The 70,763-nt window shown below is 43.9% G+C and overlaps 3 protein-coding genes across 3 annotated transcripts; all 3 read left to right on the top strand.

The window, feature by feature from the left end:
• The first annotated feature begins 11,853 nt into the window (after positions 1-11,853).
• On the top strand, positions 11,854-50,977 carry STARD7 (StAR related lipid transfer domain containing 7). The gene is made up of 8 exons (XM_053588722.1): positions 11,854-12,557; positions 33,103-33,311; positions 33,980-34,029; positions 36,096-36,206; positions 36,288-36,370; positions 36,826-36,925; positions 47,263-47,347; positions 49,026-50,977. Exons 1-8 carry the CDS (start codon positions 12,259-12,261, stop codon positions 49,208-49,210), a joined length of 1,122 nt encoding a protein of 373 aa, XP_053444697.1. The 5' UTR covers positions 11,854-12,258; the 3' UTR covers positions 49,211-50,977.
• On the top strand, positions 44,790-45,224 carry LOC128583985 (60S acidic ribosomal protein P1-like). Its single transcript, XM_053588723.1, has one exon. The coding sequence runs from the start codon at positions 44,837-44,839 to the stop codon at positions 45,179-45,181; it is 345 nt and encodes a 114-aa protein (XP_053444698.1). The 5' UTR covers positions 44,790-44,836; the 3' UTR covers positions 45,182-45,224.
• Positions 50,978-65,105: 14,128 nt separating the features above from the next.
• On the top strand, positions 65,106-67,592 carry LOC128584359 (voltage-dependent calcium channel gamma-3 subunit-like). The gene is made up of 2 exons (XM_053589356.1): positions 65,106-65,126; positions 65,441-67,592. The coding sequence occupies exons 1-2, from the start codon at positions 65,106-65,108 to the stop codon at positions 66,221-66,223; spliced, it is 804 nt and encodes a 267-aa protein (XP_053445331.1). The 3' UTR covers positions 66,224-67,592.
• Positions 67,593-70,763: the final 3,171 nt, after the last annotated feature.

Raw genomic sequence — 70,763 nt, 5'->3', positions numbered from 1 at the left:
AAATTTCTAGGGAGGCTTGGCGCCTGTGGCCCAAGTGGCTAAGGCACCAGCTACATACACCTGAGCTGGCGGGTTCGAATCCAGCCCGGGCCCACCAAACAACAATGACGGCTGCAACCAAAAAATAGCCATTGTGGCAGGCGCCTGTAATCCCAGCTACTTTGGAGGTGAGACAGGAGAATCATTTGAGCCCAGGAGTTGGAGGTTGCTGTGAGCTGTGATGCCATGGCACTCTACCCAGGGTGACAGCTTGAGGCTCTGTCTCAGAAAAAAATAAATAAATAAAAAATAAAATTTCTAGGGGGAAACATAGAAGACTTGTGCAACATTTGGATAAGCAAAGATTTATTATATTAGATAGGACACAAAGAACACAAACAATTAAAAGAAAAGTTTGATACCCCGGAATTCATCAAAATAAAATATTGGTCTTGGAAAAAAAATAAATAAAGTATTGGTATTTTTCTTTTTTTTTTTTAATTTTTTTGTAGAGACAGAGTCTCACTTTATGGCCCTTGGTAGAGTGCCGTGGCCTCACACAGCTCACAGCAACCTCCAACTCCTGGGCTTAAGCGATTCTCTTGCCTCAGCCTCCCGAGTAGCTGGGACTACAGGCGCCCGCCACAATGCCCGGCCATTTTTTGGTTGCAGTTTGGCCGGGGCTGGGTTTGAACCCGCCACCCTCGGCACATGGGGCGGCGCCTTACCGACTGAGCCACAGGCGCCGCCCTAAAATATTGGTATTTTTCAAAAGACAGTGGCTCAGGATGGGAGCGATGGCTTACACAAGTAATCCCAGCACTCTAGGAGGCCAAGGCAGGAGGATTGCTTGAGCTCAGGATTGGACACCAGCCTGACCAAGAGAAAGACCCCATCTCTACTAAAAATAGAAAAATTAGCTGGACATTGTGGTGAGCACCTGTCATCCCAGCTACTTGGGAGGCTGAGGCAGGAGGGCCATTTGAACCCAGGATTTTGAGGTTGCTGTGAGCTGGGCTGAACCCATGGCATTCTAGCCTGGGCAATAGAGTTAAGATTGTCTTTAAGAAAAAGTGAGGGGCGGCACCTGTGACTCAGTGGGTAGAGCGCCGGCCCCATATACCGAGGGTGGCAGGTTCAAACCTGGCCCCGGCCAAACTGCAACAAAAAATAGCCAGCTGTTGTGGCGGGTGCCTGTAGTCCCAGCTAGAGGTTGCTGTGAGCTGTGATGCCACAGCACTTTACCGAGGGCAACAAAATGAGACTCTGTTTCTACAAAAAAAAAAAAGAGAGAGAGAGAAAGAAAAAGAAAAAGTGAGGGGCAAGAGTTTGACATCAGCCTGGACCTACCTCTACAAAAACAAATTTAAATATTACCCAGGTGTTGGGTGGCACCTGTGGCTCAGTGAGTAGGGCGCTGGCCCCATATACTGAGGGTGGTGGGTTCAAACCCAGACCTGGCCAAATTGCAACAAAAAATAGCCAGGCATTGTGGTGGGCGCCTGTAGTCCCAGTTACTCGGGTGGCTGAGGCAAGAGAATTGCCTAAGCCCAGGAGGTGGAGGTTGCTGTGAGTGGTGACGCCACAGCACTCTACTGATGGCGACACAAGTGAGGCTCTGTCTCTGAAAGAAAAGAAATTATCCAGGTTTGATGGCACATACTTGTAGTCCTAGCTGCTATGGCTGCAGTGAGTCATGATTGCTCCACTGCACTCCAGCCCTCCAGTGTGGATGATAAAGCAAGACTACTCACAAGTCCAGATGGAATTGAAGAAAATATTTGCAAGCCACAAAAGAAGACACCTGTGGCTCAAATATAGGGTGTTGGCCCCATATACTGGAGGTGGCAGGTTTAAACCTGGACCCGACCAAAAACTGCTAAAAAAAAAAAGAAAGAAAAATTAGGAAATAAAAAGGGCAGCGCGTGTGGCTCAACGGATAGGGTGCCAGCCCCATATGCCAGAGGTGGTGGGTTCAAACCCAGCCTGGGCCAAAAAGCGGAAAAAAAAAAAATTAGGAAATAAAAAATAATAAATAATAAGTTCTTATATAAAAAAGAAGATACAGGGTGGCACCTGTGGCTCAGTCGGTAGGGCGTCGGCCCCGGCTTCAAACCTGGCCCCGGCCAAACTGCAACCAAAAAATAGCCGGGCGCTGTGGCGGGCGCCTGTAGTCCCAGCTACTCGGGAGGCTGAGGCAAGAGAATCGCTTAAGCCCAGGAGTTGGAGGTTGCTGTGAGCTGTGTGATGCCATGGCACTCTACCGCGGGTGATAAAGTGAGACTCTGTCTCTACAAAAAAAAGAAGATACAAATGGTTAATCAGATGAAAAGATGTTCAACATGATTAGTCAACAAGGAAGTGCAAATAAATCTACAATGAAACTATTACTATATACCTATGTGTGTATTAGAAAGCCTATATTTCAAAAGACTGAAAATACTAAGTATTTCAAATATTGGCAAGGATGTGGGACAACCAGAACTCTCATACACTGCTGTTGAGAATACAAAATGGTGCAACTACTTTGAAAAACAGTTTAGTAATTTCTTTTTTCTTTCCTTGTTCCTTTTCCCCCTTCCTTCTTTTTTTTTTTTTTGTTTGAGACTGTCTTCCTCTGTTGCCTAGGCTACAGTATGCTGGCGTTATCACAGCTCACTGCAACTTTGAACTCCTGAGCTCAAGCCATCCTCCTGCCCTCAGCCTCCCAAGTAGCTGGGACTACAGGCACATGCCACCATGCTCAGCCAATTTTTCTATTTTTTTTAGAGAAAAGGTTGTGGCATGTTGCCCAGATTGTTCTTGAACTCTTGGCCTGAAGTAATCCTCCTGACTTGGCCTACCAAAGTGCTGGGATTACAGGGAAAGCTGCTACACCCAGCCTAGTAATTTCTTCAAAGGTTAAACAAACACCATACAACCTAGCAATTCCTGTTTTAGGCATTTACCCTGGAAACATGCGTGCAGTTATTCATAGCAGCACAAACTGTAAACAACCCAAATGTCTATCAAATGGATAAACAAATTTCGGTATATTGATACACCCAACAATATTGATGAATCTCAAAGCATTACACTAAGGGAAAGAAGTCAGATACAACATACTATGTACTTTCATATGATTTCATTTATATGAAATTCTAGAAAAGGTAAAACTACAGTGATAGAAAGCAGATCAACGGCTGCCAAAGGCCAGGGGTTGAGGAAAGTGGCTGCAAAGAGACACAGAGAACTTTTCAGAATGATGGTAATGAAATATTTTACAGCATAATTGTGGTAGTAAATTTGTGATTATCCCAGTTTACGGCCTGGAGAAAATTTCCATTTTGCAGCACAGAACGAGGGAATCCAAGTGGAGCCCAGCTGAGTTGAAAATAAGGAATTGAGGGCAGCGCCTGTGGCTCAAGGAGTAGGGCACCAGTCCCATATGCCGGAGGTGGCGGGTTCAAACCCAGCCCTGGCCAAAAACCACAAAAAAAAAGAAAATAAGGAATTGAAAGTCACAAAGAGGTCTGAGAAGCTGTTGCCTTTGTGGATGTGCAGCCTAGTGGTGAGTCTAGGTTCCTTGTTGGTCAGTAGGGCCATAAGACAGGAAAAAGTTCTGGAAGTAGAGCAGAGGAGAATACAAGCTGAAACTTGCCAGTTACCTCTGCAAGTTTCAGGAAGTAATGGCACTGCTTCACTTCTGCCTCCTAAATCTGATACAAGTTTCTTTTTGGCCAACTCTAACTAGAGCTATATATGGAAGGGAATTCTGGGGAATACCCATCTTGACCAAGTTGACAAGAGAATAAAACACACATGCACAAAGAAAATTTAAAGTTCTTTTTTTTTTTTTTTGGAGACAGAGCCTCAAGCTGTTGCCCTGGGTAGAGTGCCGTGGCATTACAGCTCACTCCAACTCTTGGGCTCAAGGGATTCTCCTGCCTCTGCCTCCCAAGTAGCTGGCATTACAGGCGCCTGCTACAACACCCTGCTATTTTTTGGTTGCAGCTGTCATTGTTGTTTGGCGGGCCCGGGCTGGATTCGACTCCATCAGCTCAGGTGTATGTGGCCGGCACCTTAGCCGCTTGAGCCACAGGCGCTGAGGCAAAGTTCTTTTTTTAAAAATTTAATTTAATTTTTTTTTTTGAGACAGAGTCTTATCATGTCACCCTTGGTAGAGTACTGTGGCATCACAGCTCACAGCAACCTCAAACTCTTGGGCTTAAGAGATTCTCTTGCCTCAGCCTCCCAAGTAGCTGGGACTACAGGCACCCACAACACCCGGCTATTTTTTTGTTGCAGTTGTCATTGTTTAGCTGGCCGGGGCCGGGCTCAAACCTACCAGCCTGGGTGTATGTGGCCAGTGCTCTATCCACTGAGCTGTGGGCACCGCCCTAAAGAATTATCTTTCATTACTAACTACTTTTTTTTTTTTTTTGGTTTTTTGGCCAGGGCTGGGTTTGAACTCACCACCTCTGGCATATGGGACCGGCACCCTACTCCTTGAGCCACAGACGCCGCCCATTACTAACTACTTTTTTTTTTTGAGACAGAGTCTCAAGCTATTGCCCTGGGCAGAGTGCCATGGCGTCACAGCTTACAGCAACCTCCAAATCTTGGGCTTAATCGATTCTCTTGTCCCAAGTAGCTGGGACTACAGGTGCGTGCCATAATGCCCAGCTATTTTTTTTGGTTGTATTTGTCATTGTTGTTTGGCAGGCCCAGGCTAGATTCAAACCCGCCAGCTCCAGTGTATATGGCTGGCACCCTAGCTGCTTGAGCTATAGGCACCAAGCCATTACCAATTACTTATTTATGTGAGTAAGTTTTCTTAGTGCTAGTTCACTAAAAATGAAAACTAGGAGATTCAGTGATTAACACTGTATTTAACAGCCTAGCATAGGTGTAATATTCAATCAATGATTTTAACTGAGAAAAATTATTAGTCCTATATATCTTATGAAAAATGTCCAAAAAATTTTTATGATTAATATTTATTTATTGGCCAGGCATATTGGTTTATACCTGTAATCCTAGGCTGAGGCAGGACAGCTTGAGGCCAGAAACTTGGTATCAGCCTGGGCAAAGTAGTGTGACTCCATCTCTACTAAAAAAACAAATGCTAAGCAAGGTAGCATACACCTGTAGTTTAAGCTACTCAGGAGGCTGAAACAGGAGGATCCCATGAGCCCAAGAGTTCAAGGTTGCAGTGAGCTATGATTGTGCCACAGTCCTCTAGCCTGGGCAACAGAGCAAGATCCAAAAAAACAAAAAAAAACCCTGGAAGATAAAAAAAATTATTTATTGATATTTGATATATATGTTGTTCAAATCTTATGTATACATAATAATAGAAATAAAAATTCAGTCTAGAAAAATTAGCACTTGCTTATAATCAAAAGAAATTAAAAATATTTAATTTCTATTTTGTGTGTGCACGTATGAGACAGACATATAATAGGGGATCAATAAAGAATTAATGCTGTAAATATATTTCATTAGGATAAAATTCTTTTTTTTTTTTTTTTTTTGTAGAGACAGAGTCTCACTTTATGGCCCTCGGTAGAGTGCCGTGGCCTCACACAGCTCACAGCAACCTCCAACTCCTGGACTTAAGTGATTCTCTTGCCTCAGCCTCCCGAGTAGCTGGGACTACAGGCGCCCGCCACAACGCCCGGCTATTTTTTGGTTGCAGTTTGGCCGGGGCCGGGTTTGAACCCGCCACCCTCTGTATATGGGGCCGGCGCCTTACCGACTGAGCCACAGGCGCCACCCCTAAAATTCTTTTTTTTGAGACAGAGTCTCACTATGTTGCCCTCAGTAGAGTGCCGTGGCATCACAGCTCACAGCAACCTCAAACTCTTAGGCTTAAGTGATTCTCATGCCTCAGCCTCCCATGCAGCTGGGACTATAGGTGCCCACCACAATGCCTGGCTATTTTTTGTTGCAGCTGTTGTTGTTTAGTTGGCCCAGTCTGGGTTCAAACCCACCAACCTCAGTGTATGTGGCTGGTACCATAACCACTGTGTGCTGAGCCTAGGATAAAATTCTGTAGAGAAAGCAGATAAAGGGGAAAAGTAACAATGTAACACTTGCAGGGCATTGCCTGTGGCTCAAAGGAGTAGGGCACGGGCCCCATATGCCAGAGGTGGTGGGTTTAAACCCAGCCCCAGCCAAAAACTGCAAAAAAAAAAAAAAAAAGACAGGAAAAGAACAATGTAACACTTCCAACTCTTTAAAAAGTTTATTTATTTTTTATTGCCCTTAGTAGAGTACTTTGACTTCATAGCTCACAGTATCTCAACCCCCCATCACCACCATGGCCCACTCAGGAATTTTTTTTTTTTTTTGTAGAAACAGAGTCTCACTTTATGGCCCTCAGTAGAGTGCCGTGGCCTCACACAGCTCACAGCAACCTCCAACTCCTGGGCTTAAGCGATTCTCTTGCCCCAGCCTCCCGAGTAGCTGGGAGGAATTTTTTTTTTTTTAGCAACCTCAAACTCTTCAGCTAAAGTGATCCTCTTGCCTCAGCCTTCCAAGTAGCTAGAACTATAGACGCCTGTTTTAGAGATGGGGTCTTATTGTTGCTCAAGCTGGTCTCAAACTCCTGAGCTCAAGCAACCCACCCGCCTCAGCCTCCCAGAGTGCTAGGATTGTAGGTGTGTGCCACCATGCCCAGCCTTATGCTGTTTTCTTAAAAAAGAATAATGGTGTGGGGTGGCGCTGTGGCTCATATACCGAGGGTGGCAGGTTTAAACCCAGCCCTGGCCAAACTGCAACAAAAAATAGCCAGGCTTTGTAGCAGGCGCCTGTGGTCCCAGCTACTCAGAAGGCTGAGGCAAGAGAATCGCCTAGCCCAGGAGTTGGAGGTTGCTGTGAGCTGTGTGACACCACGGCATTCTACCAAGGGCAATAAAGTGAGACTCTGTCTCTACAAAAAAAAAAAAAAAAAAAAGAAGAGGAAGAATGGTGTGTACAAAGTCGCTATGGTATGGATTCTGTTGGATGAGTCTGAAAGTGATGTAACATTTTAATTTTTTTTTTTTTCTTTTGGCCGGGGCTGGGTTAGAAACCGCCACCTCCGGCATATGGGACCGGCGCCCTACTCCTTGAGCCACAGGCGCTGCCCGTAACATTTTAATTTTAAAATATTAATAACATTTACAAGGCTGGGCATGGTGGCTCATGCCTGTAATCCTAGCACTCTAGGAGGCTGAGGACGGTAGATTGCTTGAGCTCAGGAGTTCAAGACCAGCCTGAGCAATAGCGAGACCCAGACTCTACTAATAATAGAAAAACTGAGGCAAGAGGCTTGCTTGAGCCCAAGAACTTGAGATTGTTGTGAGCTATGATGCCACAGCACTCAAAGTGCCAGAGTGAGACTCTGTCTCAAGAAAAAAAATATCACAATATTCTAGAAATGGTATCATTTGCAATCACTTAAACTCATGAAGAATCTTGGATCAACTTAAAAACATGTAAAGAAGGAATATAATTTTACAATATTTTTCTGGGGATGCATAAAAAATTTGTTTATAATAGATAGGAAGGGAGGTTATCCTAGAGGGTACTGTTTGGATGTGAAAAAAAAATGGTTGAGAGAATGGTACAGAAGAATTGGTTTTTAAATTCTAAAGAATTGATAGAGAGGTATAGAAATAGAGAAGCAGTGGCTTGGTTTCAGGAGTACTTGCAGATGCTCAAGTCCCTGATATAGAATGGTGTAGTATTTGCATATAACCCCTCCCATTTTCCCACATACTTTAGATCTCTAGGTTATTCATAATACTTACTAGGATGGAAATACTATGTAAATAGTTGTTACGTTGTATTGTTTAGGGACTAATGACAAGAAAAAAGTCTGCATGTTCAGTACAGATGCAATTGTTTTTTTCAAATAGTTTCCATACCTAATTGGTTGAATCCACTGAAGTGGAACCCATGGATACAGAGGGCTGACTGCATATGACATTCCCTCTTTTTTTTTTTTTTTTTTTGAGACAGAGCCTCAAGCTGTTGCCCTGGGTAGAGTACCATGGCGTCACAGCTCACAGCAACCTCCAACTCCTAGGTTCAAGCAATTCTCCTGTCTCTGCCTCCGGAGTACCTGGGACTATAGGCGCAAACCACAACGCCCGGCTATTTTTGTTGTTGTTGCAGTTTGGCGGGGGCCGGGTTTAAACCTGCCACCCTTGGTATATGGGGCTGGTGCCCTACTCACTGAGCCACAGGTGCCACCCAACATTATTATTTATTAAGGAATCTACTTTTGCAACAGTCAAGAAGCCCAGGCCTAGTTAACAGTGATGAGTTCTGGAGGTAACTACACCTCACTTTTAATTTTCTGGTTAGTCACTGTATTCTCCATTGCCCACAACTAAAAATGAAATTCATGAGACCTCAGTCCCTGCCCTCCTATTTCTTGGCAATTGCCAAAGCCAACTATGTAGGAGGCTTTTCAGAAGACAAGGTAGTCTTTCCAGAAGAAAAACCCTCCTCCACTTTGCTTTTCCAGGCAGACAGCAACCCCAAACCACATGGGACTTGGGCCTTGCATAGGCCTCAAGGACTCCTTTTAATCAAGGGAAACAAGACAGCAGGAAAGTTCACCCTTCCCCCCACTGGCCTCCAAGCCATCTGATTATCATTGAAAAAAGCCTGGCTCAGGCAGATGGCATGCCGGTGATGGAGGCCATGGGCAGGTCCTGCAGAGGCAGCTAGCTAGGTTCTCCTCAAGGAATCACCATGTTTGGCTATCTGCAGCAGTGTCCATCAGGGAACCTTGCTTCTTGCCATCTGTACCTGGATATGCTTACACAGTGCCCTATGGTCACCTATCAGCTTCTTTGAGTGAACTCCTAGTAGGAACTGGGTGTTTTCCAAGGAATCTGACATGGTAAACTCAATGATCCCTCACATCACTGAGATGTTCACAGACTCCTTTCCTCCATACAGAATTATAATGGACCCTCCTTTGCAGTGAAGGTAACCCAGCAAGTAAATAAAGCCCTATACCTAGAATGAAAATGATCAGAAGCAAAACCTTGAGTTCATACCAAAGTAAAGTATGGAGGGGTCAGCCTTAGGTGATCTAAAGTATATGAGAGGCTTGGCACCCATAGCACAGTGGTTATGGTGCCAGTCACATGCACCGAGGCTGGCAGGTTCAAATCCAGCCCTGGCCTGGTAAACAGGGGTAGGGTTGATAACAACTACAACCAAAAAATAGTCGGGCATTGTGGCGGGTGCCTGTAGTCCCTGCTACTCAGGAGGCCGGGGCAAGAGAATCGCTTAAGCCCAAGAGTTTGAGGTTGCTATGAGCTGTGATGCCACGGCACTTTACCGCAGGTGACACAATGAGACTCTGTCTCAAAAAAACAAACAAAAAAAAGAAAAATATACGAAAAAAAGAAAAAAAAATGTTGATATTTTTTTTCTTTTTTTGCAGTTTTTGGTTGGGGCTGGGTTTGAACCCACCACCTCCAGTATATGGGGGCACCCTACTCCTTTGAGCCACAGGCGCTGCCCGATATTTTCTTTTTCTTTTTTTTTTTGCGATAGTCTCACTTGCCTTGTTAAAGTGCTATGACATCTTAGCTCACAGCAACCTCAAACTCTTGGGTTCAAGTGATCCTCTTGCCTTAGCCTCCCAAGTAGCTGGGATTATAGGCGCCCACTACAATGCCTGGCTATTTTTCTTTCCTAACCACTAGACTATGGGAACACCTGGCTATTTTTAGAGACGGGTTCTCTCTCTAGCTCAGGCTAGTCTCAAACCTGTAAGCTCAGACAATCCACCTGCCTTGGCCTTCCAAGTGCTGGGATTACAGGCGTGAGCCATTGCGCCTGGCCTGAAAATGCTGGTATTTCCACTAATCCTTTTTGGTTATTTATTCTATCATAGGATACAAGGACAACTACTTAGAGAGGATTTCCCCAGGCTATCACCTTTTCTATTGATCTGTCTTGCTGTTGGGTGTGTTACCCCAAAGCTCATTTGGTATTATTTCTTTTCTTTTTTTTTTTTGTAGAGACAGAGTCTCACTGTACCGCCCTCGGGTAGAGTGCCATGACATCACACGGCTCACAACAACCTCTAACTCTTGGGCTTACACGATTCTCTTGCCTCAGCCTCCCGAGCAGTTGGGACTACAGGCGCCCGCCACAAGGCCTGGCTATTTTTTTTTGTTGCAGTTTGGCCGGGGCTGGGTTTGAACCCGTCACCCTCGGCATATGGGGCCGGCGCCCTACTACTGAGCCACAGGCGCTGCCTTTTTTTTTTTTTTTTGAGACAGTCTCACCATATGGCCCTCAGTAGAGTGCTGTACCCTCACAGCTCACAGCAACCTCAAATTCTTGGGCTTAAGTGATTCTCTTTCCTCAGCCTCCCGAGTAGCTGGGATTTGAGGTGCCCGCCACAATGCCCTGCTATTTTTTATTATTGTTTTGTTGTTTAGCAGGCTGGGGCCAGATTCAAACCCTCCAGCCCCAGTGTAGTTGGCGGGCACCCTAACCATTGAGGAACAGGTGCCCAGTCCGGTACAACTATTTCTGTACTTGATTTCCGATTTTGCAGAAGCTGGTCTCTTCCATCACCTCCAGGCTACAACTAATACCTGTGTATTAGTTTCCCATGTTTCTTTTCTAACCCAGCGCTGTATGAGACATTGTGTGCAAGGAGACAGTCCATTTCACCTTGTCAATCCTCACAGTTGTAGTTATTGCTTATGCCCTTTCACTTGGTAATCTGTTCATCTAAACTCACTCTAATTCAGCAGGAAGCAGCTTGAGGACTATGTTGCCCCTCCTCCCATAGTATAGAAGAGTAAAATTGACAGTGGGTAAGATGTAACAGAGAAAATGGCCTGAAAAAGTGTAAGTGTTTTCTGTCTTTTCAAAACACCCCCTACCCTTTCTTTTTTGGAGACAGTCTCACTTTATCACCCTCAGTAGTGTGCTGTGGCGTCGCAGCTCATAGCATTCTCAAACTCTTGGGCTTAAGCGAGCCTTCCAAGTAGCTGGGGCTAGAGGCGCCAGCCACAACGCGCAGCTGTTTTTTTGGTTGTAGCTGTCATCGTTTGGCAGGACCGGGCTGGATTCGAACCTGCCAACTCCGGTGTATGTGGCTGGCGCTCTAGCCCCTGAGCTACAGGGGCCGAGCTACCAGTCTTACTCTTTATTTTTTTGTGTGTGTTTGGCCGGGGCTGGGTTTGAACCCACCACCTCCGGCATATGGGACCGGCACCCTACTCCTTGAGCCACAGGTGCCGCCCCACTCTTACTCTTTTTAACAACTAAAATCTACATTCCCTACCTCAGCAGGATAGTGCCCTTTGTTCCTTGTGCCACAGGAGATGGGATAAAATCCGGGGGTGGGGGGCAGAAGTCACAAGATTGTCATAGTCAAAAATGGGATGAATAGACCCGCTGCAGGACTCGATTCACCAGAGGTGTCTTCACCGCCCCCCACCTCAAGCTGGCATACCCATAGAGGCACACTCGCCCTGCCTTCTAATAAGAGAATTTTATGATACTTTTGCTTCTGGGTGTGCGAAGACCACACCCACCACTCTGGACTCTAATAAGAGAATGGGGAGACATTACCCCGCCTTTTGGCACTGAACACCACGCAGGATTCTAACAGGCACCTGGCCCGCTTCTCGGTGGTGTGGGGTCCGCGCCCGAAGATGGCGGCAGCAGCAACAGGGTCCGCGGGTCACTTTCCGAGACGCCCTTGACTGCTCTAGCCGCCGTGCCACCTACCTTGCTAGCAGCCTGCCCCGGCACGCTGAGCGAAGGGGCGGGAGAGAGCAGTGATGAGCATTTGGCGGCGCCAATGAGCACGCAGAAGCCCGGGTTACACCCAATCAGGACCCGAGCGGCAGAGACCCGGTAGGTTGCAGACGGGCTGCGTGTGTGGCGGACGCGGAACGCGCGGGAGCTTTCTTGCTGCTCGCTCCGAGCTATCTACTGCGCTGCTTTCCGAGCTCTCTGCACCACAGTCTCCGGCGCGGGCCAGAGGAAGCCAAGGAGCAGGGGAGAGCCAACGGTCCGGCAGGTCTGTGGCCCGAGTTCAGGAGGGCCTCGTGCAGCGGTCGCGGGCAGTCCCCGCGGCTGCTGCCATGACCGACTCTCCCCAGAGGGGACTCTTTAGCGTTTGCTGCAGAGAGAGATGAGGGGCGGCTTCTGGCTGCAGGATTGTGAGACGGGTCAGTGGCCGGCCAGTTAGGGGGACGCTGCACCTGCATCCTACTGGACAGGCTCATTTGGTTCCAGAGGCTCGCACGGGACAGCATGTTCCCGTGGAGGCCGCCTGCCGCCCTCTTCGCCTGGCTGGCGGGGGCACGGGGCGGGGGCCTACTGGCCCTGCTGGCCAATCAGTGCCGCTTCGTGACGGGCCTGCGCGTGCGGCGCGCACAGCAGATCGCGCAGCTCTACGGCCGCCTCTACTCGGAAAGCTCGCGCCGCGTCCTCCTCGGCCGCCTCTGGCGCCGGCTGCACGGCCGCCCTGGCCATGCCTCTGTCTTGATGGCGTCGCTCGCCGGCGTCTTCGTGTGGGACGAGGAGAGGATCCAAGAGGAGGAGTTGCAGAGGTGGGTTTCGGGGCGAGCTCATTCCTTTGCGGTGGAGCCGAGGAACGGCCAGGCGGGAGGCTGGGACGTGTGAACCCTGGGGCCTGCTCTAGAGTTCAGCATCGCCTGTTTACTTGGCAGATCTTTAAGTGGCGATGTTGTAGATTGCACCTGTTTTCAGCACACTGCCTTATATTGCCCCAGTGTGTTAATTTGATTTGTCAGATTATAAATAAGAACTGGAAATGTTGGTTAGTTTAGGAGGAAGACTTCGTTTTCAGTGGGGAGAGCATGACACTAAAGAAACAGCATTGTAGAAATAAAGTAGATATCAAAGGCAGAGAGGCCATTATCCAAGTAATCTTTAACACACCCAGAAAGGTGAAAATTCCAAAACAGATTTTAAACTTGACCTAAGGGTGTAATTCTGCACTTTACAAAATAAACTTCAATCCAGATGGGATTCAGGCCTTGTGAGAAATGCGAGGAGAGCTCTCTGTCATTGTGATTCACGTCGTGGCAGAATTAAGAGGCTGGAGAGGATTTTGTCCTGCTTGCACAAACCCAGTAGTCCAGACATTTTGACCTTTAAGAATTAGGTCAGATTTTTTTTCTTCTTTAACTAGAACTTAGGAAATACTGTCACTAGGCTGTGAAGACACGCTGTCATCACCAAAACTTCTGTGTGAAAAACCAAGTACCATTGATTGAATGTTAATCTAGTTCTGAGTCCAAGACTTTATTGTTTTCAGGTAATCTCATGGGGAACTTTTGCTGTAGCTCTTTCTTTACATTGTCTCTGTATTTCTTTTCATTTCTTTTTATTCTTTTGAGACAGTCTCACAATGTTGCTCTCAGTAGAGTGCCATGCGGTCAAGGCTCACAGCAACCTCAAACTCTTGGGCTTAAGCAAATCTCTTGCTTCAGCCTCCCAAGTAGGTGGGACTACAGGCACCTGCCACAGACACCTGGCTATTTTTTGTTGTAATTGTCATTGTTGTTTAGCTGGCCCTGGCTGGGTTCCAACCCCGCCAGCCTCAGTGTTTGTGGCTGGCTCCAGAGCCACTGTGCTATGGTGCCAAGCCTGCTTTTTTTTTCCAGTTTTTGGCCAGGGCTGGGTTTGAATCTGCCACCTCCGGCATATGGGGCTGGTGCCCTATTACTTGGAGCCACAGGCGCCACCCTCAAGCCTGTATTTCTTTCTAACAGATAGATAGTCTTAAACTGTGCCTTCCCTTCACACAAGCATTGTGTGTCTAAATCCTAAAACTGTGATTTCAAGAACTAGGCAGAGTCCCTCTTGTGATAGTTCCCACACTGATCTGTTTATTTTAGATACTTCTTCAACAGAGAGGCAACCTGTTATTCTACATTTTTGGTTAGGCTTAAAATGGAAATACTCCAGGAATAAAGTTTAGTGGCCTGTTTGGGAGGTTAACACCCAGGCAGACTATTTGGGCCTCACTGTGAATTCTGAGTAAGTACACAAGTCTATCTTAAGAACCAGGGCTACTATTCCTAGTAGGAAAGATAAATTTTATAAATGTGGTTTAAAATCATGACTACAATCTTATTCACAAAAAAGTTAACATGAAAACATGATGTGTATTTTGCCTAATTTCTATTAGCATTCTTTTGCTATTTGGCCATTTGTTCTAATCCAATGGTTCTCAACCTTCCTAATGCTGCAACCCTTTAATACAGTTCCTCATGTTATGGTGACCTCCAACCATAAAATTATTTTCGTTGCTACTTCATAACTGTAATTTTGCTACTGTTATGAATCGTAATGTAAATATCTGATATGCAGGATGATCTTAGGTGACCCCTGTGAAAGGGTCGTTCGACCCCCAAAGGGGTTACGATCCACAGGTTGAGAACCCTGTTCTGATCAGTCTTAGGTATAAAAAAATAAAATAGGAAGAAACCTATTAAATGGAGAAATTATCAATTAACTGTTTGAATTTTCATTCTTTTTCTTCTCTTCTTTCTTCTTTTCTTTCTCTCTCTCTCCCTTTCCTTTCCTTCCTTTTCCTTCTGTTGTCCTGTGTAGAGTGTCCTGGTGTCATAGCTCACAACCTCAAACTCTTGGGCTCAAGACATCCTCTTGTCTTAGCCTGTGGAGTAATTGGGACTACAGGCATGCGCTACCACACCTCTGCTAGTTTTCTCTATTTTTACTAGAGACAGGGTATCGGATCTTACTCAGGCTGGTCTCAAGCAGTCCTCTCACTTCGGCCTCCCAGAGTGCTAGGATTACAGGCGTGAGCCACCTTGCCTGGTTACTTTCATTCTGTTTTTAATGGTGAAATACCCTTCTTCTAAAGTTAAGTATGAGAGGAAATTCCCCACTGAAACTTCTTGGGGAAGAGGAGAAAGACTATAAAGGAACTTTGGGGTGCAAAAGAGAGGGAGAGAGGGGACTGTTTGGGGTGGGAGTTGAATAATATTAGAGTTTTAGTGGTAATGAATGACACTTGTAGGCTTATTTTATGCTTTTTTTTTTTTTTTTGAGACAGAGTCTCAAGCTGTCACCCTCAGTAGAGTACTGTGGTGTCACAGCTCACAGCAACCTCCAACTCTTGGGCTTAAGCCATTCTCTTGCCTCAGCCTCCCAAGTAGCTGGGACTACAGGCGCCTACCACAAGGCCTGGCTGTTTTTTGATTGTAGTTGTCGTTGTTTGGTGGATTCCTACCCACCAGCCTCAGTGTGGTCACTGCTTGAGCTACAGGCACAGAGCCATTTCATGTGTTTTTTTTTATGGCTGATAGTTTCTGGAGCCTTTGTTTAGCAGTTTTCTAATTTCAGAAGCTAGAGGGGAAAATGAGATAGGAAATGAACTTAGTAAATAAACAATTGATTAGTAGTCACTATTCACCATGGCAGAGAGATAAGAGTCAGAGAGATAAGAGGCAAAGAGATAAGACCGGTTGATGACCGGTTAGATATTCATTTTATTTCACTCTCTTTGGATCTTCTGTGCAACCTGGGAACAGTTGGAAACACTCTTGGTTCTAATCCAACTCCTAAAATCATAAAGAGGCACATTGCTTTGAGTTAACCAGTTTTAGAATTTCAGAAGCTTAGAGGAAGGCTAGTCTGAACACTTTCAAGCTGCCTTTTGACACTCCCCTTCTTTGGAGTTGTTACATAGTAAAGGACCTTATTTAACGTTTCATTGTACAGTTGGTGCTTGAATTTAGTTTTTCGTGTACTTAAGATCAAGATGTCCATCTTGAAAATCTTTTTATTTCTTTTTTTTTTTTTATTTCTTTTAAACATTTGTTACCGTGATAGGGAAGCAGATAATATGCTATTCAACAACTACATCTTTGTTCTGACAGTTTGTTAAGTTTACGTTTTATTGAATAAACTGTTCTGGGTATAGGTCGACTTATTTGCTTGGTGCTTAAGTACTCCATTTGCTTTAAAGTAAGCACTGCTGAGGTTGTCCTAGCTAGCTTGGAATCTCTTGGATTTTGTTTGTTCTAGTGAGATTAATTTTGGGTAGTTTCCAAAGGAATACAGTTTAAGTGTATCTGTCCCACGTGTATTTCCATTGTTAATGGAAGGAAATCAGGCTTGTCACATGGTCTCTACATCACAGGCTTTGGCTGGTATGTGCTGTTTCTGTACCAACTGCCCAGGCTGTTGCCCTCTTGGTTAAGCAGTTGTGCCCAATTTTGCTGTTGCCCTCTTGGTTAAGCAGTAGTGTGCAAGATGTGTTTTTGAATGTGTGTCTTAAAGTGGCATGTATTTTCATTATGTTATTTCAGTTCTTATTCAGAATGAAAAAGCATAAACTTGCTTTCTTTTGTGTTTAAGAATATCTTACCAAATAGGATCTTATTAATAATGCAATAGCAAGAAAATTTGAGAGAAGAAATCAGTTGTACAAAGTGATTTTGACTTGGCTGCTAGGGTGAGGTATAGAAATCAGATTTTTTTTTTCTAGACAGTCTCACTTTGTCACCCTTAGCTCACAGCAACCTCAAACTCTTGGGTTCAAGTGATCCTCTTGCCTCAGCCTCCCAAGTAGCTGGGACTACAGGTGCCTGCCACAGTGCCCAGCTATTTTTTTTTTTTTTGCCGTTTTTGGCCGAGGTTGGGTTTGAACCCACCACCTCCAGCATATGGGGCCTGTGCCCTACTCCTTTGAGCCACAGGCGCTGCCCCCAGCTATTTGTTGTTGTTATTGTTGTTGTTGTTGTTGTTTAGCAGGCTCCAGCTGGGTTTGAACCTGCCAGCCCCAGTGTATGTGGTTGGCTCCCTAACCACTGAGCTGCTGGCTGGGTGCCAAGCCAGAAATCAGATCTTTTAATATTTGGGCTAGTATTCTTACCAGTTGTCTTCAATTAAATCAGCAAAAAAGGTTGGATGTAGTGGCTTCCACCTGTAATCCTAGCTATTGGCTTGTAGTCCCAGCAATATAGGAGGGTGAGGCAGGAGGATCACTTGAGCCCAGGAATTCAAGTTTGCAGTAAACCATGGTGAGGCCGCTGTACACAGCCTGGGCAACACACATACCAAACCTTTCAGTCAGTGTTTTTGGTGCTGTCTGGCATTCTGTGAGCCCAGGAACGAATAGGATCAAAAAGGGGAAGGATGTTAAGCAATATGAAAGGAGCGGGATGCAGTGTGTAGTTGTGGCTTGTGCCTGTAATCCTAGCTCTCTGGGAGGCTGAGGTGAGTGAATTGCTTGAGCTCAGGAGTTGGAGACCAGGCTGAGCAAGAGCGAGATCCAGTCTCTACTAAAAATAGAAAAACTTGGGTGTGTGGTGCATGCCTATAGCCCTGGCTACTAGGCAGGAGGATTGCTTGAGACCAGGAGTTTGAGATTGCTGTGAGCTTTGATGACCTGACAGCACTCCACCCAGGGCAACTGAGCGAAACTGTCAAAAAAAAAAAAAAAAGTATGAAAGGCTGGGGGAAAATGTTCCATTAATCCCTCATCTTTTTGAAAAATTTCTTTCTCCCCTCCCCTCTTCATTGTTCCCCACCCCTTTTTCTTTTTTAGCTTTGTTACCTGAGCAAAAGGGCAATGGCATGATCATAGCTTACTGCAGCCTCAAACTTCTGGGCTCAGTCTCCCAGTAGCTGGAACTACACGGGGACATCGCCATACTCAGCTTATTTTTCAATTTGTTGTGGAGACCACATCGCTTTGTTGCTCAGGCTGGTCTTGAACTCCTGACCTCAAGCAATCCTCCCTGCCTTGGCCTTCCAAAATGCTAGGATTACAGGTGTGAGCCACCATGCTCGGCCCCACCTTTTAAAAAGTTAAAGTTCAGGGTGCCTCTTGTGGCTCAGTGGGCAGGGCGCCGTCCCCGTATACCAAGGGTGGTGGGTTCAAACCTGGCCTCGGCCAAACTGAAAGAAAAAATAGCCGGGAGTTATGGCAGGCACCTGTAGTTCCAGCTACTTGGGAGGCTGAAGCAAGAGAATCGTCTAAGCCCAGGAGTTGGAGATTGCTGTGAGCTGTGTGATGCCACGGCATTGTGGGCGATAAAGTGAAACTGTCTCTACAAAAAAAAAAAAAAAAAGTTACAATTCATTGCTCTAGAAATTTGAGTGATAAGTGCCAGGGAAGTTTCATTAAGAAAATTGGTGTGGTCTCAGTGCCTGTAGCTCAGCTAGTAGGTGCTAGCCACATACCCCAGGGCTGGTGAGTTGGAACCTGACCTGAGCCTGCCAAACAATGACAACTACAACAAAAAAATAGCCGAGTGTTATGGTGGGTGCCTGTAGTCCCAGCTACCTGGGAGACTGAGGCAAGAGAATTGCTTAAAGCATTCCCATGCCCATGGCTCGGTGGTTAAAGTGCCAGCCACATGCACCAGGGCTGGTGGGTTCGAGCCCAGCCCAGGCCTGTTAAACAACAATGACAACTACAACAAAAAAATAGCCAGGTGTTGTGGCAGGCGCCTATAGTCCCAGCTCTTTGGGAGGCTGAGGCAAGTGATTTACTTAATAAGCCCAAGAGTTTGAGGTTGCTATGAGCTGTGATTCCACGGCACTCTACCGAGGGCAACAATGAAACTATCTCAAAAAAGAAAAGAAAAGAAAAAAATAGGTGTGACCAGCACAGTGGCTCATACCTGTAATCCTAGCACTGTGGGAGCCTGAGGTGGGTGGATTGCTTGAGCTCAGGAGTTTCATACTAGCCTGAGCAAGAGCAAGACCCCTGTCTCTATTAAAAATAGAAAAACTGAGGCAAAAGTATCACTTGAGTCCAAGAGCTGGAGTTTGCTGTGAGCTGTCATGACATCATACCATTCTACCCAACGACTCTGAGTCTCAAAAAAAAAAAAAAAAAAAGAAAAGTTTGTGTCCTTTCACCTAATGGGCACAATGCAAGTGTATATATATGGCACACCTCCTGGGTCAGGAGCCCCACTACAACTTGGACTCTATAACAAATGCAAACAACACAACCTAATAGTCTGTGTCTTTATATTAATCTAAAAGTAAAGAAAACAAAAAACTAGGCTGGATGCAGTGGCTCATGCTTCTAATCCTAGTACTCTAAGGAGGCTAAGGTGGGTGGATTGCCTGAGCAAGAACGAGACCCTATCTCTACTAAAAATAGAAAAAAAAAACTAGCAGGGATGTAGTCCCAGCTCCTCCAGGGGCTAAGGCAAAAGGATGTCTTGGGCCCAAGAGTTTGAGGTTGCTGTGAGCTATGACACCAGGGCAACAGAATGAGACTTTGTTTAAAGAAAAAAAAAAAGAAAATTAGCTATTTTCCCATTTCTTTCAGTGCATAAGATAAACTTTTCAGTACGTTATTAACTAGATAAATGATAACATAAAGTCCTTTTTTTTTTTGTAGAGACAGAGTCTCACTTTATAGCCCTCGGTAGAGTGCCGTGGCCTCACACAGCTCACAGCAACCTCCAACTCCTGGGCTTAGGCGATTCTCTTGCCTCAGCCTCCCGGATAGCTGGGACTACAGGCGCCTGCCATAACGCCCGGCTATTTTTTTGGTTGCAGTTTGGCTGGGGCCGGGTTTGAACCCACCACTCTCGGTATATGGGGCCGGTGCCCTACCCACTGAGCCACAGGCGCCGCCCTCCTTTTTTTAATTTTTATTTATTTTTGTTTTGAGACAGAGTCTCAAGCTGTCGCCCTGGGTAGAGTGCTGTAGCGTCACAGCTCACAGCAACTTCAAGCTCTTGGGCTTAAGCAGTTCTCTTGCCTCAGCCTTCCAAGTAGCTGGGACTACAGGCGCCCATTACAATGCCTGGCTATTTTTTTTTTTTTTTTTAAGAGACAGAGTCTTATTTTATTGCCTTCGGTAGAGTACTGTGGCGTCACAGCTCACAGCAACCTCCAACTCCTGGCCTTATGTGATTCCCTTGCCTCAGCCTCCCGAGTAGCTGGGACTACAGGTGCCCATCACAATGCCCAGCTTTTTTTTTTTTTTCCTTTGGTTGCAGTTTGTCTGGGGCCAGATTTGAACCCTCCACCCTCAGTATATGGAGGTACCCTACCCCCTGAGCCACAGGCGCTGCCTGCCTGGTTATGTATTTGTCGGAGTTGTCATTGTTGTTTAGCTGGCCATGGCCAGGTTTGAACCTGCCAGCCTCGGCGTAGGTGATTGGTGCTGTAACCACTGTGCTATGTGTGAGCCAACTTCTTTTGTCTTAAAGGAATTTTGGGTTTTTTCCTCGTCAGTCACTTCTGGGTAATTTATTGGTAGAACCTTGTTAGGTTATCAGAACCACGTTAAAAGTGAACTTCAGTTTTTTGAGATCATTTTTATTATATTACCATTAACTAGTTGCCTCAGAACTGCAATGAGCCAGTTGATGTTTTTTATTTCTAGGTGCATCCATATCTGTAGTACTTGAAAGTCTCTAACTTTGACAATTTGGAATTTAAGGAAGGGATTATGTTTGTAAAGTGAGGCAGTTGTCTTATTGTAGGGATGTCTTCATTTGAATCATTTTGGAGCCTTAGATCAAGCTCCATGCCAAAGGGCTGGGCCCTTAGATGAGCCAAATATTTTTACTCTTCCTCAGTTTTCATGGTTGTATGTTTTCAGTTTCCCTAGGTTTTAGTCCAGCCTTTTTCAAATATTAAAATGATTTTTTTTTTGGATGAAGGAAAGCATGGACTGCCTTTCCTTTATCCTTTTTCTAATCTGCTGATTTTGTTACTATTTTGGGAATAATCTCCTTTGCCCTTCTTTCCTTTCTTATTACTTGTTTAAGTCTCTTAGATATGAAGGTTAGACGCTGTCCTGGCCTAACAAGATTTGGCACAGTAGGGTAATGAGGTGTATGGAGAGAGGTTTTTCCTTTCTTCACATCTCATGTATGATAATGACTTTGTGCTTCTGTAGTAGTTTTTTTTGAGACAGAGTCTCACTATGTCGCCCTGGGTAGAGTGCCATAGTGTCACAGCTCACAGCAACCTCAAGCTTTTAGGCTTAAGCGAGTCTCTTGCCTCAGCCTCCCAAGTAGCTGGGACTACAAGCGCCCACCACAATGCCCGGCTGTGTTCTTTTTTTTTTTTTGTGTGTGGGGGTGTTGGAGTTGTCATTGTTTGGCAAGCTTGGGCTGGATTTGAACCTGCCAGCTCTGGTGTATGTGGCTGGCGCCCTAGCCGCTGAGCTTTAGGCACGGAGCCATGCTTCTGTAATGTTAATTATGTCTGTCATGTTAGCATTTAAAAGTTGAGACCCTTTAGGGATCTTCAACTTTGGGACAAAATAACTGTATTGTAATTTACATTTTCATGATGTAGTTTTGCTCTAGCATTCATAGTGTGCTATTGGAAGTATGAATGTCATGCCTTCACAAGGCATTTCCATCCCTTTTTCAGGGACTTACTGTCATAATTTTAATCAGAGCCACCTAGCGACCTTTAATTATAGAGAGAACCTGATTATACAGTAGATCAGAAGCTCTGAATCACCTTGAATCTTAGAAAGCCATTAAAAAATATTGCCTATAGTCATTAATTTTCTTTCTTTTTTTCTTTTTTTGAGGCCTCAGTAGAGTGCTGTAGCATCACAGCTCACAGCAACCTCAAACTCTTGGGTTTAACTGATTCTCTTGCCTCAGCCTTCCAAGTAGCTGGGACTACTTGTGCCTGCCACAACACCTGGCTATTTTTTGGTTGTAGTTGTTGTTTAGCAGGCCCAGGCTGGGTTCAAACCCGCCAGCCTCAGTGTATGTGGCTGGCACCTTACCCACTGAGCTATGGGCGCCACTGTCATTAATTTTCTTAAAACCTTATTAACTATGTAATTTTATAAGCCCTTGATGGTTTACTAAAATTTTGATAAGAATGATAGCCAGGTTGGGTACAGTGGCTGGGTGCTTATAAGTCCCAGCTACTTGAAAGGCTGAGGCAAGATCACTTGAGCCCAGGAGTTCGAGGCCAGCCAGAGCAACACAATTTTTTTCTTTCCTTTTTTTTGGAGACAAAATCTCACTTTGTTGCCTTGGTAGAGTTTGCTGGAGCCATAGCTCACAGCAGCCTCAAACTCTGTGCTTAAGAGTTCCTTTTGCCTCAGTCTCTCGAGTAGTTGAGACTACAGGCGCCTGCTATGACACCTGTCTAATTTTTCTTTTTAGTAGAGACAGGGTCTCAAGTTTGCTTAGTAGAGATGGGGTCTCACTCTTCCTCAGGCTAGTCTGGAACTCTTTAGCTCAAGCAATCCATCAGCACTAGGATTATAGTGAACCACTTTGCCTGGCTCCCTAAATTTATTATTTTAGAATATTTAAAACAGGAATGATTTTTAGGGGAGGTCCTTAGTTATTATTAAAGGATGCTTTACTAGTTCTAGAAAGTGCCATAATTAGTGCCATGTGATGCCTGAATTGATCTATGAGCAAATGTAGCTGTGGCTTTGCTTTTGCTTTCCTTTTTGCAATATCTAAATGCCTGCCGTAGGTTCTTTCCCTATACGTTTCTCATTGCCAGTTGTCAGTCCTTTTTTCTTTTCTTTTCTTTTTTCTGAGGCAGAGTCTTACTTTGTTGCCCTTGGTAGAGTGCTGTGGCATCCAAGAGCAACCCAAGAGCAACCTCCAGCTCTTGGGCTTAGGCGATTCTCTTGCCTCAGCCTCTTGAGTAGCTGGGACTACAGGCACCCGCCACAACACCTGGCAATTTGTTGTTGTTGTTGTTGTTGCCGTTTGGCTGGGGCCGGGTTTGAACCTGCCACCCTTGGTATATGGGGCTGGCGCCCTACTCACTGAGCCACAGGCGCCACCTTGTCAGTCCTTTTTTCAACTTTTAATTTCAATTTAAATCTTTTTTTTTTTTTTGTGTGTGTGTGTGTGTGTGTGTGTGTTTTTTGGCCGGGGCTGGGTTTGAACCCGCCACCTCCGGCATATGGGACCGGAGCCCTACTCCTTGAGCCACAGGCACTGCCCTCAATTTAAATCTTTTAAAAAATAGTGAAATAATTTTCATCAGAATATCAATGTAAATTGTACTGATCAGCATTTTGGTTGTAACAAAGAAACTGATTTTGGTTAACTTAAGCTAAAAAGGAATTAATCAGAAGAGTATTCGGCCATTTAGATCATTGCCAAGAAGCCCAGGATACAGGTTGGTAAGAACAACCAAGATCTGCAACAGGGATTATCTATTTGGGGCAGTGTTGCTGTTATTGTTTTCCCTAGATTGGTTGTTTTGCTGGATTTTCAACTCCTTCAAGACGACTAAGAATAATCTCCAAAAGATCCTGTGCTTTTGTGTTATTTCCTCAAGATTCAAAGTCTCTCCTAGAAGGCTATGCCAGTGGTTCCCAACCTTCCTAATGGTGCGACCCTTTAATACAGTTGTGGTGACCCCCAACCATAAAATTATTTTCATTGCTACTTCATAACTGTAATTTTGCTACTGTTATGAATCGTAATGTAAATATTTGGTATGCAGGATGGTCTTAGGTGACCCCTGTGAAAGGGTTGTTCGAGCCCCAAAAGGGTCGTGACCCTCAAGTTGAGAACCGCTGCTCTAACCTAACTTAAATTAGGAATGTTTTAAGTGCTAGGGGGTGGAAGGAGGCTGTATCGACTTGTTTGGGGGTTCTCCCCAAACAGGAACAGGTTTTAGACAGTCAGAATGACAAAATATTTCCCTATGTAAATATTTTCATCAAAATCCAAAGTTTAAAATTCAGTGAATTAGAATTTTAGAGCTAATAGGAACCTTGAAGAAATAATGTCCTCACTTTACAGGTAAAATGACTTGGATAAGATCACACAGCTAGTTGGCAAAAGAGCCAAGACTAGAATATAGCTCCCTAGACTCCATCATCTTTGGATTTCTTACTAACCTTTAATCTTGGATTGTCTATATATAACTCTGAGTTTTTGGCTTTTAAAGGAATATATTAATGTAATCTTTGAGTAAGAATTTGAATTATCAAGGCTGACTGCCTTACTATTATTATTATTATTTGAGACAAAGTATTACTATATCACTCTTTGTAGAATGTGGTGGCATCATAGCTCACAGCAACCTCAAACTCTTAGGGTTAAGTGATTCTCTTGCCTTAGCCTTCCAAGTAGCTGGGACTGCCACCACAACACCCAGCTATTTTTATGTTGTAGTTGGCATTGTTTGGGCCCATTGTTAGGCCTGGGCTGGGTTCAAACCTGCCAGCCCTGGTGTATGTAGCTGGTGCCCTAGCCACTGAGCTATAGGTGCCAAGTCATATTATTTGTGTTTATATATTCAGTTTATTCATTTTTTGAATCTGTGATGTTTATAAGGGATACAGTAGGACTAAAAGTACAAATATGAAAAAGATTGGTTCTAGGCCATTAGGGAATTCATAGTTTAGTAAGGAATATAGACATAAAGATTATAGTACAATGTGATATACCTTTATAGAGGAATAAAAATAAGTGCATATGGTTAACTCTGCCTAGAAGTTACCCTTGATCCTTATGTTTTTTGTTTTTTTTAGACAGAGCCCCTCAAGCTGTCGCCTTGTGTAGAGTACTATGGCATCATAGCTCACAGCAATCTCCAACTCCTGAGCTTAAGCAATTCTCTTGCCTCTGCCTCCCAAGTAGCTGGGACTAGAGGCACCTGCCACAGCACCTGGCTATTTTTTGGTTGCAGCCATCATTGTTGTTTGGCAGCCTGGGCTGGATTTGAACCCGCCAGCTCAGGTATATGTGGCTGGTGCCTTAGCTGCTTGAGCCACAGGTGCCTAGCCTTGTTTTTTTTTGAGACAGAGTTTCACTTTGCCACCCTTGGTAGAGTGTCATGGTGTCACACAGCTCACAGCAACCTCCAGCTCTTAGGCTTAGGCGATTCTCCTGCCTCCGCCTCCCAAGTAGCTGGGACCACAGGCGCCTGCCACAACGCCCAGCTATTTTTTGATTGTAGCCTGATTGTTGTTTGGCGGGCCCGGGCTGGATTCGAACCCGCTAGCTCAGGTGTATGTGGCTGACGCCTTAGCTGTTTGAGCCACAGGCACCGAGCCTTTTTTTTTTTTTAAATTGAGGTGGTATCTTTTTTTTTTTTTTTTTTTTTTTTGTAGAGACAGAGTCTCACTTTATGGCCCTCGGTAGAGTGCCGTGGCCTCACACAGCTCACAGCAACCTCCAACTCCTGGGCTTAAGCGATTCTCTTGCCTCAGCCTCCCAAGTAGCTGGGACTACAGGCGCCCGCCACAACGCCCGGCTATTTTTTGGTTGCAGTTTGGCCGGGGCCGGGTTTGAACCCGCCACCCTCGGTATATGGGGCTGGCGCCCTACCGACTGAGCCACAGGCGCCGCCCTGAGGTGGTATCTTGCTGTGTTGCCCAGGCTGGGCTCAAGTTATCATTCCATTTCAGCCTCCCAAGTAGGTGGATTACAGGCACGTGCCAGCATGCTAGTTCTTTGTGGGTTTTTGAGAATTGAAGAGGAGTGAAAGGGCATTTCAGATAGACATATCAGTAATTGAGGTCTCCTTGATCTTGAATTGTAAGAATTGTATGTGACATAGACAGCCAGCAAGTTTTCCTTCTTATCTGCTATTCAGAGGTTATGAGAAAAATGCAAGTCAAATTTTAAAAGTTATTATAAGATGTTTCAGATACATAGAAAAGTTTAAAGAGTAACACAGATGTTACAACCCTAAATGATGTATAATGCTACATAGTGTATGTGGTATTGTTTTGCCTTTTTTTGGAGACAGAGTCTCTGTTGCCCTGTGTAGAGTGCCAGGGCATCATCATTGCTTGCAGCAGCCTTTTGGGCTCAAGCAGTCCTCTTGCCTCAGCCTCCCAAGTAGCTGGGACTATAGGAACTCACCACTATACCCAGCTAGTTTTTCTGTCTTTGGAGATGGGATCTCACTCTTGCTCAGGCTGGTCTCAGAACTCCTGAGCTCAAGCAATCTGCCCCCCTTGGCCTCCCAAGTGCTAGGATTACAGATGTGAGCCACTTGTGCCCAGCCGTGTTTTACAACTTTCTACAATCCTGAACTAAATACTAACAAACTGAATTTAGCAGCGTATAAAATGGATTATATATCAGGAACAAGTAGGATTTCTCTCAGGAAAGTAAGTTTGGTTCATCATACAATAATCAACCAGTTTAATACACCACATTAATAGAAAAAAGGACAAAAACTATGCAATCATCCGAATAGACAAAAAACATTTGACACGTTCTAACCATCTTTTTTTTTTTTTTTTGCAGTTTTTGGCTGGGGCTGGGTTTGAACCTGCCACCTCCGGCATATGGGGCCGGTCCCCTACTCCTTTGAGCCACAGGCGCTGCCCACGTTCTAACCTTCTTTCATGATAAAAAATACTAAGCAGACTGAGAACAGAAGGAAATTTCTTCAGACTGATAAAGGGCATCTCTAAAAAATACATAGCTAACAATGTAGTTAATGTGAAAGACTTTTCCCCTAAGATCAGGAAAAAGACCAGGATGTTTGTTCTTACCACTTCTTTTCAACAGTGTACTGGAAGTTACAGCCAGTGAAGTTTAGGCCAGAGAAGGAAATGAAAGGCATCCCAATTGGGAGGGAAGAAATAAAACTTCTTTTTGTAGTTGAGTTGATCTTGTATATAGAAAATACTAAGGAATCCATAGAAAACTGTTGAGCTGATAAATGAGTTCAAGGTTTCAGGATACAAGATCAATATACAAAAATCATCTTTCCCTACACTGGCAATAAATAATCTGAAATTGAAATTAAGAAAATAATTTCAACCAGATATGATGATGTATGCCTGTACTTCCAGCACTTTGGGAGGCCAAGGTGGGACAATTGGTCAAGGCCAGGAGTTTGAGACCAGGCTGCTGAGCAACATAGCAAGACCCTGTCTCTGCAGAAAAGTTAAAATTAGCTAGGTATGATGGTATGCTCATATAATCCCAGCTATTACTCAGAAGGCTGAGGTGGGAGGATTGCTTGAGTCTAGGAGTTTGAGGTTACAGTCGGCTATGATTGTCCACTACACTCTAGCCTAGGAGACAGAGCAAGACCTGTCTCCAAAAAAAGAAAAAACCCATAGCAGTTTTCATTTTCAGTAGCATCAAAAGGAATAAAATACTTAGAATTAAATTTTACAAAAAAAAAAAACTATATGACTTTTATACTGAAAACTATAATAAAACATCATTGAAAGAAATTTAAAAAGAAATCAATGGGAAGACATCCTGTATTCATGGATTGGAACACCTAATATTGTTAAAGTGGCAGTACTACACAAAGCAATCTATACCTTCAGTTTATGCCTTATCAAAATCCCAACTGGCTATTTTTCAGAAATTGACAATTATGATGCTCACGTGGAAATGAACAGGACCTAGAATAGTAAAACAGTCTCTTGAAAAAGAAGGAGGTTTGGAGGACTCACCCTTTCCAATTTCAAAACTCAGTACAAAGCTACAGTAATGAAGGCACTGGTACTGGCATAAAGATAGGCATATGGATTGTTGGAATAAAAGTGAGAATCTAGAAATGAGCCCTTAACATTTTTGATGAATTTTCAACAAGTAGCTGGAGGTAATGGCTCGTACCTGTAATGAGTACCTTGGGAGGCCAAGACAGGAGGATTGTTTGAGGCCAGGAGTTTGCCACTAGTCTGCACAACATACCAAGACCCCATCTCCACAAAAAATTAAAAAATATATATTTAACTGGGTATGTGGTGATATGTGCCTATAGTCCCAGTTCTTTGGAAGGTGGAGGTGGGAGGATTGCTTGAGCCCAGGAGTTTGCGGTTACAGTGAGCTATGATTGTACTCCTGAGTGACACCTTGGTTGACACAGCAAGGTCCTGTGTCTTAAAAAAAACTTCTTTTGATGGGCAGCGCCTGTGGCTCAGTGAGTAAGGCATCACCCCCATATACCAAGGGTGGCAGGTTCAAACCCTGCCCCAGCCAAACTGCAACCAAAAAATAGCCGGGCATTGTGGCGGGTGCCTGTAGTCCCAGCTACTCGGGAGGCTGTGGCAAGAGAATCGCCACAAGAGCTGGAGGTTGCTGTGAGCTGTGACGTCATGGCACTCTACTGAGGGTGACAAAATAAGACTCTGTCTCTTAAAAAAATTTTTCTTTTGGCTTGGTGCCTGTAGCTTAGTGGTTAGGGCACAAGCCACATGCACCAGGGCTGGTGGGTTCAAACCTGGCCAGGGCCTGCTAAACAGCAATGATAACAGTACAAAAAAAAAAAAAAAAAGCTGTGCATTGTGGCGGGCGCCTGTAGTCCCAGCTACTTGGGAGGCTGAGGCAAGAAAATCTCTTAAGCCCAAGAGTTTGAGGTTGCTGTGAGCTCTGATGCCATAGCACTCTACTGAGGGTGACATAATGAGACTGTCTCAAAAAAAAAAAAAAAAAATTTTTTTTTTTTCCTCTTTTCATCAAGGGTGCCAAAACAGTTAAGTTCAACAAAGAAGGAATAGTCTTTTAAACAAATGGCACTAGGACAACTGGAGATGGACATAAAAAGGATGAGTTTAGACCCCTGCCTACACGATATGCAAAAATGAACTCAAAATGGGTCAGGGACCTAATACAAGCTAAAATTATAAAACTCTTAGCAAATTCAGGTGTCAGTCCTTGTGATCTTGAAATAAGCAATCAAAAGAAAAATAGATAAATTAGACTTTAAAAACTTTTTTTTTTTTACAAAGTGAGACAGAGTCTCACTTTGTCACCCTGGGTAGAGTGCCATGGCATCACAGCTCACAGCAACCTCCAGCTTAGGTGGTTCTCTTGCCTCTTTTTTTTTTTTTTTTTTTTTTTTTTTGAGACAGAGTCTCACTTTGTCACCCTGGGTAGAGTGCTATGGCATCACAGCTCACAGCAACCTCCAGCTTAGGCGATTCTCTTGCCTCTTTTTTTTTTTTTTTTTTTTTTTTTTTGAGACAGAGTCTCAAGCTGTCACCCTGGGTAGAGTGCAACCTCAAACTCAAGGGCTCAAGTGATTCTCTTGCCTTAGCCTCCCGTGTAGCTGGGACTACAGGTGCCCACCACAATGCCTAGCTATTTTTTGGTTGCAGTTGTCATTGTTGCTTAGCGGGCCTGGGCTGGGTTTGAACATGGCACCCTAGGTGTATGTGGCCGGCGCCCTGCTGACTGAGCTAGGGGCACTGCCGAAATTAAAAACTTTTTGCATCAACAGGCTGGGAGTGGTGGCTAATGCCTATAATGCTAGCATTCTGGGAGGCTGAGGTGGGTGGATTGTCTGAGCTCTAAGTTTTGAGACCAGCCTGAGCCAGAGTGAGATCTCATCTCTAAAAATAGCTGGGCAAGGCCAGGCGTCATGAGTCACGCCTGTAATCCTAGCAATCTGGGAGGCTGAGGCAGGTGGATCGTTTGAGCTCACAGGTTTAAGACCAGCCTGAGCAAAAAGCAAGACCCTATCTCTACTAAAAATAGAAAAACTGAGGCAAGTAGATCACTTGAGCTCAAGAATTGGAAGTTACTGTGAGCTATGACGCCATAGCACTCTATCCAGTGCAAAAGCTTGAGACTCTGTCTATATATAAACAAATAAATAAAATAAAAACAGCCGGGCATGTGGCAGGTATCTTCAGTCCCAGCTACTTGGGAGGCTGAGGCAAGAGAATCACTTGACCTCAAGAGTTTGAGGTTGCTGTGAGCTGTGATGCTACAGCACTCCACCAAGGGCGACAAAGTGAAACTCTGTCTCTAAAAAACAAAACAAAACAAAACAAAACTTTGCATCAAAGGACACTATTAAGGAAGTAAAGGTGGGGTACTGTGGCTCATGCCTGTAATCCTAGCACTTTGTGAGGCTGAAGCAGGAAGATCATGTTAGGCCAGGAGTTCAGAACCAGCCTAATCAACATAATGAAATCTCCACTTCTACAAAAACAATTTTTAAAAAGTAGTTGAGTGTGGTGGTGCATACCTCAAGTCCCAGCTACCTGGGAGGCTGAGACAAGAGGATTGCTTCAGCTTAGGAGTTCAAGGTTGCAGGGAGGTATGAGCCAGGGCAACAGAGTGAGACCCTGTCTCAAAAAAAAGGAAAGAAACAGAAAGAAAGTGAATAGACAGCCCATAGAATGAAAGAAAACTTTAAAAATCAAATCTGGGGAGTATATAGAATTTACCTAAACAACTATCAAAATTCAATGATAAAAAGGCAAATAACCAAGTTTCAAAATAGGCAAATGATTTCAACAGATACTGCTCTAAGAAAGTTACACAAATGACCAGTAAGCATGTGAAAAGAAGTTCAGTATCATTAGTTATTAGGGAAATACCAGTTAAGAACACAGTGAGATAGATTTCACACTCACCTGGGTTGGCCATAATAAAAAAGGTGGACAGTAGGGCGGTGCCTGTGGCTCAGTGAGTAAGGCGCCGGCTCCATACGCCGAGGGTGGCGGGTTTAAACCCAGCCCCAGCCAAACTGCAACAACAAAAATAGCCGGGCATTGCGGCAGGCGCCTGTAGTCCCAGCTGCTTGGGAGGCTGAGGCAAGAGAATCGCATAAGCCCAAGAGTTAGAGGTTGCTGTGAGCCGTGTGAAGTCATGGCACTCTACTCGAGAGCGGTACAGTGAGACTGTCTCTACAAAAAAAAAAAAAAAAGATGGACAGTAAGTGTTAGCAAGGATGTGCAGCAATTAGCACTGTCATACATTGGTGTGAATATAAAATGTTGCATTTGTTTGGAAATAGTTTAGCAGTTCCTCAAAACATTAGCACAGAGTTACCGTGACCTAGCAAATCCACTTCTAGGAATCTACCGAAGAGAATTAAAAACATGTCTGCGGGCGATGCCTGTGGCTCAGTGAGTAGGGCGCCGGCCCCGTATGCTGAGGGTGGCAGGTTCAAACCCAGCCCTGGCCAAACTGCAACAACGAAAAAAAAATAGCCGGGAGTTGTGGCGCGCGCCTGTAGTGCCCGCTGCTCTGGAGGCTGAGGCAGGAGAATCGCGTAAGCCCAAGAGTTAGAGGTTGCTGTGAGCCATGTGACGCCATGGCACTCTACCTGAGGGCGGTACAGTGAGACTCTGTCTCTACAAAAAAAAAAAAAAAGTCTGCACAAAATCTTATACACAAATGATCATAGCAGTAGTATTGAAAATAACCAAAATGTAGAAACAGTCTATATGTTTATTATCTGATAAATAGAGAAGCAAAATATGATATATCTATGTAATGGAATGTTGTTCAGCTATTAAAAATAATGAAGTACAGCATGGATGAAAATACATGAGGTAAAAGAAACCAGACACAGATGGGTACATATTATGTGACTCCATTCAATTAAAATGTCCAAAATGGGCAAATCCATAGATAGAAAATAGATTAGTGGTTACATGGCAGGGGGATAGGGGAGGAGGCAGTAATAGAAAGTGACTAATGATGGGTATAAGGTTTCTTTTGCAGGGGGTTCAAAATGTTCTGGAATTAGATAGTGGTCATAGTTACACACCCATGTGAGAACGTTAACAAGTGATGAATTATAAGCTGTAAAAGGCCAAATCTTGGCTGGGTGCTGTGACTTACATCTGTAATCCTAACACCCTGGGAGGCTGAGGGTGGTGGGTTTCTTGAGCTCAGGAGTTGGAGACCAGCCTGAGCAAGAGTGAGACTCTGTCTCTACGAAAAATTGGAAAACTAGCCAGGCATTGTGGTGGGCACATGTAGTTCCAGCTACTCCAGAGGCTGAGGCAGGAGGATTGCTTGAGCCTAGGAATTTGAGGTTGCTGTGAACTGTGATGCCATAGCACTCTACCCAGGACAACAGAATGAGATTCTGTCTCAAAAACAAACAAACAACAAACCTACACCAAATGTTATGATTATCAATTCGAAAATGAAGGGGAAAAATACATACTCTGCTATGTAATAAGACAGCCCAATAAAACATAGGCAAAAAATATCAAATGACATTTCACAATGATAAGTCTTAACAAATATTTAACACTTGAGGTCTAATTATGTGCCAGGTATTGAGCATTTTACATACAAGTTTGTTTATTATGAACAACCAACCTCAATGGTAGGTACTATTATTATCCCCATTCTATGGATTTAGAAATAGGACTGGTTACATGATTTTTTTTTTTTTTTTTTTTTGAGACAGAGTTGCATTATGTTGTCCTTGGTAGAATGCCATGGCATCACAGTTCACAGCAACCTCAACCTCTTGGGCTTAAGTGATTCTCTTGCCTCAGCCTCCCAAGTAGCTGGGACTACAGGGGCCTGCTACAACGCCCGACTATTTTGTTGTTGTTGTTGTTGCAGTTGTCATTGTTGTTTAGCTGGCCAGGCTCGAACCTGCCAGCCTTCATGCTTGTGGCTGGCACTGTAACCACTGTGATACGGGCATAGTGGCTTGATTTGATATTCTAGTTAATGAGTGTTGGACTGGGACTCAAACTCAGGAACTCAGTTTTTTTTTTTTTTTTTTTGAGACAGTCTTACTATGTTGCCCTCGGTAAAGTGCTGTGGCGTCACAGCTCACAGCGACCTCAAACTCTTGGGCTTAAGCAATTCTCTTCCCTCAGTCTTCTGAGTAGCTGGGACTATAGGCGCCCGCCACAACGCCTGGCTATTTTCTTCTTGCAGTTGTCATTGTTGTTTAGCTGGCCCAAGCTGGGCTGGAACCTGCCAGCCTCAGTGCATGTGGCTGGTGCTGTAACCACTATGCTACGGGTGCTAAGCCAGGAACTCAGTTTTTTGTTTGTCTGTTTGTTTTGGTTTTTCTTGAGACAGAGTCTCACTCTGTGTCCAACCTAAAATAGATGGTGTCAGCCTAGCTTACTTCTGGGTTCAAGTGATCCTGCTGCCTCAGGCTCCGCCTCAGCCTCCAGAGCAGCGGGGATTACAGGTGCCCGCCACAACGCCCAGCTATTTTTTCTATTTTTAGTAGAGATAGGATCTCACTTTTGCTCAGGCTGGTTTCTATGTCCTGAGTTCAAGTGATCATCCTTGCTTCAGCCTTCCAGAGTGCTAGGATTACAGGCATGAGCCACTGCATCTGGCCAGCAACTCAGTTTTTATTCACTATACTGTGTACTGTTTTAACATTATTAGGCAATTCTTTGTGTCAACAAGTTTCACAGGGCTGACTAACAACACATGGCTGTTTTCTCCTTTCCAGATCCATGAATGAGATGAAACGGTTGGAGGAAATGTCAAATATGTTTCAGAGCTCTGGAATCAGGTGCCAACCTCCAGAACCAAAATCTCAAACAGAAGGAAATGAAGATTTGCAGGGCAAAGAGCAGCCATGGGAAATGGTGATGGATAAGAAACACTTCAAGCTGTGGCGGCGTCCAATTACAGGCACCCAGCTTTACCAGTACAGAGGTAAGCCCTGCGTGGCTGCCTTTTAAGCATTCCTCTTGTTTTTCAGAAATTTGTCTTTTTTTTTTTTTTTTTAAAAGACAGAGTCTCACTTTGTTGCCCTTGGTAGAGTGCTATGGCGTCACAGCTCACAGAAACCTCCAGCTCTTGGGCTTAGGCAATTCTCTTGCCTCAGCTTCCCGAGTAGCTGGGACTACAGGCACCTGGCACAATGCCCGGCTATTTTTTGTTGCAGTTTGGCCGAGGCCGGGTTTGAACCTGCCACCCTTGGTATATGGGGCCTGCGCCCTACTCACTAAGCCACAGGCACTGCCCTGTCATTTTTTTTTTTGTTAGGTGTTTTTCTTTTAAAACACTTAAGCCTTTTGGTGTGTTCTTTGCTATTGGTTGTTTTTGTCATACTCTGTTGCTCCAATAGGACTTCTGGTTTCTCTTTTTCTCTTTCTTTTAGGTATGGGGTCTTGCTATATTGCCCAGGCTGGTCTCAAACTTCTGGGCTCAAGTGATCTTCCTGCCTCAGCTCCTGAGTAGCTGGGAAGGACTTCTAGTTTCTGAACCTGCCCTTAAGATCTAGCAGTACTCTAGAATTGAAATGCTCTTAGTGGTAGGAACAGGGTGAGTGACAAGAGTGTGGCAAACATCCCTTATTCTTTCTTGTTATTCTATTATAGTTTTGGGAACTTATACAGATGTGACACCACGGCAGTTCTTCAATGTTCAGGTGAGTTAAGTTTTTTCTCTAGATTTGGAGCCTTGTAGGAAACCAGTTACCACTGTCCATGTGAATAATTTCTGACTCAGATTCTGACATTGGCTTTGATACATCTATGTCTGTACTTGTAATCTCATATTTGATATGAGATAATCATTTATCTTGGAATTTCTTTTTCTATCCCATGAGGATGAGGCCAATTTTACCTCTTCACAGGACTATTCAGAAGCTCTAATAATAGAGGAATGGATTTGAATATTTTAGTATATTTATAAGGCTTTGTATATATTTTTTTCCTGGACAATTTGAGGGTCCAGTGCATATATAATATCCCTTTATTCCTAAATTCTTCAGTGGATATTTCCTGAAACTAGACATAGTGTCTTTTTTTTTTTGGAGACAGAGTTTTATTTGTCACCCTCGGTAGAGTGCTGTGGCATCACAACTCACAGCAACCTCAAACTCTTGGGCTCAAGGGATTCTCTTGTCTCAGACTCCCAAGTAGCTGGGACTATAGGCACCTGCCACAACACCCAGCTATTTTTAGAGATTGGGTCTCGCTCTTGCTCAGGCTGATCTCGAACCTGTGAACTCAGGCAATCCACCTGCCTTGGCCTCTCAGAGTGCTAGGATTACAGGTGTGAGCCACAGCCTCAGCCTAGACATAGTGTCTTAACTAACCATGGTGTTACTATTAAAGTCAATAAACTTAACTTTGATGCAACACTTTTATAATAAATCTTCTGTTTGTATTCAAGTTTTATCAGTTGAGCCTGTAATATCCTTTATAGAATTTTTCCCTTCAGTACAGATCCAATCAGGATTACATTCAGTTGTTGACATCTCTTTAACCTCTTTTAATCTGGAACGTTGCATAGCGAAGGTCTTTAAAGATGAAGAGTATCTGTTCAAAGGTTGCTTTCTTTCTTGAGGAGGAAATGTTTAAAACAAAAATGAAAAGGTAAAGTGGAATCACCCTGTGTCCTACAGTAAATTTTTTTTTTCCTTTCTTGGATTTTTCTTTTGTTTTGGCTAAACTTTGGTAACTAGTTTGGTTATAACACTAACTGATAATACGCAGATACATTTTGCCCTAAACACTGAATTTTGTTAATTTGTATTGAATTTTTGTTTGTTTGGATATATTTATCTGTCTCAATTTAATGTTCGTCAGTTACCAGTGATGCCAGAAATTGTTAAAAATGGGCTACTTGCATTTTTTTTTTTTAACTTAAGTATATTTGTTACAACCCTTTTTAAGTAGATTGTGACTTGGGCACTACATTTCCATTCACAAGCCTCACTTTTCAGATAGCTTTATAACACGCCTGGGCAGGCTTCTAATTTTGCTCCTCTAAACAGTAACTTTTCTTTGGAAATAAGGCCTGCGTAGTTTCATCAAGTTGCTTCACTTTATATTTCTACAGTACCAGTACATGCAAAAACTACAAGGGGATGAAAAGTTAAAAAAGTAGAGCCTAGAAGATAAACTTAAGTCATTTGAACAAATGGTTTTCTTCTTCTGAACATAAAGTTATGTTCTGAATACTCAATGACAAAAAGATTTGGTCTACCAAGGAATCTGGCTTGATAGCTAAATACTCTAGGCCACAACATCAACGTAGGTTACATGCATCTTACGGCACTTTACCTCAATCTCTTAAAATAAGTCAATGTGAACCAAAAAAGCATTACTAGCTCTGCTTCAGTGCCTAAGGTATCACAGTATCGGCTACTTGTATTTTTGTGTGTGAAGTATCTGCTCATACTTTTGAACTTTTTGTCAGTTTAAAACTTTTCGGAGTTGTCTTATTCTTATACATTTATATCACTATATATTTAGTATTTTTCCTAGATGTGTGTGTTATAGTATTTTTTCTTTCACTTTTCCTTTGAATGATACTGACTTAAACAAATGGATTTTAAAAGACTCATCTGTAGTCTTTCATACTTTGGCACTATTAGGTCTGATCATTATTTCTCATAATAAGGTCCTTGGGAGAGAGACCAAACAAAAATATCTACTTTTTTGTTTTGGTGTTCTTGGGTCTTCATGGTCTTCTTTGTTTCTACAGCTGGACACAGAGTACAGAAAAAAGTGGGATGCCCTGGTGATCAAGCTGGAGGTGATCGAGAGGGATGTGGTTAGTGGTTCTGAGGTTCTTCATTGGGTAACCCATTTTCCTGTGAGTACTTTTACTTCTGGTTTTACTTCTATTAAGTCTGTGTAATGCAGAACACTAATTTAGCTCTTCCGTTTTCTTTAGTATCCAATGTACTCACGGGATTATGTTTACGTTCGGCGGTATAGTGTTGATCAGGAAAACAACATGATGGTGTTGGTGTCACGGTATGTATGGCTGCCTGTGGCTTTTGCTGAGTTCCTCTAGCTGTGCCCTTCATACAGATTCATACAAATCTGAGTTTGCATGTTCTCTGTGCCATGGTGAGTCTCCCACAGCTTCCTAGCAGCCAGTGCCCCATCCTTCCAGCTAGGTGATGAGTGGGCAGTTATTGTCTAGGAAGGATGAAGAGATACAAGCTTTTAGTTAAACAGTTTCTTAGAGTTTCTTCATTTTAAAAGAGAAATATTATCATCTTCAACACAAAGCCTAGTGAGCCATAAATTACCAAAGGATTAATTTCATTTTTAAAACTTTGGCTGTATAAATTTAAGTGACTCCTCTGTTGTGTTTATTTTAAAAATTAGACCCAGTTTTTTAGGTCTTCCCCCTTAACCTTAGCTCTCCTGTTGTCTTATATATAGACATTATTAAGAATTTGCTTTCCTTTCCTCCTTACCAGCGCTGTGGAGCACCCTAGTGTGCCAGAGTCACCAGAATTCGTCAGGGTCAGATCATACGAGTCCCAAATGGTTATCCGTCCCCACAAGTCATTTGATGAGGTGAGTTGTATCTCATTTCAGAGAAAATGTTTTATGGCTTTGGAATTTTCTCAAGGGATGCCTTTTATCTGAGCTGGGAAGGGAGTATGGCCTGAGAATTTACATTTTTAAGAAGTTTTCTAGTGAGGCCAAGGGCCCTGGTCTGGGAACTCCTGCTGTAGGTAGCTATACCTGGAAAATCCTCAAGAACAAAGTAATGATGATCCCTTGGCTCCCTTTTATCTGAGAGACAGTTAGGAGAAGATAATAGCCACTGATGTTTAAGCTTATATTGACAACATTCTTCAGAAACTAGAGCGAGTACTTTCCATCAGTATTTTACCACAATGGACAGAACAATGAAAACCTTTCTGGATTTCTGTTTCCTTGTCTGTAAAATAGGAGGGTTGAACTAATGTTCTCTGCCTTCTTCTAAAATTCTCTGACCTATCTTGGAGAAAATAAAAAATCTTTACTTCAGCTTAGTGGGGTGTTTTATTTCTGTTTTGATTTTTAAACTAATTCTCCATTTTGTGTACATGTTGATATCAGGAGTTGCTGATTATAGCTTTATTTCACCTCGTAATGGCTTTGTTTCTCCGTGGCATTTGTGTTTGTTTTATTTAGAGCTATATGGACTATGTTCTTTAGTGTGGTTTTCTTGTTCTCATCAAGTTTTTATTTATACAATCTGAAGTAGGACTTTCTCTATGAGAGAGACACTGGTTCGCTGTTTTATCTGTATGTTTACTTCTGTGCTGTATAATAACACTAAAGCAGTATTTTTTAATTGAGACAGAGTCTCACTATGTCACCGTCGGTAAGAGTGCTGTGGTGTTATAGCTTACAGCAACCTCAAACTCTTGGGCTTAAGCGATTGTCTTGCCTCAACCTCTCAAGTAGCTGGGAGTATAGGTGCCTGGCACAATGCCCAGCCTTTTTTTTTTTTTTTTTTCATAGTAGTCATTGTTTAGTAGACCTGGGCCGGATTCGAACCTGCCAGCCTCAGTGTATGTGGCTGGTGCCCTAACCACTGGGCTATGATGCTGAGCCTAAAGCAGTATTTTTCATGACACACATTGATGCTCATTAGTGGAAAATAAAATTAATTGAGGGAGTTATGATTTTTTTTTTTTTTTTTCAGCTTTTGGCCGGGGCTGGGTTTGAACCCGCCACCTCCGGCATATGGGGCTGTTGCCCTACCCCTTTGAGCCACAGGTGCTGCCCTGTTGTTTTTGTTTTTTGTTTATTTTAAAGAATAAATAGAACAGGATAGAAAAAAATCTGAGAGTAAATGTAAACTTAGTGAAAATTTTATTTGGTTACATAAGTACATATGAGAGAGAGAAGGATCTAAGTTGTGCTATAAAAAGGATTATTTACAATGTGTGTGGTTAAAATGTTTGAAAGTCCCCTGCTTTAGAAGATAGAAAAGAAGTAAGGCTCTGTCTGGCTACTTACCTGTCAGGAGAGGAAACTGGGGCAGGCTGAGAACAGTGTGGCAGGGAGACTTACGCTTTGCTTTATTCCTTTATGTTGCTTTTGAAATTTGAACTGTGCCCATGTGTGAACCTGTCTGAGAAAAAATAATGAGTTTTAGCATTGGTACCATTAGAAACCATGACCACAAAAGAGCTAAGGCATGGTTTAGCGCTTAGCAGAGTGTCATATCTAGTAGGCACCCAGACAATATTTCTTTTAGCTGGGTTGGGGGAGCAAAGGGAATTATCGACATAATTTTTTTTTTTTTTTGTAGAGACAGAGTCTCACTTTACCGCCCTCGGGTAGAGTGCAACCTCCAACACGGCTCACAGCAACCTCCAGCTCTTGGGCTTACGCGATTCTCTTGCCTCAGCCTCCCGAAGAGCTGGCACTACAGGTGCCCGCCACAACGCTCTGCTATTTTTTTGTTGTAGTTTGGCTGGGGCCGGGTTTGAACCCGCCACCCTCGGTATATGGGGCCGGCGCCCTGCTCACTGAGCCACAGGTGCCGCCCTATCGATGTAATTTTTTTTTTTTTTTTTTGTGGTTTTTGGCCAGGGCTGGGTTTGAACCCGTCACCTCTGGCATATGGGGCTGGTGCCCTACCCCTTTGAGCCACAGGCACCACCCTATTGATGTAATTTTTTTAGTGTATTTGTGGCCAGCTCATATGAAAAAGGTAGGACTTGGGCGGCACCTGTGGCTTAAAGGAGTAGGGAGCCGGCCCCATATGCTAGAGGTGGCGGGTTCAAACACAGCCCTGGCCAAAAACTGCAAAAAAAAAAAAAAGAAAGAAAGAAAAAGGTAGGACTTGACTTAATCCTTGTAAAAGGACAGACTGGATAGATAGAGGAAAACAGGGCACTGGAGGTAGAAGAGGTTATTCAAGCAAAAACAAAGATAGGAATGAGCCGTGTGTGCTCAGAGACTAGTGTGCTCAGGAAAAAAGACAGAGGTTAGAGAAGAATGATAAATGACATTGACTGAGTATAGAGGATACTTGGAAACCTCTATATCCAAACCAGAGTTTGGATTTGCCAGATAGAAAGTAGGTCCTTGAGCCAAGGTATTTTAGTTTTTATTATGGAAAATTTGAAATGTATACAACAGACATAGAAGTAGAATAGAACAGTGAATCCTATTTGTCCATCACAAGCTGCAGTCATCAACTCATGGCCAAATTTATTTTATCTTTACCCTTTCCCTTTGCCATTCCCATGATTATTTTGAAGCAGAGTCTAGCTTTATTGTAGAAGGACCCACTTTTCTCATAAATATTTCAGTATATATCTCAGCAAGGTTTTTTCCTTCTTTTTTCTTTCTTTTCTTTTTTTTTTTTTGAGACAAGAGTCTCACTATGTCGCCCTCAGTAGAGTGTTGTGGCATCACAGCTCGCAGCAACCTCAAACTCTTGGGCTTAAGTGGTTACCTCAGCCTCCCAAGTAGCTGGGACCACAGGCGCCCGCCACAGTGCCCAGCTATTTTTTGGTTGCAGCCGTCAATTGTTGTTTGGGCCTGGGCTGGATTCAAACTCACCAGCTCAGGTGTATGTGGCTAGCGCCTTAGCCGCTTGAGCCACAGGCACCGAGCCTCCCCCCCCCCCCCCTTTTTTTTTGAGACAGAATTTCACTCTGTTTTATGGGCTCAAGTGGGTGGCTTCATCTTACCTTACTGAAACCTCAAACTCTAGGACTCAAAAGATCCTCTTGCCTCAGCCTCCCCAGGAGTTGGTACTATAAGCACCGCACAAGGCCCAGCTAGTTTTTCTATTTTTAGTGGAGATGGAGTCTTGCTCTTTTTCACGCTGGTCTTGAACTCTCCTGAGTTCAAGCAATCCATCTCCCTCGGCCTCTCAGAGTGCTAGAATTATAGTTGTGAGCAACCATGCGCAGCCTTCCTGATTATTCTTGAATTTTTTTGTTTGTTGATGTGTTTAAATCAATGTCCAAGTATGATCCAGGGATTGGAATTCGTTCCTACTGTTTTTTGAGTTTCTTGGAAATTAGTTAAGTTTCCCTCCTTTTTATTTTCTTGCATTTGTATTTGTTGAAGAAGCAGGGTTCATTGTCTTAGATTTTGCTGGCTGTATCCTCATAATGTCCATGATATCGTTTAACATGGTCTTCAGTCCCTTGTATTTCCTGTATATTGGTAGATATAGAGGCTTGAATAGATTCAGGTTGTTTGTTTTGGGGAAGACCCTCTTTATTAGGAGATAATACATGTCTCATTGTCACTTTTTTGTGGGTTTAGGTGACAGGGGTCCTCAAACTGCGGCCTGCGGGCCATATGAGGTGGTGTGATTGTATTTGTTGCTGTTTTGTTTTATTACTTCTAAATAAGATATGTGCAGCGTGCATAGGAATTTGTTCATAGTTCTTTTGGCCTCCTGTTTAAAATGTTTGAGGAACCCTGGTTTAGGAGCTATTGATTATTGTTTAGATCCATTATTTTATTAGGGGATCACAAAGTGCTGATTTTATAATTCCTTCACTTTTTCTCCTTTTGTTAGCTGAAAGACTTCAGAGAAAATATTCCTTACCAACTATTTGGTTTCATATAGGAAAGAAATATAAAAGATATGCTTGATTTTCCTTCATTTACTAGTTTTCAAAATAAAATAATGAGTGGATCCCTTTAATTTGGGATGCCCATAGCCGGGCGTTGTGGCGGGCGCCTGTAGTCCCAGCTACTCGGGAGGCTGAGGCAAGAGAATCACTGAAGCCCAGGAGTTGGAGGTTGCTGTGAGCTGTGTGAGGCCACGGCACTCTACCAAGGGCCATAAAGTGAGACTCTGTCTCTACAAAAAAAAAAAAAAATTTGGGATGCCCCAAAGTAAAGTTTTTTGAGATTTTTTTTTTTTTTTTTTTTTGTAGAGACAGAGTTTCACTTTATGGCCCTCGGTAGAGTGCCATGGCATCATACAGCTCACAGCAACCTCCAACTCCTGGGCTTAAGCGATTCTCTTGCTTCAGCCTCCCGAGTAGCTGGGACTACAGGCGCCCGCCACAACACCCAGCTATTTTTTGGTTGCAGTTCAGCTGGGGCCGGGCTTGAACCCGCCACCCTCGGTATATGGGGCCGGCACCTTACCAACTGAGCTACAGGCGCCGCCCATTTTTGAGTTTTTTTTAAAAGAACTCACAGATTTAAACATGATTCATTACTTTTAATCTATTATAGTTATTATAATGTTATTGTATTACGGTTACTGTATTCCTTTCATTTTTTTCTTTTGAAATAGATTCTAACTCTGTTGCCCAGGCTAGAGTACCAAGGTGTTAGCCTAGCCTATACCAACCTCAAACTCCTGGGTTCGAACAATCCTGTGTCAGCCTCCTGAAGAGCTGGGATTATGGGCAGTTGCCACAATGCCTAGCTAATTTTTTTCTATTTTTAGTAGAGTTGGGGTCTCCCTCCTGAACTCTAGTGACCTTCCCACCTTAGCCTCTCAGAGTGCTAGGATTATAGGTGTGAGCTACCACCTGTAGCTCAGTTATTCTTTTTTTTTTTTTTTTGAGACAGTCTCAGTTTGTTGCCCTGGGTAGAGTGTCATAGTGTCATAGCTCATAACAACTTCAAACCCTTGGGCTTGAACAGTCCTCTTGCCTTAGCCACCCAAGTAGCTGAGACTATAGGCGTCCACCATAATGCCTAGCTGGTTTTTCTATTTTTAGTAGAGATAGGGTCTTGCTCTTGCTCTTGCTCAGGCTGGTCTTGAACTCGTGAGCTCATGCTATCTACCCTCTTTGGCCTCCCAGAACATTAGGATTACAAGTGTGAGCCATCACGCCCGGCCTGCAGTTATTAAAGCTCAAATTGATCCCAGTTTTGGCTATTTGGCCTATTGTTGGCTCAAGTCCTTTTGAAATGACCTCTTGAGCTTTCTTCCTTTCTGGTGTTAGATGTTTCAGGTTCATTTTGTGTATTTTTAAGTGTTAAACCTGGAAATTAGCATTTCTTCATGGAGTCCTGGTTCCTTTTACTGGAAAATGTCATTTATTTAGATACCACAGGTAGGCTGACAAGAATACTCAGAGCTACTGGGTTGTTTGTTTTTAGGCCTTTGCAGAAGATCAGACTAAGTAATACATTTTATTTGCGTGTTCATTTTTTTTTGTTTTTGTTTTTTTTTTTTGCCGTTTTTGGCCAGGGCTGGGCTTGAACCCGCCACCTCCGGCAGATGGGGCCGGCGCCCTACTCCTTTGAGCTACAGGCGTTGCCCTGCATGTTCATTTTTAAGATAAATCCTCAGTGTATGCTAGGATGTGTATGTATGTATGTATTTATTTATTTATTTTTTGAGTCGCCCTCGGTAGAGTGCTATGACATCACAGCTCACAGCAACCTCAAACTCTTCTGCTCAACTGATTCTCTTGCATCAGCCTCCCAAGTAGCTGTTTTTTTTTTTTTTTTGTTTGTTTGTTTTTAAGAGACAGAGTCTCACTTTGTTGCCCTCAGTAGAGTGCTGTGATGTCACAGCTCACAGCAACCTGCAGCTCCTGGGCTTAGGCGATTCTCTTGCCTAATACTCTTGCCTCAGCCTCCCGAGTAGCTGGGACCACAGGTGTCCACCACAATGCCTGGCTATTTTTTGTTGCAGTTTGGCATAGGCCGGGTTTGAACCCGCCACCCTCCATATATGGGGCTGGCACCCTACTCACTGAGCCACAGGTGCTACCTCTATTATTATTATTATTTTTAATTGTAGTTTTTGTTGTTGTTTAGCAGCCTGGTGTATGTGGCTGGCACTGTAACTACAGAGCTAAGGGCACCAAGCCTGCTAGTACTTTTAATTCAAATTCAGGAATACAGAGTTTCTATTTATATCTTATATACAGTAAAACCCCCACAGCTGACCACCTCCTTACATTGACCACCTCTTTAAGTTCACCTAATTTTCATAGACCGGACATGCAACACATGCATGTACATATCAGTATAGTAGGCCTTGTTCCTGATGTGGAGCACCTCCATTTGTTGACCAGTTTGTTATAGTCCTTTGGGTGGTCAACTAACAGATTCTACTGTGTATTATCTTTTGCTGCTCTATAAAACTCAGTTTCCAATAACCCCAACACAACTACTCATTTGTTTTAACCTGAAAGACAAACACAATAGCCTCAGAATAACAGCACCAACAAGATCACCAATAATATGAAGAATAAAAATTTGTGTATCTTTTTGTCCTTGGGTTATGCACACTTTGTACAAACTATTGAGGTTTATTTATTTATTTTTTTGAGACAGTTTCAGTTTGTCGCCCTCGGTAGAGCTGTGGCATCATGCATCACAGCTCGCAGCAACCTCAAACTCTTGGGCTTAAGCGATTCTCTTGCCTCAGCCTCCTGAGTAGCTGGTTCTACAGGCACTGGCCACAACACCTGGCTATTTTTTGTTGCAATTCTCATTGCTGCTTTTAGCTGGCCGGGGCCGGGTTCGAACCTGCTACCCTCGGTATATGAGGCTGACACCTTACCCCCTGAGCCATAGGTGCTGTCCCAAAGTGTAATTTGAAACAGATCTTGTTTTTGTAGTTTTTTTTCTACCACCTTGATCACAATTAGATTCCCTATTTCCCATTTTACTTTGGACTTTTAGGTATTTTTTAAATTTAATTTTGTTAACTTATGAAAAATATTGAAGTGTTTCCAAAGTCAGATCTGTAAAGTAAGGAATATTCAAAGTAATTTAGATTATATCCTATTTCTACCACCCATTTTCTCCCTTCTTCCTATAGGTAATCATTTTCAGTTTTGGCTTCTTTATCATAATATAAACAGTAGTGGATGATAATCAAGGTCCATTGACTTCCTTATCCGAGTGTTTTGTGAGTAGACTAAAGTCTTTTACATGTATTGACTCATTTATTCTTATACTTAGCCTTTGTAGTGGTTTTTTTTACATTCTTATTTTATAGGCTTTATCTCTCCTTCCTTTTTACTTACATAATATTCAGTCTATTTTTCTGTTACGGGACTTTTTTATCCTGTTAAAAAAAAAAAAAAGTATAGAGGCTCAGCGCCCATAGCTCAGTGTTTAGGACACTGGCTACTTATACCGAGGCTGGCGGATTTGAACCTGGTTTGGGCCTACTAATCAACAATGACAACTGCAACAAAAAAAGTAGCCAGGTGTTGTGGTTGCCTGTAGTCCCAGCTACTTGGGAGGCTTGAGGCAAGACAATCGCTTAAGCCCAAGAGTTGGAGTTTCTGTGAGCTGTGACGCCCAGCACCCTACCGAGGGCAACAAAATGAAACTGTCTCCAAAAAAAAAAAAAAAAAAGTATAGACACATCTTTCCTCAGCTGCTTTCAAGGTGCTCGGTTCTTCCGAGGAAGCTAAGGCCATGTTGGGGTAAGGCCCTCACTTCATCCGGCGACTAGCACTGTGCTCGGATCCGGCGAATAGCACCGTGCTCGGCAGCGCTGTCTCAGTACTCGCTCGCGCCATGGCCTCCGTCTCAGAGCTCGCCTGCATTTACTCAGCCCTCATTTTGCATGATGATGAGGTGATCATCACGGAGGATAAGATAAATGCCCTCATTAAAGCAGCTGGTGTAAATGTTGAACCTTTTTGGCCTGGCTTGTTTGCGAAGGGCCTGGCCAATGTCAACATTGGGAGCCTCATCTGCAACGTAGGGGCTGGTGGACCTGCTCCAGCAGCTGGTGCTGCACCAGCAGGAGGTCCTGCCCCCTCCACTGCTGCTGCCCCAGCTGAGGAGAAGAAAGTGGAAGCAAAGAAAGAAGAATCTGAGGAATCTGATGATGACATGGGCTTTGGTCTTTTTGACTAAATCTTTTTTAATAAGGTGTTCAATAAAAAGTTGAATTCTTCTGTAAAAAAAAAAAAAGTATAGACACAAAAGTCCCTTTGGGTAGAGCATATTGGTTTAGCCTTTTCTCCATAATCCTGTGTCCTTCACTTGTATCACACGATGAGAGGGCTGAGCCAGAAAGATAGTGGGCGTGTGGGTCCTGCGATCTCTCACTGAGTATGTGGATAACCTTGGGCAATGTTACTTAACCTGTTTGTGCTCAGTTTCCTCATTTATAAAATGGGGGATGGTCATGCCTACATTATAGGATTGTTGGAACAGTTCCTAGCACACAGTATTATATAAATGTTTGCTATTATTATTAGAAATAGTTGGGCTAATAACATTTTGGTAAAGATTAAGCTCTATTATAAACTGTAAACATTGGGGACATAAGAGTCCTTTTGTGTGTGTGTGTGTGTGTTTTTCTTTTGAGACAGAGTCTCATTTTGTCACCTTCTGTAGACTGCTATGGTGTCATACCTCACAACAACCTCAAAGTCTTGGGCTCAAGTGATTCTCTTGTCTCAGCCTCCTGAGTAGCTGGGACTATAGGCACGCAGCACAACACCTGGCTATTTTTTAGAGACATGGTCTTGCTTTTGCTCAGTCTAGTCTCGAACTTGTGAGCTCAGGCAGTCCACCCACCTTGGCCTCCCCGAGTGCTAGGATTACAGGCGTGAGCCACTGTGCCCGGCCAGGACATAGAGTCTTCAACTGTACTTCCCCTTGTGGGAATATTTGTTAGAAGAACTCACAGGATTCAGTGTATAGTTATGTTCACAACTAAGGTTTAACACAGGGACGCAGCAAGTGTACACAGCTGGATCATAAGAGGAAAAGATATTGGAGGAGTTTGAAGGAATCCATGTGAGGCTTCCTTCAGGAATGAAGTGCAGCAGTGTTCTGTTCAGGAAGGCCCATGTGAGAGACTCAACACCCAAAGTTTTTACTGGGAACTGCTCACATAGCACCCTCTGCTTAGTACATATCGGAATTCCCGACACCCAGAAGCAGAGCTTGTGTTCCACATGAATCACATTGTTTGCATAGTTCAGGTGCAGGGAGCAGCCCTTATTAGTTAACTGTTGACTGGGAGCTTTCCGGTATTGTGCCCAGGAGTTCCACAAGGACCACACTGCCAAACAAGCTGAATTCACAGCAGAGTTCCTTTATTGAAGAGCCAGCTGGCGTCTGCCTCACACCCAACGCGGGTTCAGAGAGCAGCCCCCGGTGCTTAAGGGTTCGGGTTTTGTAAGGCTTGGTCTGCATCATGGTTGGCATGCAGGTCTGCCCAGGTGCATTCAGGTAGGTTAGCAAGCATTGTACAGAAGCAGAATTTTGCGGTTAGTCAGTCATACATCTTTTTTGCAGTACTTTCCCCATCTGGTTTTTTTTTTTTTTTTTTTTTTGAGACAGAGCCTCAAGCTGTAGCCCTGGGTAGAGGGCCATGGCATTATAGCTCACAGCAACCTCCAACTCCTGGGCGCAAGCGATTCTCCTGCCTCCACCTCCCAAGCAGCTGGGACTACAGGCACCTGCCACAATGCCCGGCTATTTTTTTGGTTGCAGCCATCATTGTTGTTTGGCAGGCCCGGGCTGGAGTCAAACCTGCCAGCTCAGGTGTATGTGGTTGGCGCCTTAGCCTCTTGAGCCAAAGGCGCCGAGCTCATCTGGTATTTCTTAAAGGTCAGTCTTGGGACAGTTGGTACTTTTTCTCAGTTAGTCAAGCAAGAAGTCAGTGAGTACTTTCCCATCTATCTTGGGAGTGAACTAGGTTTACTCCATTTTGTTGAGGGCTTGCGGCCCAGAAATTTGCCAGGAGTTAACTGGTATTTTTTCACCTTAATCTAGGCCTAACATCCAGGAGCCAGATTAGCCAGGGGTCAGCCTTCCAAGCAGTCTCTTGGGGCTTCAGTGTTAAAACTCTTCTGCACAGGGTAAAAAAAAAAAAAGGTGCTCTCTGCTCCAGAATTTGATCATGGCTGTTTTGTGATACTGTTTATGGAGGTTCTGATGGGTATTCAAATACCCTTATTTTTGCTGTTTTTCTTTTCCAGAATGGCTTTGACTACTTGCTGACATACAGTGACAATCCCCAGACTGTGTTTCCTCGCTACTGTGTTAGTTGGATGGTTTCTAGTGGTGAGTAGGGACATGTGTACCTGGGTCCCGCATTTTTTTTTTTTTTTTTTTTTTTTTAGAGACAGTCTCACTTTGTCACCCTTGGTAGAGTGCTGTGGCATCACAGCTCACAGCAACCTCCAACTCCTGGGCTTAGGTGATTCTCTTGCTCAGCCTCCTGAGTAGCTGGGGCTACAGGTGCCTGCCACAATGCCTGGATATTTTTTAGTTGCAGTTTGGGGCCGGGTTTGAACCCGCCACCCTATGTATATGGGGCCAGCTCCCTACCCACTGAGCCACAGGCGCCGCCCCCGCATTTTGTTTTTATCTTTTTTTTGTAGAGACAGAGTCTCAGTTTATCATCCTCGTTAGAGTGCCATGGTGTCACACAGCTCACAGCAACCTCCAACTCCTGGGCTTAGGTGACTCTTTTGCCGCACTCTCCCGAATAGCTGTGTCTACAGGTGCCCGCCACAGCCCCGGCTATTTTTTCATTGCAGTTTGGCTGGGACCACGTTTGAACCTGCCACCTTCAGTATATGGGGCTGGCGCCCTACTCACTGAGCCACAGGCACCACCCAAGAGTGATTTTTCTTTCTTCTGATTTTTTTTTTTTTTTTTTTTGTAGAGACAGAGTCTCACTTTATGGCCCTCGGTAGAGTGCCGTGGCCTCACACAGCTCACAGCAACCTCCAACTCTTGGGCTTAAGCGATTCTCCTGCCTCAGCCTCCCGAGTAGCTGGGACTACAGGCGCCCGCCACAACGCCCAGCTATTTTTTGGTTGCAGTTCAGCCGGGGCTGGGTTTGAACCCGCCACCCTCGGTATATGGGGCCGGCGCCTTACTGACTGAGCCACAGGCGCCGCCCTTCTGATTTTTTTTTTTTTGAGACCAGAGTCTCACTGTGTCTCTGTTGGTAGAATGCCATAGTGTCACAGCTCACAGCAACCTCAAACTCTTGGGCTTAAGCAATTCTCTTGCCTCAGCCTCCCAAGTAGCTGGGACTACAGGCGCCTGCCGCAATGCCCCACTATTTTTGGTTGTAGTTGTCATTGCTTGTCAACCCAGGCCGGGTTTGAACCCAGCCTCAGTGTATGTGGCTAGCGCCATAACTACTGTGCTATAGGCACTAAGTCTCTTCTGACAGGTTAGGCAGCTTCTTATATTTCAGGGCAAGATTAAGTATTTCTTTTTGATGTTTATCAAAGTAAGATTGACAGCTATTTTGGCCATACCATTGATAAGTAATATTTTAGTCACCCTAAAAGGGTCTTTTGAGATGTAAGTGGCCTGATCCAAAGGATCAGAGGTCATGGTTTGTTTTCACACATAGAGAACAACACATTCTGGGAGGCAGCTGTCATTCACAGGTTGTCAGTTGTCAGTTAGATTGTGATCTCTGTAAGGAAGAACTAGCTCCCTACTATCAAACAGGTAGGGCAGGGATCCTCAGGCCACATGAAGCTGTGTGATTGTATTTGCTCCCATTTTGTTTTTTTACTTCAAAATAAGATATGTGCAGTGTGCATAGGAATTTGTTCATAGTTTTTGTTTTTTAAACTATAGTCTGGCCCTCCAACAGTCTGAGGGACAGTGAATTGACCCTCTGTTTAAAAAGTTTGAGGATGCTTAAGGTAGGGCCTTCTAATTTTGAGCCTACTGTTACTTTGCTTAACCAAATTCCCTTGTCTCCTAACAGGCATGCCAGACTTCCTGGAGAAGCTGCATATGGCTACTCTGAAAGCTAAGAACATGGAGATTAAAGTAAAGGACTACATCTCAGCTAAGCCTTTGGAAATGAGTAGTGAAGCCAAGGCCACTGCCCAACCCTCCGAGCGGAAGAATGAGGGTAGTTGTAGTCCTGCTCGGATCGAGTATGCCTGAGGAGCTTTGGGATAAGAAGGGATAGGTTTCCAGCCCTGTCTCAGTCCCTTATCACTCTGCTATGGAATTGGGACAAGCCACGTGTATTAGAAGGCGTCTTCTGTAACTACCAGTGCAAGATAATTCAATAACTGGTGTCTGATTTTATTCAGAGCCCTTATTGCTCTTATCAACACAGAGAAGAAGGTGACATCCATGGGGTTGTTGCCGTAGTCTCAGGCCAACCCTTTTGAAATTCAGTAAACTGAACTAATCTGGAACAAACCTCTCACCTCAGGCCAGAAGGGGATGACCTTCATTTATTTCCTGAGTAGTTTCCTCTGCTGACATTCCAAATCTCACTATTGGTTTTGCAGTGCTTTGGATTTCCTTTAGTTCTGCAGGTCCACCTGGCAAGTGTAGTTGACTTGTTGAGTCTGTCAAATGAGGGGGTCGCTGGAGTGTTCTTGGTTACAGTTGATGTGAATGGGTGTGAACAATAGTTGGCCTCGTTAAGTGCCTTGTCCTTACCTTGCTTTTATCTTTAGGGACATGAAGTTTGTACCAAGAAATTTCTCTCTTTGCCTGCATAATACCACCCCATTGACTAACTTAACCCAAAGCAGTTTCCTTTGAATTGGCCAGTTCTTCAGTATTCATGTAACTGTATACCTTGGATCATTGCCTCTTTCCTAACCGTAGCCCATTTATCAAGAGTACTGGAATATGGGTCCTTTTAGATAATAGCTCTGTTTATCATCAGTGTGTTGATGGGGTCAGTGGAGATGCTCAAAATATGGTATTTAAATTTAGTTTAAATTTTTTTAACCTTTGTGTCAAAAAGGAGTAGTGGGGGAGTTGAGCAGAATATAGTCCCATTGTATAGAAAACACGTTAGATTCAGGCATTATTTTTCAGACTTAATGTTTGACTTGTCCTTTTTGGAAGGTTAAAGGCAGAGGAATGGTGGCTGGGCCACTGTCTCGAAGCTCTTAGGTCTGTAGATAAGCGGTGTGAACTCATAGATGTGATCTTGCCCCAAGTACTAATATAGTGGGGATTTGATTTATGTGACCCTCTTGTTTCTCTAAAAAGATTTTCCTTCTTTCTTCAGAGCTAAAATAAAACCAACTGTGGTGTTCAGATAAGGTCACGTGAGACGGTATCAGTTTGGCCTAGCTGGTTTCACTATGGTCATGCTGCAGTCTCTCCAGAGAATAGGGATCAAGTTTTAAATCTTCCTCCCTCCCTTTTTTCTGGAGTTTAAATGGCCAGATTTTTTCCCTTTTTTCTTTTTCCTTTCTTTTTTTCCCCTGCTTGCGACCCTTTTGTGGTGTTGAAAAGGTGTTATAAACCTGAGACTAATATAAACCCTTCCTGACCTCCTTGCCTGTTCAGTTTTGTGCCAAGGAAGTAACTGCCCCAGTGTTTTATGTCTTGCCTTCTCTGAGTTATTGGCAGAACAGAGAGAGATGCATCGAACAGTCCCAGCTTCTTTTCCTTAATCACTTCTCTCTCCTCCCCAGGACCTGACAAAAAGCAGGAAAAAGACCCTGGGTTATGTCCAAACTTAGCACCTGCGATCACTGGGGCATGGATGGGTGTGTAGGTCTGTGTGTGCACAGGTGCTGAAAGGTTGTGGTTACTCCGTGTTCTGACTTAACAGCAATTTGACTCTGCATTTGGGGTCTGTCTGTACGGTTACTTATGTAATTGTAATGATTTCACTCCGAACTGTTGACATTTTTATCAAATGCGTGAATAAATACATAAAGATTGGTACAAAAAGAGTGAGTGAGTGTCTTTGGACAGATGGGGGGGGGAAATCTTGCGTAATGGGCTTATCATTTCTTTCTGATCACAAAGTTGAATTTCTTTCTTTTTTTTTTGAGACAGAGCCTCAAGCTGTTGCCCTGGGTAGAGTGCCGTGGATCATAGCTCACAGCAACCTCAAACTCCTGGGCTCAAGCGAGTCTCCTGTCTCCGCCTCCCAAGTAGCTGGGACTATAGGCGCCCACCACAATGCCCGGCTATTTTTTGGTTGCAGCCGTCATTGTTGTTTGGCGGCCCAGGCTGGATTTGAACCCGCCAGCTCAGGTGCATGTGGCTGGTGCCTTAGCCGCTTGAGCCACAGGCGCCGAGCCACAAAGTTGAATTTCTATTCCCAAGAGTTAGCAGGTGGAAGTAGCAGGGTTTATTCTTCCTTGGTAGGTGGTGGCTGACACACATTGCCTAGTTCAGACACCTAGTCCTTTCCAGATGACCTGTTTTGGCAACTGAAAATAAAACGGCTATTTTCATTTCCCTGTCTTGATCCCTAGCTTTTAAAGAAGGATCAGTTTGGAGGAAACAGCAGATAGTAAAAGTCAGGAGAGACTTGAGCCAAGTGCAAAGTCTAGAGTTGAGCAGGGCCATTCATCATGTTGGTGGAGAGGTAGTTCTGCTGTAACACCATGAACAAAACATGACTTTTGAGTTTCTGTGTGATTTTTGCCTGTGGGAAACACTAGGTGAACGCAAAAGCTCACCCGTTTGAACTGAGCTGCACAGAGCTCACGGTCTTGTGTGCGACTTCCAGTCTGATTTCAGAGAACATCCTTATCTCACAGCAATCTACAGCCTTTCCAGTGGTCACCCTGGCCCTGTTTCTCATAACCCTCTCTCTTCCCTTCTAGCATCATTTGTATTTTTCCCTGTCTACTCTTCTTTTTCTCTCTTTATATTTTCTCTCCCTTTGTCTTTCGTTTTCTTCCTTTGCAGGCAGGCATGGGGGTTGGGTGGGTGGGTCAGCAGGTGTCTACAAGCAAGCTACAGGTCTTTATCAAGGTAAAGTGCTTGTTTATATATTTCTTAACTATTTGACATGTATGAAACTGCTGCCTTTTTTTTTTTTTTTTGAGACAGATTCTCACTTTGTCACCCTCGGTAGAGTGCTGTGGTGTCATAGCTCACAGCAACCTCTAACTCTTAGACTCAAGCGATTCTCTTGCCTCAGCCTCCCTAGTAGCTGGGACTATAGGTGCCCACCACAACACCCAGCTATTATTATTTTTTTGTCGTTTAGCAGGCCCAGGCCAGGTTCGAACCCACCAGCCCCGGAGCATGTGGCTGATGCCCTAACCACTGAGCGATGGGTGCCCCACCTGCTGCTGTTTTTATGTCATGTCTTTTTTTTTTTTGGAGACAGAGTTTCCTTGTGTCGCCCTCGGTAGAGTGCCGTGGCATCACAGTTTACAGCAACCTCAAACTCTTGGGCTTAAGTGATTCTCTTGCCTCAGCCTCCCGAGTAGCTGGGACTACAGGCGCCTGCCACAACTCCCGGCTATTTTTTTGTTGCAGTTGTCATTGTTGATTTAGCTGGGTTCAAACTCACCAGTCTTGGTGTATGTGGCTGGTGTCTAACCACTGGGCACTGAGCCTGTGTCATGCTTTTTGAATGCTGAGCATCTAAACCTGTTTTTCCATAGGCGTTGGTGCTTTTTGTTCTGTAAGGTTTTCCATTGTGTGTTGTAGAGGTTCATGTGTTAGAGCAGCACTGATTGTACCATGAACAGGACCGTAGAGTGGGAATGTAGCGATTGCTTTCATGGCCGGTATGGACTTGGCCATCACATAGTTCACATCATGGTGACCATGGGTGAGTGTTAGTATAAGGTTTTTATTTTGAAAAATTATATATATTGAAAAGTCAACAGAATAGTTTAAAAATTACCTTATATACCCTTCCCTACTTTTGATGGCAGATAACATCTTGCTGTGTGCTTTCTTTTCTATACAGTGTATATATATTTTCACGACCATTTTAAAATAAGATACAAGCATTATATTTTACCCCTAAACACTTGAGCATGGTTTTTTATAATAAGAATGTTGTGTAACCACAGTGCCACAAGCACACGAAGTAGAAAACAATGTCACAATATCTAATAATGTAGTTCATATTAAAATTCACCTAGTTGTGGCTCGCACCTGTGGCTCAAGCGGCTAAGGCGCCAGCCACGTACACCTGAGCTGGCGGGTTCGATTCCAGCCCAGCCCGCCAAACAACAATGACAGCTGCTTTGGGACCTGTGGTCCCAGCTACTTTGAGCTGTGATGTCACAGTACTCTGCCCAGGGTGACAGCTTGAGGCTCTATCTAAAAAAAATAATAATAAAAAATTCACCTAGTTGCCTCCTAAATAACTTTTTTTGATACAGTCTTACTCTGCATGGGCTAGAGTGCAGTGGCAATCCTAGCTTACTGCCACCCCACACTCCTAGGCTCAGCCTCCTGAGTAGCTAATGGTGCTTGCCACCACACTTGGCTAATATTTTAGAAAAATTTTGTAGAGACAAGGGAGGTCTCACAAGGTTCCTCGGGCTGGTCTTGAATTCCTGGCCTCAAGCATCCCTCCTGCTTTAGCCTCCCAAAGTATAGGCATTAGCCACCATGCCCAGCTCCAGATACCTTTTATATTGTCATGCTGTTGGCTGTCATGCTGAGTTTGAGATTAGCCAAAAGCTGCCATTACTGAGCATCTGCTGTACCGGCACGTGCTTAATACTTGTAATTCTGCAATCCTGTGTGTGTGGAGTGAGCACTGTTTTATAGATAAGGACATGTCATCAGATGGTGAGTAATTTCTTGCTGGAGATGGCACAGGAAATGATGAACCAGGACGCAGACCTAGCTTTGACCTCTTGAAAAATTCCGCTGGCAGCATGACTTAAAACTTAGGTTAGTTTCTCATAAATAACTGCTAGATTCCTTCCCCTAGACTGGTTGACTTGCTTTAAAGCTTGGATCATAGGCTTTCTTTTCACCTGTGCTGAATTGTGTGCAATTTACACTCCCTACGGCTTGTTCTATCCAGTATTGTAGCCGGTTGCAGTGCTGTTTCTGTGAGTGTCTGAAACATCAGTATTATTTTTGTCCTGAAAACTTCAGAATGTACACCATTCCCAGTGCTCTTGGGGATAACTTGAAACATTTTCTAAAAGTATATGTTTTCAAAGTAACCAATCTTTGTTATCCACCTGGTGGGACAAACGTCTACACCTTTCAAAAGATTTTATAGTGCGTATTTTCAATGCTTGAATAAACTTGGAAGTCTTTTTTTTTTTGAGACAGAGTCTCACTATGTCACCTTGGGTGGAGACCTGTGGCATCACAGCTCACAGCAACCTCAAACTCTTGGGCTTAAGCGATTTTCTTGCCTCAGCCTCCCGAGTAGCTGGGACTACAGGCGCCCACCACAACGCTCAGCTATTTTTGTTCTTGTTGCAGTTTGGCTGGGACCCGGTTTGAACCTGTCAGTCTTGGTATATGGGGCCGGTGCCCTACCCACTGAGCCATAGGCACAACCCCGAAAATGATCTTAAGGTAAAATATGCTATTCCCACAAGCTTCAGTGAGTACTTGATAAGAGCATCATTCAAACAGTACCCCCAGGCTATACACTATCACTGTTGCTTTAATAATGTCAGCCTTCATCGTGGTCCACAAACTCGTTAAACTGATAAATGACCTCACTTTATTATCTACTTTAAAAGCACCTAACCACACCTAAGAAGGTAGGCTGAATGTTTGAAAGTAGTAATACTTGGATGTTTTTACAGTTAATGCATTTTATCCTATCTTAAATCTACTATGTGTGTGAGCTAGGATTATGTTCAGCCTCAAGAGACTCACAATATGGCTGAAACAAGGCTACCCTTGATTCTTGGGAATGTAGCCAGTCTAGGGTTGGCATGGTAGCTCTGCAGTCCTCCCAGTTCCAGGCTTCTGCTACCTTGTTCCACTTCACAGGACCTCCACCAAGGTGGGATCACAGTTTCATCAGGATCTGAGGGTGGAACCCGAGCATATTGTATTTTAAGGTTTCCAGGGAAACTTAATGTGCAGTAAGGCTTGAGAAACACCGGTGTAGTGGTTTAAAAATACAAAATCTGGAGCTAGAGTCGAGCTGTGTGACCTTGAATAGGTTGTCAAACTTGTGTTTTTTTCCTTATCTGTACAAGGGAAAGAAGAGTGCCTACCTCTTCGGGTTGCTGTGAAGGTTGCATTCCACGTGGAAAACACATAGTGCCAGAGACAGTGCACTCAATACATTCCGTCTTGTTTTCTCCTGGTGATGTTTCTTGATAATACTGCAATTTGTCAACACCCTTCCTAAGGCACCCAGGGAACTAGATCCCATTCTGTGCCAGCACCATGAGATACGTGTGCTCACTGACAGCTGTGTTAGTGCCTCAGTGGGGCCCACTCCACCTCCAGCCATCGTGTCTGCCCAGCACTGGGAAGGAAAAAAGGGAGAAGAGGATGTCTCCTCCCTTTGAGGATACTCCCAGAACGGCACGCCGTTTCTGCCTATAGTTCAATGGGCACAGACTTTAGTCAAAAGAACACCTAGTTGCTGGGAAATAGAGTCTATATTTTAAGCAGCCATATTAAATTCAGAGGTAATTTTGCAGGGGATTAGGGAAGAATGGAAGTGGAGGACAACTAAACTAGCAGGCTTTGCCAGATTATAGATTAAAATAACTAAAAAAAATTTTTTTGTTTGGGATTCATTGAGGGTACAAAGAATTAGATTACACTGATTGCGTTTGTTAAATAAAGTCCCTCTTATGTGTCCCACCCCCAAGAGTAAAATAACTTTAAATATATCACTTCAAAGGACTGCAACTGGTTCAGTAAAAAAGGGCAAAATTGCCAGTAGATAGTCTAGAATTTGGTAGATTCTACTAGGTCATCTAGAATGCAGTCGATGGTACAGAATTTTACTTAGCATCAGTATCAAGCCAACTGATCTGTAATCTCAAAGATGGGAATTTAACCCCATCTTTGAAAACCCTAATGACCATAATCTCCAATGGTGACTCTTTCCTCAGGACTTTAGTTTGTTGAGAACTCTCTGAAAAAAATCTTTCTGGTCGCCCAGGTGCAGTGGCTCATTCCTGTAATCCTAGCATTCTTGGGAGACCGAGGTGGGTGGATTGCTTCAGTTTAAGAGTTTGAGACCAGCCCAAGCAAGAGCGAGAGCCCTGTCACTTCCAGAAATAGAAAAAAATTAGCCGTGAATTGTGGTGGGTGACTGTAGTCCCAGCTACTTGGGTAGCAGAGGCGTGGGGATCTTCTGAGCCCAAGAGACTGAGGTTGCTGTGACCTGTGATGTCAGGGGACTCAACCCCAGGGCAACAGAGTAAGTCTGTCTCCAAAAAAAAAAAGTCTTTCTGGTCTGTGTGAAGATTAGGACTCTCAGGCATGCGTTTTTATTTTTGCCTCTTTTCTGGCTCCACTTTGTGTCCCTGCCCGTGTTTGTTGATGTGGTTTTCTTTTCTTTTTCTTTCTGTTTTTACTTTCCAAACATCATGTGTCTTGTATTTTTGTTGATTGATTTGATTGCTCTCTTAGAACGCAGCGTTGTCTATATGAGCACAAGTCTCGAGTGTACTTCTAGCTCCCCTGTACAAGTGATGGTGTGACCTGGACTGTGCTGCTATGTGGGGAGGTCAGGACACATTTGGAAAACTTGAGCAATGGGAGAGGAAGAAAGAGCACTATTTTGAGCCTCAATTTCCTTTTTAAGAAATGTGTTCAATCTTCACTTTCCATCAGAAGACAGAAGTGGCAAACTACATAGGTTTGGGTCAAGGTTTGATGTTCCTGAGAGACTCCAGGGTGGTCAGCCTTTTGCATTCTTATGCTCTAGGAGCTGTGCCTCAGTCCTGTGGGCTCAGACCAGAGTTAGCTGAACAACTGTCTGTAGTTTGTTGATTTCTTATTACTAGTGGTTCTACTCAGGCTTCTAAGAGAAAGACACATATGTTCTAAGACATACAGGCAGGCAGGATGATTCAGGCCACATTAGCCTGACCAATGTCTTCTCCACTATAATGTAAACAGAACACCTGGGAAGCTCAATCAAGGGTTTCAGGTGATCATGCCACCAGGGGTAGGCATTAGCTCTGCTGTACATGCCCATTAGTATAGGCAGTCCCTGAGTTACAAACATCTGATTTACATATAGCTCGTATTGATGAACAGAGGCTATTACAGTGAGTCTCCAAGTTACAAACATCGAAATGATGTATGACTCAAACAACAGGTAGCCAATATTACAGGTGATAGGTAAATACATCTGTTTCAAATTACATACAAATTCAACTTCAGAACAAACCCCAAGAACCAATCTCGTTTATAACCCGGGGATTGCCTGTACCTTCTAAGGTCATTAGCGAGCTCTTGGGTAGCCACGAGGATATTCTTTTTTCAAAATGTTCTCTGCTTTGGTGGGCTTGAGGGCTGTTAAGGGTGTGTATGTATATTTCAGATTGCATTTCCCTAGGCAGGATTGACCCCAACATTTGGACAAATGTAGTTGACACTGGAAGGTACTTTAGAGGGCATCAAGTACAGATCTTTCATTTTATAAATGATGTTCAGAGGTTAGGATTTGCTGCAAGTCACACAGCTGTTCCTTGGATAGGCTGGGTCTAGAACATTGGTCTCTTAGGGTCCCCTGCGTTTTCCATTTCACTGCAATTTCTTGGCAAAGATTTTGAAGACTCTTTAAAATTTATGATGTGCACGCGGAAGACAGCTTACAAACCACTTGTGATGGTCCTAGAAAAATGCCCTGGACGAGGGGTGTTTAGTTTGGTAATAGTCAGCTGCTATAACAGAGTACCAGAAGGTGAGTGGCTTAACAAATAGAATTTATTGTCTCAGTTCTGGAGGCTGGAAGTCCAAGATCAAGGTGTAGGCAGAGTTGGTTCCTTCTGAGGGCCATGAGGAAGAGTGTCGTAGACACCCCGTTCCAGCTCCTTATGGTTGCTGACAATATTTGGCACCCCTTGGCTTGTATGTACACAACTCTGGTCTCTGCCTTCATGTTCTCTGTGTACATGTCTTGCCCAAATCTCTCTTTTCTACCAGTCATATTGGATTAGGGCCTACCCTACTTCAGTATGACCTTGTCTTAATTACATCTGTAACAACTATCTCTAAATACAGTCGCATTCTGAGTTACTGGAGATTAGAACTTCAACATACGAATTTTACATGGGATACAATTCAATCCATAGAAAATGAAAAGAGAACCCTGCAGAGAACCCAACTTATGAAAGGAAAAAATTAATGCCTGGAGGCTGCTGCCTTGATGGAGTCCACAAAGACTTCACAACTTGGCCGCTGTCACCTTTCTTGCAGCTCCACTGTGGAGCAGCAGGGGGCAGAGCTGTGCCACCTGCCAGGAACCTGGTCAGGCTGCCACTGGCAGCTGGAAGGATTTTACAGCTCTTAGAAACCGACAGTTCCCTGTGGGTCTATTTGGGTAACACTATCCCCTGAAAGCTTTGATTTGCAACAAGTCCTGTGAGTAAAGGAAAGGAAGTGGGTCAGACGACCACAGCCTGTGTGGGTGTGTATAGTAGGTTTGTGGGAGTAGGAAGCCTGGAATTTGTCCCTTTGTGCAAATGGGAGATTCACAGGCTCCGGCCAGGTGACTAGGGGTGTGTTTGTGGGGGAGAGACAGACAGGTAACTAGAAGCAGCTTTGATGTGCTCCCTCCCCACCCCACCCTCATTGCCTTTCTTCTCCTAGAGGCCAATCCAGTTTCCAGTCTAGGGTGGGTGGGCTTCTTCTATTGAGCAAAGTTCTGGTAGGCTGATAGAGGGCTCAGCTGTTTGATGTTCCAGTCCTCCTGTTGTCATCCCTACGCTCCCTGTTTTAATACATGGGCATTTGCTGTATTTGGGGCATGATGAGGTAGACTTGTTGGATTGAGGGTCCACTATGGCCTGATGACTTTAAGACTTTCAAAAGAATCCTGAAGCAGCTGGTGAGACCAGGGGTGGGGGTGGTATAACATTGACCTAGGCAGGATTAAATAGCTCAATGCTGAGGCCCTACCGAGCCTCAGTCCTGCACAGAGAGGCTAGAGCAGGTGGGGGCAAACTGTAATTCCATTCGCAAGACCCCCATGCAGTCTGGGACTGCAAGCATGCTGGGTCATCCCTGAGAACATTATTGACACTTTAGATCTTGTCATATCTTTTTTTTCCATAATACTAATTAAGCCATTTAAAAGGAAATGCATTTATGCATTTATTTTATACATAAAAATATAAAGAAAAGGTTATCGGTAACAACCCAGAGAATCCGTGGTTTTCTGTACTTATATATATATATATATATAGGAGACATCTTTTCTTTTTCTTTATAGTTTTATCCAAGTATTCATACACGTAGTTTAAAAAGTCAAATAGTTCTTACAGAGTTTGTTGTGAAACCTTCTCCCCCACCATTTCCCCTCTCTAGGGATAGCCAGTGTCACCTCTCCAGGGCATTATATTGGTATTCACCTCCAGGTCTCTAAATAATATGGTTATATTGCCACACCTCACTTTTTGATTTTAGGCTTTATATGAAGATTTCACTCTTCCTTCCCCTTCCCACTTATCTCCCGTCCCCTCTTTCTCCTGGAATACTTAGTTATAGCTAATCAGTGAAGCATTATTTAGCATTTACATTGTTATCAGTACGAAAATATTACAGACAGGACACTACACTATGACTGTTTTCTTGCACAGCGTTTTGTTTTCCTGGAGCCAGACCTTGGTTTTTAATTTGTTTAGTTTGTTGATTCTTGTTACTTGTTCAGCTTCCCTCTCTCTGCCAGTTGGGATCTTTCTCTTCAGCCACAGCAGGTGTTGTAATGATTCCACTTCCTGAGGAGGGCTGGGCAGATGGTGCTGCTCTGGGTGCCCAGCTGACTGCCAGAGAGCTCCTCCTCCATCTGCCTGGGATTCTTTCTATGTCCATCCCATTTTTTTTTCCTTTGAGACAGAGTCTCAAGCTGTCACCCTGGGTAGAGTGCTGTGGCATCACAGCTCACAGCAATCTCTAACTCTTGGGCTCAAGCGATCCTCTTCCCTCAGTTTTTCTATTTTTAGTAGAGATGGGTCCCACTTTTGCTTAGGCTGGTCTCAAACTCGTGAGCTCAAGCGATCCACCTGCCTCGGCCTCCCTGAGTGCTAAGATTACAGGCATGAGCCACCGTGCCTGGCCTGTCGATCCTGTTTTCTCTGGGTCCTGTGTCTTTCTCTATCTTAGTTTAGTTCTTCATTTATGGCCAAAAGAGGAAAGGTCACCAATGGTAACATTTTGAGATCCCCACATAGTGGGTAATTCAGCCAAATATAGAAATACCAGTTGGAAATAGTTCACCTTTAGAATTTCGGCAGTCTGAAAATGTTATGATTCTTGATCTTTTGTCCATGATCTGTAACCACACCACCCTCTGACCCCAAAATTTTCTCTTTGTTTCTAGTATTGTTTTTAATCTATGATGCCATCACTGGGCCCTCATTTGTAAATTCACATCTTTCAGTTCTGGAGGTGTTCTCATTTTAAGGGGTGTTCTTATGACCTTGACTATTTCATTTTCCTTTTCTCTTTTGGCCTGTTATTCAGATGTCTAATCTCCTGATCTTGTTCTCTCATTGTATTATATATATATTTTTAATTTTCTCTTTATTATTTTTAGAAATTTTATAAACAACCTTCCTGCCCACTCCCCCAGTTTTTGGCTGGGGCCGGGTTTGAACCCACTACCTCCGCTGTATGGGGCCAGCACCCTACTCCTTGAGCCACAGGTGCCACCCTCTTATACTTTTTTCTCCTTTTTTCAACCTTTGTTTTTCTTGTTCTACTTTCTGGACATTTCCCTCATCTTTCTCTTCTAATCCTGATACTGAGGTTTTAATTGTTTTCCTATTTTAATTTTAATTTAATTTTATTATTTTAATTTTTTATTTCAGATTAATGTAAGGGCACCACAATTAGGTTACATTGTGTTTGTTAGGTATGTTCTCTTATTTTTAATACTTAAGAGATCTATTTTCTCAGTGTTCCCTCTTTGTGTAAATGTTCTTGTTTTGGGGGGTGCAGTGTCTTCCCATTGTAAGATTTTAGTGACTTTTTTTTTTTTTGAGATAGAGTCTCAGTATGTTGCCCTTGGTAGAGTGCTGTGGTGTCACAGCTCACAGCATCCTTAAACTCTTGGGCTTAAGCAATTCTCTTGCCTCAGCCTCCCACATAGCTCGGACTACAGGCGCCCACTACAGTGCCCGCTATTTTGTTGTTGTTGTTGCAGTTGTCATTGTTTTGGCTGCCCCGGGCTGGATTTGAACCCGACAGACTTGGTGTATATGGCCGGTGCCCAACCCATTGAGCTATGGGCACTGCCCAGATGTTAGTGATTTTTGCTAATTTTTTTTCTTCCTGTGCGCAGTAACCACTGTGCTACGGGCACCAAGCCACAATAAACATTTCTGTACTTACCAAGATGGTAACAAAAACATGTGGACAGGCACTGGTCCATGGATCACACTTTGAGTTGCCTGACTTAGGTCAATAGTATTTTCTGGTTACCAGTGATTATTTCAGGAGTGTTCTTGTGACTTAAGCTGGTCCCATATGACACCTGAATGTTGGGACTTTACTTGGGAATATTGGGAATGCTGGGACAATTATTTTCCTTTTTTCATGGCTAAATGCCATCTTGGACCACGAGACATGACCTGAGAATGAGTGAACGCTGAGAAAGCAGCAAAAGGGATTACAAGTGGGAAACTGGATCTACTCCTGTGTGGGAAGCTGGATCTACTCCTGTATCGTGGGGAGATACAAGCCACTATGTTAAAAACTGGGCTTAAACCAGAATTCATCTGGTGTTCTATCACTCACAGGAGAAAGAGTTCCTGTGTAATACAGTGATTAATTTGTGTGTTTCCCCATGAATGAATGCTCACCAGCTTCTCTTTGCCAGTCATCTTTCTAAATCACTGGGTATACTCTACTGGCTAAGAAGACCTTGGCTTCTCTGTCCCCTCAGTACAGAAGTCAAGCTTCTTAAACTGTCATTCAGAGTTTTCACAGTTGGGCCCCCTTTTGCTTTTTCAGCCTAATTTTGTGCAAATCTCATCCTCAGAAACATCCTCTGCTTTAGTGTGACTAGGCATATACGTTTACAGATGTTGTACATTTGTTCATGTTCTGTCTGCCTGGATTGTGCTTTCCCTTCCTACACCCCTTTCTAGCTTACTCAGAATAGAACCCTGAGAATGTAAGACGTTGGTTACTCTTAAATGTTAACCATTATACGTAACATTATTCCTGCTGATTCAAGGACTAATTTTGAAAGTGTTGGCAGAAAAGCAAATTGATGCACTCAGACAGATTAAAAAAAATGCGTTTAGACTCCAAAGCACTCATTTCATAGGGATTCTAATATGGTTATGTTACAAAAATCTCAAAGTGTGACTTTGAGTTATTACAAAAATGAATAAATAAGAAATAAAAACATAAGTCCCCACAAAAACAATCTTGTGATTGTTCGTAGCAGCTTTATTCCTAATAGCCAGAAGTGGAAACCACTCAAATATTCAGCAACTAATTGAGCGGTAAGCAGAATGTGGTATATCCATACAATGGAGTATTATTTGACCATAAAAAGAAATGATGTTTGATATAGGCTACAACACTGATGAACCTTGAAAACTTGCTAAGTGAAGGAGGTCGACATAAAAGGCAACATACTGTATGATTCTGTTTTTTATCAAATGTCCAGAATTGACAAATCTCTAGAGTCATAAAGTAGATTAGTGATAACATAGGGCTGAAGGAAGTGCAAATGTTAAAGGGTAAAGGCTCAGTGGTATAGGGTTTATTTCTAGAGTGATGAAAATGTTCCAAAATTGATTGTGGTGATGATGGATGTACAACATTGTGACTAAGCTAAAAGCAATTGAATTTTACACTTTATAGGTGAATTGTATAGTGAGTAAATTACGTCTCAACAAAGTTTTTTTTAAATTTATAGTAGCTTTTTCATAATTGCCAAAATTAGAAGCAACAAAGCTGTACTTTAGTAGGTAAATAAACTGTGGTGTATCAAGACAATGGAATATTAGTCGCCACTAAGAAGAAATGAGCTACCAAGTCATGAAAAACCATAGAGGAAACTTAAATTTATATTACCAAGTGAAAGAAGCCAATCTGAAAAGGCTACACACAGCATGATGCTAACTATATGACATTCTGGAAAAGGGAAGACTATGGAGACAGTAAAAATATTACTATCAGCAATTGTCAAGGGGTCAGTGGAGATTTAGGCAGAGCACAGAGGAATGTTAGGGCAGTAACACCATTCGTCATGATACATTTGTCAAATCCCACAGGATGTACAGCACCAAGAGTGAACATTAATGTAAACTCTGGACTTTGAGATGACCATGTGTCATTGTAGGTTCATCCGTTATAACACGTGCAGTGCTCTGGTTTGGGGATAGTGGAGGAGGCGGTGCCTGTGTGGGGAGGGGGAAAATCTCTGTAGTTTCCTCTTATGCTGTGAGCCCAAAACTGCTGTAAAAACTGAAGTCTATTAAAAAGAAGCAGAAAATGAGGAGGAGGAGGAAGTTGTTAATATGTCACAAGGCCCAACCTCAGAGAGTTGGCATCAACTTTCTGAAGTGTTCCCTCACCCATCCCTCCCCTCAGTCCTAGCAGGGGAACTAACTGCTCTTTTATCTCTCTTCCCTTTGTGTATTAGTCTAACTTCTTTTGTAGTTTTTTTTTTAATTATAAATTATCTTTTATTTTTTATTTTTTTAAATTTATTTATTTTTATTGTTAAGTCATAGCTGTGTACATTAGTGCAATCAAGGGGTACAATGTGCTGGTTTCATATACAATCTGAAATATTCTCATCAAACTGTTCATTGTAGCCTTCATGGCATTTTCTTAGTTACTGTATGTAGGCCTTTGCATTTAGTAAGTTTTGCCTGTACCCATTCTAAGATGTACCGTAGGTGTGGCCCCACCCATTACCCTCCCTCCACCAAAACCTCCCCCCTCCCTTCCCCTTCCTTGGCCCTTTCCCCATAGTCTTGTGCTATAGTTGGGTTACAGCCTTCATGTGGAAGCTATAATTTAGCTTCATAGTAGAGTCGAGTACATTGGATACTTTTTCTTCCACTCCTGAGATACTTTGCTAAGAAGAATATGTTCCAGCCTTTTGTAGTTTTTTGTATCACATTTTATTATAGTGTTTACAGGCCTCACTTCCTGAGCTATGATCTGCGGAGAGCAGAGGCAGTGTCCCACTTTGTTGATCTTCTACAGTGCTAGGAATGCTACATTGTACAGTTCAAAATGTTAGCTCTGAATGTATGAAGGGCATTCTATAGCTGCTGTTTTAATGCATAGCTGAAGATTTTGCCTCAGAATCTGTTCTTCAGACTTGAGGGATCCTTAAATAGCTGCCTCCGGCAGAGTATGGTGGCTCATAACTGTAATCCTAGCACTGTGAGAGGCTGAGGAGGGAGCATGGCTTGAGCTCAGGAGTTCAAAACCAGCCTGAACAAGAGTGAAGCCCTGTCTCTACTAAAAATAGAAAAATTAGGCAGGAGTAGTGGCAGGTGCCCGTAGTTGGAGCTACTTGGGAGGCTGAGGCAGGAGGATCACTTGAGTCTAAGATTTTGAGGTTGCTGTGAGTTGTAATGAGTCCAAGATTTTGAGGTTGCTGTGAGCTGTAATGACAGAACTCTACCCAGGGCAGCAGAGTGAAACTATGTCTCAAAACCCCCCAAAACACAGCTATTTCCAAGTGAAAAATCCCAGGATGTGAGTGAGCGAGCACTGAGGAAATTTCCTAAGACTGAGTAATAACTAATCTGCACTGAGTCTCTTCAAATAGTGGCATAGGACTCTAGTTTTGGGAAACTTTCCTCCTTAGAGACAACGTAACCAAGTGTAGTGTGAAATCTGAGACCAGGCTTACTGTGGGGTGATGTCTGTCAGTTGGGAGATGTCATGGATGGTGGTGAGAAGAACCCAGTTTCTCAGAAGGCACCCCTGCCACCTCCCAATGGCTGCCCGAAGTTCTCTGGTTAGAGCTTCTTACAGGGCTTAGCAGTTAGATATATGTAAAATGTGTGACATGTATTCCTGGGAGGGATGACATTTTAAACTTTTATTAATCATTATACCTTACTGGGAGTCATATGTAATATAGTTCTTGAGAGCAGGTTTTAAGAAAGGGATGGAAAAAAACAATAAAAATAATGGTACTAAGAGTAGAAAACAAAAGTTAGCTAAGAATAGGGTACCTAAAATAGCTTTTTGTTACTTCCTGAATTTGTCAGTATTCAACGGACAAAGTGAATATTCTTTGTTACACAACTGCTTTAGTTTTAGGACTAGGGCATACTTTTTATTTTGAGAAATCACATTAAGTTTGTTTCCATAGGGGCTTTCCGAAGTGTGTGCAAGAAAATCGATCACTTCCCTGAAGATGCTGACTATAAGCAGGATACGGCTGAGAATCTCCTACGGGCTGTGAGGGCTTCCAGTGTCTTCCCCATCCTCAGCGTCACACTGCTGTTCTTCAGCGGGCTCTGTGTGGCAGCCAGCGAGTTCCACCGCAGCAGACACAATGTCATTCTCAGCGTGGGCATCTTTTTTGTCTCTGCAGGGTTAAGCAACATCATCGGCATCATAGTTTATGTATCAGCCAACGCTGGGGATCCTGGGCAGCATGATTCCAAAAAAAGTTACTCCTATGGCTGGTCCTTTTATTTCGGAGCCTTTTCTTTCATCATTGCGGAGATTGTAGGAGTGGTTGCCGTGCACATCTACATTGAAAAACATCAACAGTTACATGCCAAATCCCACTCGGAGTTCCTGAAGAAATCTACTTTTGCCTGCCTCCCGCCCTACAGGTATAGATTCCGGAGGCAGTCATGTTCTCGGTCCACGGAGCCCAGATCCCGAGACCTGTCCCCCATCAGCAAAGGCTTCCACACCATCCCTTCCACTGACATCTCCATGTTCACCCTCTCCCGGGACCCCTCAAAGATCACCATGGGGACCCTCCTCAACTCTGACCGGGACCACGCTTTTCTACAGTTCCACAATTCCACGCCCAAAGAGTTCAAAGAGTCGCTGCATAATAATCCGGCCAACAGGCGTACCACGCCCGTCTGAACTGACCTCTGGCCTCTGCCCCACGCCCAGCACAGCCTTGGGGGAAGTGCACAGAGGTGTCTCTGAGGTTGCATGGCATGGTCCTCGTGATGGTATTACTTTTTACAAAGAATGAAACCAAATGGACTCAGCCCTCTCCCACATTTGCCTGTCCACCTCCAAGTCCCCAGCCCGCCCGCCCTCACTCACTTTTCAAGCCAATCTTTAAGGTCATTCCTCTCTCTGTGTCTGTGCCAGATGTTTTCCTCTCTTCCTTCTTTACTGGAAGGACCTTCACATTCTTCCCTCCTTGGAAGAGGACTTTACTAAAAGTCGTGGGTGGTGGCCAGAGGGGGGATTTCTGAATCCCCATCAGGCGCGTTCATAGCTGTCCCCATTGTCTACCCACACAGATCCTCAGGAAACCAACCACCCAGGTGGCCCTGAGGGAGGCATTCACCTTTCCGTGTTAGAAAAACATGACCAGAAATCAAAGATGTCAGAGCCCCGAAGCAGCTACTGTAATAAGCACTCATGTTATTAAAGGTTTTGCCTTGTCATAAAAAAAAAAAAAAAAAACGAAATCACATTAATATTGCTTACAATAGGCTCGGTGCCTGTAGCACAGTGGTTGCAGCACTGGCCACATGTACCGAGGCTGGCGGGTTCGAACCCAGCCTGGGCCTAGTAAATATTGCTTACAATAGAAGCATTGGGAACATAGGAGTTAGCCAGATGCAGTGGCTCACATCTGTAATTCTGCTCTGGGAGGCTGAGGCGCGAGGATCACTTGAGCTTGGGAGTTTGAGACTCATCTGAGCAAGAGTGAGACCCTGTCTCAAAGAAAGAAAGAAAGAAAAGACTAGAAAGGGAGAATGTAGGAGATTTATTTTAGTCAGGGCTCTGCTGCTCATTTGCTGTGAGAAGTCACTTACCCTCTGAACTTTGGTTTTATTCATTGATAAAATGGGCAGAATGATACCTGCTCTGCTTACCTCACAGGGTGGTTGTAAAAATCCACGGAGATGGCTGGAAGTAAAATTCTTTATAAATTAGATGAACAAGTGTATTATTTACAGCTGATGGTAGCGTGACAGGATGAGTGCTATGAAGCTCCACCACTCAGCGTCAATAGAGTTTATTGTTGATAGTATCCCCCAAAAAAGTGTCTTTCAGTTCCCTTGTTCTTTTAAATTTTGAAGAAGCTTCTATCAGGTTCAGAAAAGGAATCTTATCGCATTTATGAAGAAGCCAGTTATTGAAACTTTTGGTAGATTTTAACTGTAGGCACACATGTGCTTGCAAGGATAACTAGCTAAGGAATGCTATTTTGAAAGAGAAAAGCTGTTCTTTGACCCTTTTCTTTGGGACCGTTTGGGAAGGAGAATGATGTGTCAGAGCAGTTCCAGAGATCACTTGGCAGTTACAAATGCTGGGGTAGGGAAACCTCTCCTCTGCAGTTGTGTAGCTCTTGAACTTGCAGGACTTAGAGCTAAAACGCATTATGAGGTCCAGGTAGAGCCCCCAACTTACAGATGTTTGTGTCTCCTCGTTTCCAGAAATGAATATTTATTTATTTATTTATTTTTTTGTAGAGACAGAGTCTCACCTTATGGCCCTCGGTAGAGTGCCGTGGCCTCACACAGCTCACAGCAACCTCCAACTCCTAGGCTTAGGCGATTCTCCTGCCTCAGCCTCCCGAGCAGCTGGGACTACAGGCGCCCGCCACAACGCCCGGTCATTTTTTGGTTGCAGTTTGGCCGGGGCCGGGTTTGAACCCGCCACCCTCGGTATATGGGGCCGGCGCCTTACTGACTGAGCCACAGGCGCCGCCGAAATGAATATTTATTAAATGACTGAGGACACATATCACAGAGAGCACGAAGGGGCACTATCTTCAGAAAGTGCTGTAAACCTCAAGATCACTTGAAGTTCTCATTTTAATTATATATATTTATTTTATAGTTATTTTTGTCTTGAGAATGTTGAATAATGAATCGTTAGTTTTAATTGTTTGAGGCAGCCCCTCTGACTGAAAACAGTCCAGGCTGACTTCAAAAGAAAACATTTACTATTCAACATTGATAAACCTAAATCAGTATGAAAGAACTTTAGTTTGACATCTGGCTTAGTATAAGATAAAAACATTCTGTAGAGGGCGGTGCCTGTGGCTCAGTCGGTAAGGCGCCGGCCCCATATACCGAGGGTGGCAGGTTCAAACCCGGCCCTGGCCAAACTGCAACAAAAAAATAGCCGGGCGTTGCGGCGGGCGCCTGTAGTCCCAGGTGCTTGGGAGGCTGAGGCAGGAGAATCGCTTAAGCCCAGGAGTTGGAGGTTGCTGTGAGCTGTGTGAGGCCACGGCACTCTACCGAGGGCCATAAAGTGAAACTCTGTCTCTACAAAAAAAAATTTAAAAAAAAAATTAAAAAAAAAAAAAACAAAAAAAAACATTCTGTAGAAAATATGGATTTGAGAATATGTGTGATCGTGAGAGTCTAATGTCGAGGGAGAAGCAGAAATTCCAGGGAGCATCTCAGACTTTCAAGGTCTCTGCACAGTAACAGGGGACCCATGTGACATCTGGATTATGGCTGACACAAACAGAAAATTTCATTGAGGCAAATATGTGCTATGAAAGAAGGGTGGAGTTAAAAACAGGATGGCAGGGCAGCGGAGAAGGAGCCTGGGGGCCCAGGAGGGGCCGAGGGGTCTGCTGGGCTGGTGAGTGGGGGAGGAGAGGGGCTGTGACCTCTCCCTCCTCCTCTCCCCTACCCCACCTCAGAAACCCTTTGTGACTCTCCTGTGCTCTGTGATGCAGGCCTGGGACTATAGTGAAGCACAGGCACCCTCAGCTTTCAGTTGCTTTAGGCAGCCATGCTGTTCAGACAATGGAGAATGTCCTCCTTTCCCATGTATAATGCACACATTTTGCCCAGGTTTTTCAGGGGAAAACAAGGATGCCCAGTGTACACGGGACTATGGGTCGGGAGTGGAGAAGCCCAGCGAAACTCCTAGGCAGCTGCGCCCTCCGACCTGGGCCTACTGGATACATGGAGGATCCAGGATCCAGTGGAAGTGGGCCAGAGCAGCCTCCTCTGAATGCCACAATCAGGGAAGGGTGTGGTGGTGGGGCTGGCTAAGAGGGCTGTGGTGATGTGGGTCAAGGGCTGAGGCCTTAGGCCGACTTGCGTGGAGGGGACTGGCAGCGCCATGCTTGCTCCTGAGAGGTAAGTGCCTGTGGGCACTTACATCTAAGCTGCCTGTGGTCAAAGCAGCCTGAGAAACTCCTGGCTTGCTGGTCATGTGTGTGAGGCCATCTTGGCTGTGGCCCTGACTTGGTGGGCAGGGAAGGGCTCCAGGGAGGGAAGAGGCCCAGGGAGAGAGGGAAGGGGCAGCCTCACAGAATGGGCAGCTGCAGGAGGACAGTGAGATCTGTACTCCTCAGATGTGTATCGCCCAGCCAAAAGCCAGCCCCTTGAAAGGGCATTTTCCTAAATATTTGGGCAATAAATGTGGGTGCACATTATACATGGCAAAATACGGTATTCTCTGCTTTCTGAACAACCATCCTGAGCCATGGCAGAGCTTATGATCAACTGGTTTGAATATGGACCCCAAGTCACCTTTTGAGTGGTTTGGGGTTACTCTTTCTGGACCTGTGGTACCTGGTGATGAAATCATTTTTATGAACCACCTGGGAAAATGAAGACAGCCAAAAGGTAAGGAGTACCCAAGAGAGAGTCTTGGTTGTTGGTTCCCGTCCCTATTCCCACATTTCTTTCTTTTTTTTTTTTTTTTTTTGGTAGAGACAGAGTCTCACTGTACTGCCCTTGGGTAGAGTGCCATGACATCACATGGCTCACAGCAACCTGTAACTCTTGGGCTTACGCGTTTCTCTTGCTTCAGCCTCCCAAGCAGGTGGGACTACAGGCACCCGCCACAACGCCCGGCTATTTTTTTGTTGCAGTTTGGTGGGGACTGGGTTTGAACCCGCCACCCTCAGCATATGGGGCCAGCACCCTAGTCACTGAGCCACAGGTGCCGCCCCTATTCCTACATTTCTAAGTGAGTGTGGTTGGCTTGGAGAGTGTTTGTGCCTCACTCTTCTAGGGCAAGAGTGTGGGCAGGGCTAGGGGCTCAGGAGGACACAGGTTTCCACCTGAGGCTCACGGGCTGCCTATTGGGGTGTGGTGGAGGGATCTAGCATAAAATCCCAAACAATGATTTCATAGCTCAGAGTTAGCATGTTTAGAAAGTGTGGGTTCTCTGGAGAACAGTCTGTCCTAACACTTGATCATCACTTTCCCATGTCAGGTATCACTCGACCAAGCCTTCCTTCGTGTTTGGCTGATCAGGACAGCAATGTGGAGAGCCTCAGAGCTCTGTCCCCGGGATACAGCATCCTCTGATGGAGATGTGACCACTGGCTTCTGATTCTGTGTCTTCCTTGAACAGAGGACTTCTGAGAACACAAAGTGGGAATTCACAGACAAAATCCTGCTCTGAGTTTGTCAAAGAAGGAAAAATTGGAAATATTGGAAAAATTATTACATTTAGAACT

Source organism: Nycticebus coucang, chromosome 4, assembly GCF_027406575.1.
Source record: "Nycticebus coucang isolate mNycCou1 chromosome 4, mNycCou1.pri, whole genome shotgun sequence".
In the NCBI taxonomy this organism is placed as follows: Eukaryota; Metazoa; Chordata; class Mammalia; order Primates; family Lorisidae; genus Nycticebus; species Nycticebus coucang.
The sequence above is the reverse complement of the archived record's forward strand: the minus strand, read 5'-3'. Positions and strand labels throughout refer to the sequence as shown.

Excerpts from the sequence above, each read along its gene's own strand:
- STARD7 (XM_053588722.1), top strand. The coding sequence starts at position 12,259 with ATGTTCCCGTGGAGGCCGCCTGCCGCCCTCTTCGCCTGGCTGGCGGGG. Across the intron at positions 36,207-36,287 it reads ATTGGGTAACCCATTTTCCT|TATCCAATGTACTCACGGGA; the intron begins GTGAGTACTTTT and ends CGTTTTCTTTAG. Across the intron at positions 47,348-49,025 it reads TAGTTGGATGGTTTCTAGTG|GCATGCCAGACTTCCTGGAG; the intron begins GTGAGTAGGGAC and ends GTCTCCTAACAG.
- LOC128583985 (XM_053588723.1), top strand. The coding sequence starts at position 44,837 with ATGGCCTCCGTCTCAGAGCTCGCCTGCATTTACTCAGCCCTCATTTTG.
- LOC128584359 (XM_053589356.1), top strand. The coding sequence starts at position 65,106 with ATGGCTGCCCGAAGTTCTCTG. Across the intron at positions 65,127-65,440 it reads TGGCTGCCCGAAGTTCTCTG|GGCATACTTTTTATTTTGAG; the intron begins GTTAGAGCTTCT and ends TTTTAGGACTAG.